General features: G+C 39.3%; 7 protein-coding genes across 7 annotated transcripts; 5 read left to right on the top strand and 2 right to left on the bottom strand.

Annotated features, from left to right (window-relative positions):
• Positions 1 to 23,457: 23,457 nt before the first annotated feature.
• On the bottom strand, positions 23,458 to 24,330 carry LOC311070681 (histone H2B; the record flags this gene model as incomplete). The annotated part of the gene is made up of 1 exon (XM_084094688.1): positions 23,458 to 24,330. One exon carries the CDS (start codon positions 24,328 to 24,330, stop codon positions 23,956 to 23,958), a length of 375 nt encoding a protein of 124 aa, XP_083950814.1. The 3' UTR covers positions 23,458 to 23,955.
• Positions 24,331 to 25,139: 809 nt separating this feature from the next.
• On the bottom strand, positions 25,140 to 25,456 carry LOC311070691 (histone H4; the record flags this gene model as incomplete). Its single annotated transcript, XM_084094698.1, has 1 exon — positions 25,140 to 25,456. One exon carries the CDS (start codon positions 25,454 to 25,456, stop codon positions 25,145 to 25,147), a length of 312 nt encoding a protein of 103 aa, XP_083950824.1. The 3' UTR covers positions 25,140 to 25,144.
• Positions 25,457 to 37,278: 11,822 nt separating this feature from the next.
• LOC311070657 (histone H1-like) lies at positions 37,279 to 37,893 on the top strand (the record flags this gene model as incomplete). The annotated part of the gene is made up of 1 exon (XM_084094661.1): positions 37,279 to 37,893. One exon carries the CDS (start codon positions 37,279 to 37,281, stop codon positions 37,891 to 37,893), a length of 615 nt encoding a protein of 204 aa, XP_083950787.1.
• A 724-nt stretch (positions 37,894 to 38,617) lies between these two features.
• On the top strand, positions 38,618 to 39,241 carry LOC311070669 (histone H2A-like). The gene has a single exon (XM_084094674.1). The coding sequence runs from the start codon at positions 38,644 to 38,646 to the stop codon at positions 39,028 to 39,030; it is 387 nt and encodes a 128-aa protein (XP_083950800.1). The 5' UTR covers positions 38,618 to 38,643; the 3' UTR covers positions 39,031 to 39,241.
• A 558-nt stretch (positions 39,242 to 39,799) lies between these two features.
• LOC311070662 (histone H3.2-like) lies at positions 39,800 to 40,616 on the top strand. The gene has a single exon (XM_084094667.1). The coding sequence runs from the start codon at positions 39,822 to 39,824 to the stop codon at positions 40,230 to 40,232; it is 411 nt and encodes a 136-aa protein (XP_083950793.1). The 5' UTR covers positions 39,800 to 39,821; the 3' UTR covers positions 40,233 to 40,616.
• An 8,492-nt stretch (positions 40,617 to 49,108) lies between these two features.
• LOC311070684 (histone H4) lies at positions 49,109 to 49,486 on the top strand. Its single transcript, XM_084094691.1, has one exon. The coding sequence runs from the start codon at positions 49,130 to 49,132 to the stop codon at positions 49,439 to 49,441; it is 312 nt and encodes a 103-aa protein (XP_083950817.1). The 5' UTR covers positions 49,109 to 49,129; the 3' UTR covers positions 49,442 to 49,486.
• Positions 49,487 to 50,488: 1,002 nt separating this feature from the next.
• LOC311070676 (histone H2B) lies at positions 50,489 to 51,181 on the top strand. The gene has a single exon (XM_084094683.1). The coding sequence runs from the start codon at positions 50,499 to 50,501 to the stop codon at positions 50,871 to 50,873; it is 375 nt and encodes a 124-aa protein (XP_083950809.1). The 5' UTR covers positions 50,489 to 50,498; the 3' UTR covers positions 50,874 to 51,181.
• Positions 51,182 to 55,085: the final 3,904 nt, after the last annotated feature.

Here is a 55,085-nt window from a genome sequence, read left to right as displayed (position 1 = left end):
TTATAGAATATGCTAAATAAAATCAATAAATGAAAACAAATCTTGCTCACACACACACACACACACAGAGAGAGAGAAAATGTACTGGTTAGACTGCAACAGAACAAATTTTGAGAATGTAAAATAAAATCAATAAATGAAACGCTCGCACACACAGTCAGAAATGAACAGGCAAGACTGCATTTGTTGAAATAAAATCAATAAATCATAAATAATTTTAAATCCAAAAGAGATTCTTATCCTCTCTCTTACAGACACAGACATACAGACACATACACACACACACACACTCTCTCTCACTCTCTCCAGGCCAATCACAGTATTTGTTTATAAAACAACATTTTCTCCCCTGCCTGCTACTGTGGCTACTGGTTAGATCAAAGAATCAAGATTGCCCCCCGGTAACCACCACACCAATCAGAGTATTTGTTTATAAAACAGTCACTTTCCCCTCAGCCTGCTACCACAGCACAATTCATTCTTCAGCAAAAATGTCAAGGAGATATACAGCTCAAGAGACCCTGCAATTCTTGCTTCAGGCAAGTGACAATGAAGCCTTTAGTGAAGCAGATGACACTTCAGGCACAGAGGATGCTTTAGAGGTTGACCCAGATTTTCAGGTGACAGAGGATCAGCCATCAGAGGATCAGCCATCAGAGGATCAGCCATCAGAGGATGAGCCATCAGAGGATGATTCAGAGGAGGAAGGCCTTCAGGGAGATCCATCATTCCAATCTAAAAATGGGGAAATAATTTGGAGTTCTTCTCCTCCACTACAAACTCCAGGAAGAGCACGAGCAGAGGAGATCATCAGAAAGAGACCTGGGCCCACAAGGTATGCGATCTCAAGAGCTGAGGATATCAAGTCAACTTTTGAATTGTTTTTCCCACGCTCTATTCAGACCATCTTAGTTACCATGACAAATATGGAGGGGAACAGAGTTTATGGCGATCAGTGGAAAAAGATTGACTGGACTGAATTAGAAGCTTTCATGGGTCTTTTAATTCTTGCTGGTGTTATGAAATCAAACGGAGAATCAACACGAAGCCTGTGGGATGGGGAGATGGGGAGAGCTATTTTTCGGGCCACCATGCCTCTCAAAGATTTTATCAAATTGTCTGGTGTTATTCGTTTTGACGACAAAACAACCAGAAGCCAAAGAAAAGAAACCGACAAGCTGGCACCCATCCGTGAACTGTGGGACAAATGGGTGGAAAGGCTTCCCCTGATGTATAATCCAGGCATGTATGTCACAGTGGATGAATGTTTGATTGGATTCAGAGGCCGATGCCAATTTAAACAATATATGCCGAGCAAACCGGCTAAATATGGCCTGAAAATATGGGCAGCCTGCGACGCAAAATCCAGCTACAGCCACAACATGCAGGTCTACACGGGTAAACCTGCAGGAGCACAAAGGGAACAACATCTGGGCAAACGTGTGGTGCTTGACCTTGTACAAGATCTGAAGGGGCACATTGTCACGTGTGACAATTTTTTCACGTCTTATGCACTTGGTACAGAGCTCCTGCAAAGGAAAATAAGGATGCTGGGCACTGTAAGGAAGAACAGAGCAGAGCTCCCGGGTGCATTGGTGACAATGCAAAACAGGTCACTTCATTCTTCACTTTTTTGGATTCACTGAGACACACACCATCGTGTCGTACTCCCCCCCAAAAAAGAAGAATGTGATTCTGATGAGCACCGTGCATAATAATGCAGGAGTGAGTGACCGCGAAGACAGAAAGCCCATGATGATTCTAGATTACAATGCCACCAAAGGAGGAGTCGATAATCTAGACAAGGTATGTGGTATTTGTTCAATGCTAAAAATAATTGTACAATAATAACTTGTATTCTAAGCTAAATGATAAATTGAACTTGAAATGTATTGAGAAAAAAGTAAATTGCATTATAAAATAGATTTACTAAAATGTTGTACATGTTTGTGTAATATTACAGATTGTTGCAACATACACCTGTGCCCGAAAAACAGCTCGTTGGCCCATGGCTATCTTTTTTAACATCCTGGATGTCTCGGCCTACAACTCCTTTGTTCTCTGGAGGGAGATTAATCCAAACTGGGGGCAGCTGAAAAGCTACAAGAGGCGGATTTTTCTCCAGGAGCTGGGGAAAGCACTGGTCTACCCATTCATGAAAAGGCGTCCGCACATTCCTCGAACACCGGCCTCTGTGAGCTTCCTAAAAAGCGTAAAGGACTCCAGAGATGAGGAAGCTGGTCCCTCGTCTTCCTTGTCTGCCTCATCTGCCGGTCCACCTACAGCTGCCTCATCTGCCGGTCCACCTACAGCTGCCTCATCTTCCTCATCTGCCGGTCCACCTACAGCTGCCTCATCTTCCTCATCTGCCGGTCCACCTACAGCTGCTTCATCTTCCTCATCTGCCGGTCCACCTACAGCTGCCTCATCTGCCGGTCCACCTACAGCTGCCTCATCTTCCTCATCGGCCGGTCCACCTACAGCTGCCTCATCTTCCTCATCGGCCGGTCCACCTACAGCTGCCTCATCTGCTGGTCCACCTACAGCTGCCTCATCTTCTTCATCTGCTGGTCCACCTACAGCTGCCTCATCTTCTTCATCGGCCGGTCCACCTACAGCTGCCTCATCTTCTTCATCGGCCGGTCCACCTACAGCTGCCTCATCTTCCTCATCTGCCGGTCCACCTACAGCTGCCTCATCTTCCTCATCGGCCGGTCCACCTACAGCTGCCTCGTCTGCCGGTTGGTGCAGACTGGTACATCGACAAGGGGACAAAAGAAAAAGGTGCCAAATGTGCTGGCCGGAAGATGTTAAAACCAGCAATATTTGCAAAAAATGCAAACTTCCAGTCTGCAAGAAGCACTTGGTCACTATCTGTGAATTCTGCAGTAATTAGTAAAACAATTAGGCTACAATTTGTATGTATATATTTCAAATAATATGTAGTATTATTATTATTACCATATTTATTGTTTTATTAAATTTACTGTTTGATAATTATTGTTTGTTTTTATTTTAGCATATGAGTTCCTGATATCTATTCCATATTCAACAATAAATAAAATAAATACAGTTTGTATGTATATAGTTAAAACAATGTTTATTAATATTATTATTATTATTATTATTAACATTTCATTTTTTAACCTAGAGTTTGATAATGATTGTTTGCTGTTATGTTATTTTATGTTTATTTCTGTTCGATCATAATTGCTGTTCCCTTCTGAAGTTATTACTTATTGAATTAAAATTAATAAAAAATACCAATTTATTGCTAAATGTCTGTATAAAGTGTTTTGAATTATCACTAACCATCCCTTATTTTGTTCAATTATTTGAATTATCAAATACTGAGTAACAAAAATGTTTGCATTGTGTTCCCTTTCTAACCAAATGCTATAGTTTGATTGTAATCATAATGCAAAACCTGATACTTATCTAAACATTTTTGTTAAAAAAATAAAGAAGTAGTCTTTTAGAATATCTAAATGTATATCTAAATTAAAAAAAAAAACGAATAAGATAGAGAAATCATGTCTAAAACAACAAAAGGAATCAAAAAGCCTTTCTATATAGGATATATAGGAAGCTATAGGCAGCCTACAGGCTGGTACAGGACATTACACAAAAGTGGCTATTTTTTAAAGCTACTAGATGGAGCTCTTCTCCTGGAACATTTTTTTTTTTTTAAGGCTGGCACTCTATTTTGATGTGAAATGCTGCATTTATTGAATTTTTTTTTAAATAAATATAAAATAAAAAATTATATATTATATATTAATTCTAATGGAAAAAATAGCTCATAAAAATTATATAATTAATGCAAAGTATCATAAAAAATTCTAAAAATTCTAAATAATAATCAGAAAACATTATAGAACAAAAATATATTTGATTGGTTATCCTGGGAAAAAGTAAAGTAACATTTTAAGGCTTCGCCCGTTTTCGGGCGGGAGGAAGCTAAGTGTGACTGTTTTACGAAGAAGCCCAGAGGGTTAAACAAGGATGTCTACATCTGTTCTAAGGTAAGTAAACAACGTATTTGAACGTTATCTTTAACATCTCTAACATAACGTTAGCCTAGCTTCTAGCTGCGTTGTAGCTGCGTAGCCAGACACAATGTTGTGTTTTACACAAATATAAGTAGGCTAAACACTTTGCAGTTGTAATGATGTCCTGTATGAACAAAATGGAGTATGTTTTTATGTTTCCACTGTTCGATCGCGAAGAAGAGTACGTTTGTCAGCGTTTCTTGCTAGCTGTAGTCATGTTAGAATATCTTAAGTTTTTTTTAAACGTGTCCCTAAAGATTTTAGTTCAGGTTATGGATTGACTACTTTGAAACAAAGTAAACCATCTAATGTAGGTACAGTCTTTTCAGACATAATTATTATTCAATCCAGCGGGGGATGAGAAATGCCATTTGTATTTGATCAAACCCGTGCTGCCATAATGAGTACACCTGGTGGATTTAGAGTTAACTTCCTTGCTCAAGGACAGAATGACCTGTTATTCACTTTGTCATGTCAGGGATTAGATTTATATAAGGTGCTGTAACTTTGTTGCTCCAGAGTTAGAGGGTTACCTATTAGATTAGAGCCACTTCTCCAGACACCACTACAATACTGGGCCTAGCCCAAACCATGAAAAAAGTCTTCAGAATTTTTAATAATTTAATAATTAAATTTTAGGGGACCCCCCAAGAGTCCTAAGTCATTTCGAACCCTGGTTTTGTTATTAATTTGATTAGCTGATCTCATTATGGCTGCTAAAGGAACTAGACTAAATCGGAAGGATCAAAATGCAGGATTGGCTGCTACGGATGAAGTTACCAGTGAGCTTAATGTGGCGACTCTTTCTAGCCTCCTTGTGCAGGAAATCAATCGCTGTGGATTTTAAAGCCTCTTTTTCTTCGCTTGAAACTAAGCTTGACTGTATGCAAGAGACTTTGTCTGATCATGCTCAGAAAATCTCAGCACTTGAGACCAATGCCAATGGCTTTTTGTCCCTGCCAATGGCTGGTTGTCTTAGTCTGAAGCCTGATCTGCTTTGTTCTTTTGTTCTGCTTATGAGTAGCTAGTAGCTAGTGTGATTTTTTTAGTTTGGGACTCATGCATAACTAGATGCAATTTGTCTAGTTATTAATTTAACATGCCTTTATTGTTTATACTAATCATTAATCATTTCATATTAGTTCATGTAAAAATATACATATATACACAAATATATATATATATATATATATATATATATATTTTTTTTTTTTTCTATTGCGGCTTTTTACACCCTCCCCTTCCACACTTTTCAGTATGGTACTTTGACATGTTCTTCTTCTCTTCTCATTTTCAATGGAATCCATTGAAGGTCTAAAGGTCATTCACATTAATATTAGGAGCCTTGCTTCAAAAAATGATTTTCTTAGAGCCTGGGTTGCTCAGTACAAACCCAACATTACTACTATCTCAGAAACCTGGCTAAATAATACAATTTCTGACAGTGATATTGAAATTAATGATTATGTACTGTACAGAGCAGATAGATTGTCCAGAGGAGGTGGGGTGGTCACACATGTTGATGTAAATCTTGTCTCTGAATGGATTACACCTGAAGTTGATCCAGTTAACTTTGAAAGTATTTTTATAAATATTATCTTTCATGTAAACAAACATTTAATTATTGGCAATATTTATAGGCCTTCGTCTGCCCCATCAGATTCTATAAAGTGTATTTTGTCTACAATTAACTCATTAGGCAGGCATAAAGAATTGATTATTCTTGGCGATTTCAATTGCAATTGGCTTAATCGTTCCTCCGCTGGTGTTAAAAACGTATTTAATAGTATTAATCTCACACAGCTTATTAAGGAACCCACTAGAGTGGATAGCCGGTCCTCATATTTGCTTGACTTGATATTGGTCTCTAATCCGGAAAGGATAGTTAAATCTGGTGTCTTATCTGATTGGTTTAGTGATCACTCTGTCATTTATTGTGTTTGGAAAATCAAAATGCCACATTTCACATAAATATATTAAAATATGTCAATGTAAAAATATTAATGTTGATTATTTTATACAGGATTTAAGCTCTATTAATTGGGACAGGTTCCAGCTAATTCCTTTTGTGGAAGATGCATGGACCTTTTTTCACTCTGAACTCATCAATTAAGTTTGATAAGTATTTTCCGTTTAGAACTATTAGAAGGGAAGCACTTACCCTGGATCAGCTCTCATTTAATAAATTTTTTTAAAGAAAAGAGATAAGGCATGGGCCAAATATCGCCTTACTAAATCTGCCGCTGACTGGGATCATTATAGATCTCTTAGGAATCAGTGTAAGACTCTAAATCCTGCTAAAATGCTAAATCCAGTTATTATAGAGACTGCTTTCTTAATGATTGTAATTACTGTAGACAGTTCTGGAATCATTTGAATCGGGTTCTCAACAGGAATAGTAAAACTTCTGTGAATCAACTAAAAATGAATAATGGTACAATTTCTGATCCTCCCCTTATTGCTCATGCTTTCAATCAGCATTTTACCGCTATTGGTGACTCCAAACTCCATTTATTCTTATGGTAATGATCATTTCTCAACCTTTCCTTTTACCTCTGGTTCATTCAAATGTAATACAATCATGCCCATTGATGTGTTAAATGCTATAGGTGATCTAAAGGATTACAGTAGTGCTGGTCCGGATGGGCCTGAGCCTACAGTAGGTATATTAAACTTGCTGCTCATGTATTGATATTTCCACTTGTGGACCTGTCTGTCTTTGACTGCTTTCACTGTTCCCGCTATATGGAAATGTGCGAAAGTTACCCCTCTCTTTAAAACTGGTGATGCTTCTATTATGAATAATTATCACCCTATCTCTATTATCTGTACCACTGCCAAAATATTTGAGAAAATTATTTTTAATCAATTATCAAAATTCATTATTCAGAATAACATCTTATCCCCATTTCAATCTGGCTTTAGGCCTAATTTTTCAACCACCACAGCTTTATTGAAGTTCACCAATGACATTTTCTCCACCTGTGATAAGGGACAGCTAACTGGTGCTATTTTTATTTACCTTTCTAAAGCCTTTGATATGGTGGGTCATTATATTCTTCTTGACAAGCTTTATGCAATAGGTTTGAATCAAAGTGCTCTATTATGGTTTAATTCTTATCTTCATAATAGACGGCAGTGTGTTGCTTTCAAAGGTTCAGTGTCTGATTATTTATTGGTTGATAAGGGGGTTCCTCAAGGTTTCACTCTAGGACCCCTTTTGTTCTCGATTTTCTTTAATGATTTATCGCACATTTGCTCCATCGGTAAGATTCATCTTTATGCAGATGATACCGTAATTTACACTGCTGACTCTGATATTCACTGTATCCAGAACAGGTTACAAGCTGACTTTATTATGACTCAAAAATGGCTAAACAATAACAACTTAGTGTTGAATATGGAAAAGTCCTGTTGTATATGGTTTGGGACGAGGCACAGACTACCTTGTGCTCTTAACTTGCAACTGTATTTTGAAGATGGGTCCTCCATGGTGAAATTGGAAAAATTGAAATACCTTGATTTGTGGATTGATTCTGAGCTTACCTTTAAACCTCACATTGATTATGTCACAAAAATAATACATGGCTGTCTCAGTACACTCTATAGATCTGTTAATTGTTTCACATTAGAAGTCAGGAAAAGATTAATTTCTCAGTTGATATTGCCCATTATTGACTACGCTGATATCATCTACATGAATACTAGTGACAATGTTCTTAAGCCACTTAATGTTGTTTTTAACTCTCTGTGTATATTTGTTCTGATGTGTCCTTTTAAAACTCATCATTGTGTAATGTATGCATCACTAAATTGGCTTCAAGCTTGATTCAAGAAGAGACTTCCATTGGTTCCTATTTATTTTCAAATGTGTCTACACTGTTAGACCTTACCAGGTTTTTTTTACAGTAAAATACTGGCAACGCTGTTGCCAGTAATTTACTGTTAATTGTACAGTTATTTACTGTAATCTACAGTATGAGTTAACTTGAGTTAACTAATTTCACTTGCAGAAACCTACTGCCTTAAATTGACCAACTGTCATTTAAATGTATTAACTCAAATTTATAATGCATATAATGTGAGCAAAGTATTACTGTGAACTTATTTAATTTGAGACTACTAAAAAACTATTGAACATAAAAAGATTTCCACTGGACCACAAATACACAGTCACTGCCTGTTAAATACAGCAACATGCAGAATATCATCAATGTTTGTAGATCTTCTCCTGGACTGAAGCACAGGCTCTACTCTTCAGCACAACAGTGTTGCCAGTATATACCTGTTTTATAACTTACAGTTTATTACTGTTAAAATACATTTTGTGGGTGTGACTTTTTATCTTACACTGTTAACCCTTTCAACCCCACAGGGAAATTCACACTACAAAGAGTAAAAAGTAACATTGATGCAGTTTTGCAGTGAGATAATTATGTGAATATGTTGAATAATAACACTGAAGGAAAGAGGAACACAAGAACAGAAAATAGAGAAACACAATAACTACAACTGACTTCCAGCCATTACACATTTTTACACTTATTATTACCCAGTATGACTTTATTTCTGTCATACACCTACAGAAGTTGTTATTAAGAGGTTTCATTGAAAATGTTTGGTTTGAAGGAGATCAGTGTTTGCTTTAGTTGGGATGCTGACCCTTGATTTTTTAACATTAGTTTATCAATTGGTGCTTGAACTGTGTATTTGTAAGTCACACGTGTGCACACACACGGTTTGGGAATGATTGTGGTTATATTGCTTATGATGACAAAATCACCATATAGCCTGTTCATTCACTAAGTCTCATTCAGTTTTTTAACACATCATGCACAACCTAAAAAAGAAACAGAGCTACAATGTCTTGTAGAAACACAGAGATATCAAAAATCTGCATATGTCTCTCATCAATGGTGGCAATAATTTATTTTTATTTATTTATTCATGCAGCAGTGCATGCTGGGAGTTATTACTGGAACCCAGGATGCATTGCGACATGAAACTTTTTATTGTCACCATTGTTGAGATTCATATGCTGATTGTTGATGTGTGTGTGTGTGTGTCTGAGTCAAGTAATTCAAAATGTTTTAAAGCACTATATTATTTCAATATTCTTCAGAATAACTGTTTACAGAAATATTGCTGTATTTCATGTTGTAGATTAACAGACATGTGAGAAATATGAAATGCCCATAAATCCAAAGCTTATACACTGGTTAAGATCAGATATGTCCAGGATGATTATGTAATCATCACAACAGTCAAAAACACCTGATCATCTTCCTCTTGACTCCATCATGGTCATAATAACTTTATTATTTTCAATAAAACATCAACAACTAAATATCTGTTAATTCTCAACAATAACTTTTGTACGAAATAAATAAATGTTAAACTGGTTTGTAAACCGTTTTCATACGTAGTGTTGCTGGAAGTCAGTTGTAGTTCTTGTGTTTCTCTTTTTTCTGTTCTTGTCCTTCAGTGATTCTGCTTATCAGGTGTTCATCAGTCTCTCAATTCACTCACTTCTTTTCATTCACTCTGTAAAGTGGACTATATTAGTGAACTAATGTACTAGGCAATAGTGAATGAGGGTATAGGGTGTAATACAGCCTCTGAGTGTCGACTTTGAGCACTGTTAATTCACAGTATATTCCTGTAGTCTATTTTTGTTTTCTACGGTGTATTACTGTTTTAATGGAAAATGGTATGATATTGTCAGAATTTGGCCTTTTTTTACAGCAAGGGTTAACAGTGTACTTCGACCGTCCTCTATATCTGAAAGAACTCTTGGTTCCTTGTAGTTCTATGTATTCACTTAGACATGCAATATCTCGTCTTTACTGTAGCAGGAATCTTTTCAGCAGCTGGACATAAAGCTTTTCGTTATACAGCTACTAGCGATTGGAATAATCTTCCTCTTTCCTTGAGATCCATCTCATCTTTTCGTAGATTTAGGTTATCTATATTTCAATATCTTAACAATGTGTGTGCATGTTACTGATGTTGGACTGAATAGTATTGCTTGTAATTGTCTTTTTTTTCCATGTAATTGTCTAATTGACCTACCTCCTGTGGATTCGACCTTTGTTTTTCTTATGTGATACCTTTTCACATTGAATTTCTTATGTATTATGGGTTCCAATTGTGTAATGAGGTAAATGTGATGTGCTTATTGAGATAGCTATAACATGTCTGAGCTATGATGTGTTTTTGGTCTGGGGTGAAGGTGTAAGCTGCCTAGTAACTCAATTGTTTTGAGCATTTGTTTTTGCCTGTTTGGTTGTTTGTTTGTTTGTTTTTGTTTTGTTTTTCTGTTGTATTATGTATATGTGTATTTGGACCCTCTTGAAAATGAGATGTTGCATCTCAGGGGGCTATCCATTAATAAATTGAAATTGAAATTGAAATTGAAATATCAGTCCTACCAGTCCTGAGCCCGCCAGGGAATCAGGGTCCGTAAACATCCGTGATTCACCATGATGCACAGGCTGCCTGACTGCCATGCATGGGCTGGCACACGGCGTTTGATCCAGTGCTGCAATGGGCGCATGCGCAGTAATCCCATTTGGAGTACTGATGATGCGGCTGCCATGAGACCAAGAAGTTTCTAAAACTTATTTAGGAGTGTGCGCTCGCCTGCCTTGAAGGAGGCTGCCAGCTTCTGTATAGAGAGCACACGCTCTTGTGTAAGCCACGCTCTCATTGTTGTAGAGTCGATAACTGTGCCCAGAAAGATCACACTCTGGCTGGGGTTCAGTTTGCTCTTGGATAAGTTGATTTTGAGACCTAGGCATTCCAAATGGCTGAGAATCAAAGCTCTGTGTGTCAGAAGTTCGGTTCTCGACTGAGCCAAGACCAGCCAGTCGTCGAGATAATTTAGCACGCACACTCCCCGATGCCTCAGAGGAGAAAGCGCCGCGTCCATGCACTTCGTAAACGTACGGGGTGCTAGGGACAGACCGAACGGCAGAACTATGTACTGATAAGCCTGCCCCTCGAAGGCGTATCTCAAGTAGCCTGTGACGAGCCGCTATCTGAATGTGAAAGTATGCATATTTCAGATCCACCGTAAAAAAACAACCCCCCCAGGCCAACTTGTGCGAGGATATGTTTGGTAGTTAACATTTTGAATGGCCGTCTCATGAGAGCCCTGTTCAAATGTCTCAAGTCTAGTATGGGTCTGATTTCGGAACTAGAAAATAGCGGCTGTAATTCTATCGCCCCTTTTGCTAACAGATTTTGTATTTCGGAGCGAAGCACGTGACACACGCGTCTTCTCACCGAAGTCTCGGCGACTGCCTGAAACTTTGGGGGTCTGCGAGCGAATTGGAGTGAGTAGCCTCGCTTTATTATGTTTATTACCCAACTCGACACACCGGGGATGGCTTTCCAGGCCAAGGCTTGTGCGGCTAGGGTTTGACACATGTTTGGGAATGGGCCACCTAACACAGGGGGACCTGATACCCTTATATTGTGATTTGTGCACATATTGAGTGTTGGGCTGACTGTAAAGGCTTTCGCCAGGGGCAGAGTCAGAGTGACTGGGAAGGGGCCGCCTAGTGAAGGGGGACCGTGAACCTGTGTGTTGTGTGCTTGAAACATACTCTTTATGTGCTTTGTCTGTTTGTAGAGGCACGCGCAGTGCAGCGGGCCTGTTTTCTACAGTAAACAATTCTACAGCCGTCTGAGCTAAACCGGGACTATCTGGCGCACGCTTCGTAGCGGGCGCGCTGACTGCAGTGATAGTGTGCGGTATGAGTGGCACGCGCTTTGTAACGGGCCTAATGATTGATTTGAGAACGTTCCCAGCCACCTGTGAGCAGAGGCTGTGGGGGAACATTTATTTCTCGCTCTGTTTGAATGGTTATTTAACATGACTAGCTGACCATGCTTCGCCCAATTGCACTCATGCTGGGTTTAGATGGGGGGCGGGGTGAAACGTTGAGCCCAAAAGAGAGTGAGTCACGCGGGGGCGGGGCCGGTGCCGGCGTCGGCGTGAGCTTGTTCACTTTGGTGAAAAGATTCAGCGCAGCCGAGATTCGATCTCTGGTCTCTGGCGCAAAAGTCTTAGAATTCGCCACTGAGCCACAGGGGGGGACTGACAGATAAGAGCTCTTATAGTACTTAGAATGGCGGCTTGTTCTCGCAGTGAGAACAGCCGTCATGAGAGAGAGCAGTTTCAGCGTGGTTTGATTCCAGGCATGAAAACCGCACTGTTGTGTCTGAATTACGGAGAAGGTTCTGTGTGATGAACAGAACGGAAGGGAGCGGTAGTTCTCGTGTCGTAAAGAGAGATAGCCGCGTGCACATCTGACCGCGCGCTTCTTCCGTCGGGGCTCAATGAGGGAAGGAAGCGGGGAAGCGCATAAGAGAGAACATTTTCAGAGAAAACGCGCTTCTGTGTGACGTGCAGAAGGGAGGGCGGGGTAGCTCTCTTGTGTCGTAAAGAGAGCTAGCCGCGCGAACATCTACCCGCGCGCTTCTTCCGTCGAGGCTCGACGAGGGAAGAAACGGGGGGAGTGCAAGAGGTGGTTCGCCGTCCGAAAGGAGAGCTGGCCACGAGTGCCGGATGTAAATAAGCCGATCCACCGAGGAAGACGAGACCCGCCGCTCTAAGGGAGGGGCGCAGGTCTGCTTGAGTGAATGGGACCGGCGAGTGAGACTGAGATGGGGAGAACGAAGCATGCGGGGACGTGGCCGGCGTGGGCTCGCTCACCTTAATTCTTTCGGGCTGTCGTTGGCTGCGGCGCTTCTTTTTCCTCTGGAAATAGGAAGATCAGGAGAAGTGGCGTCGCCATCTTTGCAGAGAGCTAGCCGAGTGTGCAGTCACAGAACAGGCATACTTTCGCAGAGAGAGCAGCCTCCAGCAGAGAGTGCTGCTTCAGCATGGGGCGTTCCCAGGCATGTGACGCACTTCGTGTGCCCGTCGGCCTCATGTAGATGGTACCGCACTATGAGGCGCCGGACTGGACAAAAGAGAAGCGAACTGCGCGAGCGAGCGACAGTGTGCGAGAGACCGAAAGTGCGCGAGAGAGACCGAGTGTGTCTGCGCGCGCGACCGAAAGTGCGCGAGAGAGACCGAGTGTGTCTGCGGTCACGACCGAAAGTGCGCGAGAGAGACCGAGTGTGTCTGCCATAGACTGTAAAAAAATATGGACGCAGTGTCCATGACGTCACCCGTAGGTTTCTGAAGAGCATTTTTGATTTTCGTCGCCATCTTGGCCTTGCGTCACTCCCGGATAACAGAAAATAGGCAAACAGGCGTGAGTGGAGCTGAGGAGCCGAAATCACCTAGCTCGACGTCATAGATATAAACACTGTTTATATCTATGGCTCGACGTGATCGAGTTAGCTGGTGATGTAAAGCCAATTAAAAGTTCCTGTTTTTGCCCTTCTAAATATTATAATATTTAAAAGACATGGCTACAAGTGAGACTGTGTATTGTGATTCTGTACTATTCTGCTAGTTGAAAATGTATTATGCAGTAACTTAATATTACTCTGAGAGTGTGTGTGTGACAGTGATTTATGTGCATACATGTCAGTCACTCTTTCTTATGGTCCGTCAGCGTGGCATCGCTCGTCAAGTTCGTAGAGAGCTTATTCAGTCCATTTTAAATGATGATTTTGGCCGCCTCTCAAATGGGTTATAGATATATTGCCTATGAAGTTCAAGTAAATGCGCTAGAAAATCCGCGCTCATTCATGGATGTGCATTTATAGCATGGACGGAGAAAGCGCAGACGCCTGCATGATTTCATCTGACGGTACATAAGCATATTATAATCTATATCTGTTCCGTGAGAGCAGAACGAATGAGCCTTTATTGGCGTTTTTAAATCTGAAAACTCCAAAAAGCAACGAAATTGTCAGACATCCATTAGTGCATGTTCACAGAGGAAAACTGAAATACAGCGCTGGTTGTTCTCTCGAACGATACTCGACAACAACAATCCTAAACCGTGGGCGAAGTTACTTAATGGGTGTATTAAATTGTATGAAATAATCCCAAAAAAAGCACAAAACACTGCAGAGATGGCAAGTGCAGCACATTTGCTGAGGTGAAGTGACGGCTAGTAACAACAGACAAGCGGCTAGCGTTGACATCAGCGACAACCCACCTGTCACTCAAGTGGCCACACCCTTAATTATGCAGAACTTTAAATATTAATCAACTAAACGGATGAGTTATAAAAAAATTCACCCCCCTCACAGTTGTCATGAAGGGCAAAATTAGCTGTAGACCAAAGCCACATACAGACACCAGGCTGTAAACGTTTTTTTCTGCTGTAAAATTTGGCATTTTAACATGGGGGAGATACAGATTTGACTCACTTTTGACATCAGCCTCAAGCGGCCAGTCAACGAATTGCAGTTTAACTCACTTCCGTGTTGGTTTCAAGAGAGAGACGGGGAGGTTGCCGCTTGGTGTCTGCGCGCGAGAGAGACCGAGTGTGTCCGAGCATTAGTTTAGTAGGCTAATTGGTACAAAGTAATATATAATTATTATATTAGAGGCATGGACGTTCGATTAATGGACAGCAATAATCAGTAGGCTACTACACAAGTCTTGCTTTGAACTATGTTTAATAAATATAAATTATTCGAGCACAAACTTTCATATAGGATTAAATAAGATTGAATTCAGGCAGTAATAGTAATAGTAAGATTTCATAACCTATATAGCTATGAACACTGTACCACAACCAGGTTTTACGTTTCTTAAGCGTCACTGGATGTTATTCACCGAGATCGAGATCAGTACCACGAGAGCTGTGGAGAGGATAATGGCATCTAGATGGTTATATCTGCAAAGACTCCCTTTGATAAGAATGCAGCAAAACATCTAATTGGTCTGATATGTAGCTACAGGAAATAAAGTGTTTTTTTTTTCTGAGATGTTATAATATTTAACAAAATGTTTGACATTATTTGACAAGCATACACACATGCACACAAAATACACCAGTGTACAGAAACACTATGATTATGATCAGTTAAGTTTGAATTGCATTTTTAATGAAATATTCGTTAAACTTTCTATTTAGCGTAATGAAATACATTTGCTTTATCACACTAAAGATATAAGTGTCAATTTACTGTTAAAAATACAATGATTTGAGCCGAAATTACCTGTGTTGTTCTATTTTTATATTGGCCCATTTTACCTGAATCTTAGTGCCTTTGCTCACGTATCACCTGTTGATATTCTAACTCATAATTTACTTTTTCAGTAAATCAGTCAAATTAATTTTTACTTTTGTTATATAGTTTTTCTTTTTTACCCAACAAACATAAGGATACTGATAATGCATTCTTGCGTACCCAATCTATGGCATTTTTTGTGAAGGAAGACAAGCATGTGTTTATCTGGTTTTAAACTGAAGCGAAACACTATCTGAAGGTTTCCTGAAGAACTGAAAAGTTCTTAAACCTATTGTTGCGCCGGCGCCAATAAAGTTATTAGATAGCAGATTTGAACAAAAAAAAAAAAATTGCAAATAGAAATACAAAAATAAGATGAGTAAAGAAAACAGGGATCTTAATAATCACCCTTTATTAAAGGCACAATATGTAACTTTTTTGCTTTAAAAATAGCAAAAATCACTATATCTATGTTATATATTTTTTTTAGTTGTGTACTTACATTATCCCGACTGTCTCCAACAACTTTCATTTGTAATTTAATTCGAGAAACGTCCCGTTTCTTTATTTCCGTTTTGTCGCCGCCAATGGCGTCATATCCGCGTTGTCCCTGGTTTCCGCTCGTGCTGCCATGGCAACCAGAGCTATGAACCAGAGCCATCTGATAGTAACCAAAGCGACTGACGTGGACAACTTTGTAGTTCGCAATGTCTATCTGCACGCTGTTGTTGTTTCGTTCAAACATTATGGACCATGGCAAGCAGACTTTGGATAAAAAAAAGGAGAACTAAAACGAGAATCAATATCAGCGCGGTGTTTTCGAGATGCCTAGAGCTCCCATGGACAGTATATAAACGAGAGCTCCACGTCCGAGACTTTGACCGCTCCTACATGTACTTTATTAAACAGGTGAGCACATTTACATAAAACTAATCAATGTTTTATAGTTCAACAATGATAAAATGCCAGAATAGGATCTGTATATTATTCTAATGTTGATCTAGTTTACTGCTAGTCTCATACAGACAGACTAACACATACATTTAAACACATTCAAATGCAGTTTAGTGTGCTAGTGTAATTTTAGACCAAGTGAAACAGCGCTGCGTTACCTCACAAGTTTAATTTGTCTAATAAACTGACCTGTGAGTAGTGATTCTGCGTGTAGTTCGGTAGAATGAAATGTCCATATTCCTTTTATATCCGAGGGACTCGCGTCGCGTGTGGAGCTGATAGCTGTCTCTTAGCAATCCCGAACTGCTTTATATCACAGTCATGATAAAAACATCGATGTATTCAGTCATCCATAAACATTATTAGATCGGTCGGCTTGACGTTGACGACAAGATCCATAATTCTTAGCAAATGTTGCGTCATCAATCTACGCCTTTGTTATTGTAAATAGATTAGCGACCCCTAGTGGTGAAAAATGCTATACTGTACCTTTAAATATATGAACACAGAAACCCCCTGTTAACAGGTTAATGTCACGTTTCCCATTCCATGACTAGTAAAATAATAGCAATCTCTGTAAAATGGCGTAATCCACAGGGTGATGGACACGGAGATGGGGAAAAAAGGTTGATGACTACACATTCTGCAGCGCTGCGTCATGTGTAGGACAGCTCGAGGTATCGCACACCTTTCTCACAACTTCCGTATTTGTGACCCGAAATACGCAATCGTCGTGGTAATCTACATTTACATTTAGTCATTTAGCAGACGCTTTTATCCAAAGCGACTTACAAATTAGGACTAAATTAAGCGAGTCATCATGAAGAGGCAAAAACAACGCAAGAAGTGCTCAAAATACAAAGTTCAGGCATTATTCAGAGTAGCATAAGCCCGATAAGCAAGGTTTTAAAGGGAAAGGGAAGGTTTTTGTTTTTTATTATTATTATTATTATTTTTTTATGAGGTTAAGTGCTCACGGAAGAGATGGGTTTTCAGTTGTCTTTTGAATGTTGTCAGGGATTCTGCATTCCGGATGAGGGTGGGGAGAGCGTTCCACCAGCAGAGATTTTGTGGCTTTCTGTGATGGAACCACGAGACGTCGCTCTTTGACCGATCGTAGGCTTCTGGTAGGGATGTAGACTCGTAGGAGTGAGTGAAAGTAGGAGGGAGCTGAGCCTGTGATAGATCTGTAAGCAAGTGTCAATGCCTTGAACTTGATGCGAGCAGCGAGAGGTAGCCATTGCAGAGAGATGAACAGAGGAGTGACGTGGGCCCTTTTGGGCTCGTTGAAGACAAGACGAGCTGAAGCATTCTGAATCATTTGTAGAGGTTTAGTTGCACATGATGGAAGTCCGGCCAGAAGAGCATTGCAGTAGTCAAGCCTTGAAATGGCCAGGGCCTGGACGAGAAGTTGTGTTGCATGCTCAGTAAGGAAAGGCCTGATCTTCCTGATGTTGTGCAGTGCAAACCTGCATGATCGAGCTGTCTTTGAAATGTGATCTGTGAAGGTCAGCTGGTCATCAAACGTTACTCCAAGATTTCTGACCAACCTTGATGGGGTGATTGATGATGATTCTAGCTGGATAGTGAAGCTGTGCTGTAGAGACGGATTGGCAGGGAGAACGAGAAGCTCAGTCTTTGCCAGGTTGAGCTGCAGGTGATGTTCCTTCATCCATGTCGAGATGTCCGCCAGACAGCTTGAGATCCGTGCAGCTACTGTGGGATCATCTGGTTGAAATGAGAGGAAGAGCTGTGTGTCATCAGCATAGCAGTGGTAGGAGAAACCGTGTGCCTGTATGATGTGTCCCAGTGATGTGGTGTAGATGGAGAAGAGGACTACTTCTACTAATCTACTTCCTCCGCAGTCAAGGCAACATAAACAAATGGCGCAAGCAACTAGCAAGAGCTATTGTAGCGTACCGGGCTGTTCTTGTTATTCTCAAAAACAGCCATATCTGTCTTTCCATTCATTCCCTGTCGATGGTGAAGTTAGACGGAAATGGATTCAGGCTATCCGGCGGGATGAAGGACCAAACTTCACCATAAAAAAGGGGAGCACTTACGTCTGCAGCAGACACTTCACTAAAGACGACTACATTTTAGGGATCACTGTTCGCCGCTTGCAACCAGATGCTGTCCCTAGCCTTTTTCCTTGGAACGAGTTCACCCCAAAAGGAAAAAGGGACTCCGTGTATGAGAGGTGCCAAAAATGGCAGCCGTCAAGGTCTGCAGGAGTGGAGATAAATGAAATGTCAAAGAAAGTTTTGAAACTGGACCATGATTATGCGACGCCGCTGCCCGCAGGTAAGACATTACAGTGGCTTATGGACTGTCCTAAATTTACAGAATTGTGCACACTGCGTGATGTTTAAACTATTTTGAACTGTAGACAAAGTCCGGACAAACAAGATATCATCTTGGTCAAGGAAGACGTGTCATGTAATGCTGATTCTTTATGGCTACGTAATCTGACACTTATGTAAATAGGGCTAATTGTTCATTATAAATAAGATTATACATTTTTTATAAATAAGAAAATTATAATTTATATTATTATTATTATTTATATATTATAAAATATAACAAATAACAATATTTTTATAATATATACTTATTATATAATTATAAATATATATATATATATATATATATATATATATATATATATATATATATAAAATAAATATATATTATAAATACTGTTATCCACAGGGCTTTATAATTCCACTAAATTGAATGAAGGACTGAATTAATTTATTAATTCTCAATCACCACAGAATATGCTAGATGAGACGGCGGATTACATCCAAGACTTGGAAGCCAAGCTGAAGAAAGCCTTACCACCCTCGGACCTCTTCAGCCGGTATTGTGCGTCAGATGACCAGATGAGATTTTACACCAAATTTCCATCTGAGCGCGTGTTTAAGATCTTCTGGAAGTCCATTGCACCATCTGCCTCTCAACTGGTCTACTGGAGTAAAGCACAGAGGATAAGTGAAGGCACCATTGAGAACATCAGTCCCAGTCCTCCTCGCAGCATGCCATTAATCGATGAGTTTCTTATCTACTGTATGCGAGTAGCTGTTGGCATGAAGGAGCAGGTAATTGCTGAGATGTTCCAGATAAGTGTAACCACTGTGAGCCGTGTGACCATCACCTGGGCCAATTACCTCTTCTTCATTCTGGGGACGCTTCCTCTTTGGGTGAGTAGGGAGAAGGTGAAGTCCGTCATGCCAGGAAAATTCAAGAAGTACTGTCCCAATGTCCGTGTAATACTGGACTGCACTGAGATTGCTGTGGCGCCACCCTCTTCACTGACCCTGCAATCAGAAACGTATTTATTGCAATTCATTTTACAGTACCAGTAAGGCAAGTGAGCATTAGCAGGGCAATGTGATAATTATTAATTAACTGATTAATAAATTAACTATACAGATTAATTCATGAACATGTAAAATAATGAATGAGTAAATGCAACTGATTAATAAAAAACATTCCCATTACAGCAAATATTTTAAAAGACATATAGTGTAAGTGTAGTTGTACAAAAGGTCTAACTTATTGATTGATGTCTCTAGACATTTACTGAGAGTCCAGGACAGTTCAGTGTGATTCCAAGTACACATCCATGTATGTGTTGTAGTAGAAAAGGTCTAATTTGTCCTTCATTTTGAGTATGAATGAAACATCTCGCCAAATTCTTTCAACATATAAATTTGCCTGAGTGTCCGTGACAAAGTCACACCACTCAAGGCCGGTTACTGCTAATTGTCCCTGAACCTGCCAGTAGTATCAGTGTGACTGCCTCAGCCTGACATAGCCATTTTCCCTCTTAAGGTGTGCAACCTGCGAAGCATCATGTTTTGTGGTGCTCTTCACTTCAACAAGTCCAAACGGCGGTGACTCTGAAGGGTCATAGACCCTACCATATGGACTAGCCCCAAGATGTGGTGCTTCTGGGGGAATGACAAAACCAACTGACAGCACATTAACTACCATTAATTTAGCATAATTGATCAGGACTTCTGATTCCATTTGCAGACCTCGTACCATTGCAGCAGTTTGCTTTCTGGAGCCTCTTATCATTTGGCCAGCAAGGGCCTTTGCTGCAGCCTCTGGATCTGCATTTCCCTCCCACGAAGAGCAGGCCTCTCGAAAGCGACTGGCAGTTAACCGTGGTTGACGTAACTGCGCCCACGCAGGACATTTGGACTGCTGCCTGGTTCCCTTCTCAATTTCACTGGCCATTTGTGGTGACACTTGTAATGACTTTAGGTGCAGTTGCTGGTGCAGTGTTGGAACAAAGTCCAGGTTATAGAAGGTATGCTGATCCAGAGGAAGAGCTGGGAATTCAGGAGCCAAGTGGTGCAGGATAAGGTCACTGGATGTTTCCAGTGGAGGTGGACAATGGTATGATGGGGGGATCCACGTGGAACAGGGCCAAATTTGGATGGAGTCAGCTCTATCTCAGACAAGCCATCTAACACAAGGGCAATGAGAGGCTGGGGTTGCACCTCGCACATCTTGGCTCCAGCAGCCATCAAATCAGGGTCAGGAAATGGTCCTAAAGAAAGAAAAGATACAGTAAGTCAACCAATTAAATCAATATTTTGATTTCATAGTAAAAGTAAAATGGACATAAGTTTGTCACATAACCTGAGTATGCCTGGTACAATGTGGACCTAATACCACTCTTGCCTACTGCTGTTGGCTTTCGCACCACCACATCACTCACAGGTTCTGGATGGATTCCCTAAAATTCAGAATAAAATATGATCGCTGTGTGTGTGTAGCCTGGCTCCACCTGCCTACGTACTTCCACTTAATTTTCATTTTCCTTCAGTACTTGCACAAAATTCAAATGAAGTGAAGGGGTCTAATTAGGACCAGGCAGGTGTGTGTGGAGCAGTATTTGAATCATCCAGAGTAGGCTAAATAAACAACCTTATCTTACACCCACCTGTGTTCTCGGTCTATGCCATCGCTGTAAATCACTTGTGCAGGCCAGAGGTGGAAGAACAGTCTTCTCACCAAGCTGCAAATAATGTGCTGTCTGATATAGGAGGGCCACAATGTGGTTGCAGAAACCTTTTCCGGCTACGCAGCTGCAGGAATAGGCCATCAGACGTCCATTGTCAGCGGCAAGTGATATCTATACACACATACACACACACAAAGAAAAAAAACACATAGGGAAATACAAATTAGAATGGCGTACATGGCATCACTGTTCATAACAGTACATCACTGTCAGCAGTAAACGGAAGTAACAGTTTATGGAAAGAGTTGAAATAGCAGTAGAGATTTATAAATTATGGAATGAGATGGAAGAGAAAGAGTTGAGTCAAAGCTCCTGCACATAATTAAGGTAGATTTACAGACTTATGCTGGAAATCACCTTCTGTCACTAATCAAAACAATATAAAAAACAGCACTCCTGTGGCCAATAAGGCTACAATAACAAACGAGAGTGTGTGTGAGAACGTTTCTATACTTGTAATTGTGCAGAAACTCACTAGAAAGAGCTGCAACCGCAGCGAGTGAACAGTACTGCAACAGCAGTAAGAAGCACAGGTTGCCGAACTTGCCACCATACGAACAGGGAACTTTTGCACTCATTAGTCAAACCTCTAGTTTGTGAGGTTCCTCGTTTTTCCTCTGAGATGGGTAGCATCTAGCCCTCACAAAAACCTGCCCGTATGCTACATTTGATACTGACATGCAAAAATACGCACATAAACACAGACATTACCAGACAAAAATGTTAACTGTTGATGATAGCATTCGGCTAACATTATTGTTGCTACACACAAGACGTTCACTTGGACAACCATAGGCAGTAATTGAAGGTAATTGGTACCATAATGTTTCATTAAAAGCAGACTATAATGTTTTAGTAAGGTAGTCTATACATAGTTCCCACATGACGTCACAACATACGGGCATTTGCCAACCCGGCACCATTTCTGTGGGCATGCTGTGGGCAGAACATTAGACGAAGAAGCTGAAACGAGTTAATTTCGTGATAAAAAGTGAAAATGGTCATCTCCTGCTGGGTCAATGGATGTTCAAATCGTGCCGGAGGTTCAGTTAAATTTGGATTTTACAGTATATTAGACTTCATGAATGTGACAAGACGAAGCTTTTGTCAGAACAACGATGGAGGTTATGGCTGGCGAGGATAAACAGGAAAGAAACTCCCTCAAAACACGCAAGAATTTGTTGTGTTTTATTGCGAGTGTACACAAATATAAGTTAACACTTTGCAGTTTGAATGATGTGCTGTATGTACAAAATGACGAGGTATTAAAAACATACAAAAACAACATTGTTTCCACTGTTCGATCGCGCCCGCGCCCGCGACTCTCTCTCTCACTCACACACACAGACACAGACTGACGCACACACACACATTCCAGCCTTGCAATCTCAGATTATGTCCCTAAAGAACCCGCGTATAAAGTAGTTCCGCATTAACTGTTACATTAATTTGCACGCGAGTTTTATTTATTTTCATACCGTGTATATTCATATTCATGCACATATTTCCAGGCTCGGAATTGCTTACATGTGTTAAAACTCCTAGCCAATACCAGATAATGGTACACATGGATAATACAGTATCTGAGCCAAAGCTGCAAAATCAGTGCTCAGTTTAGCACATACGGATCAATTGAAATTGTCACATTGTACCTCTCTCTGTCTTGTGTTAATAGAGTGTCTTTATAATCTCTGTCACTTTGTCTCTTCATGATTTCCGTAACATTATAAATAGGAAGAAATCTTCAAAATTTGCTTGTAAAACTTTGTAAACACAGCAGCTTATGCCCTCAAAGATGGCGTCTCCGGGGAGGTCACGTGACATTAATTGGCCTGTGGGAACTATGTATATCATCTGCACTATAAATACATTGTCTAAGTGGACACGCTAATGATGTGTCATTTTAGTTAACAGTTCAGTAACAGTTAGCCTCGCTCTCTACTTACCTTGATATTTATGGACAAATTCCTTGTGGAAAAATTTGTACCCTTTATTTAGTTTTTTCTTTTTGTGACGGAGTTTTCCTCCACAAGTCTTGTCACATCAGCAAATGTAATATTTGGCAAATCTGTTAATGAACTTGTGTAGACTCTTTGATCCATTTTAAACTTGCCCGGGTTTATGTTTTTCTGGTGTGTTGACGCTTGACAGGAACTCCGCTTCCACAACGATTACGTATTTCCGGTTATTGTGAGAAAGGTCTATATTCTTATGTTTTTTTTAAACAATTCACTTATAAAGGGAGTGGTGGCCCTCTTAACTATTTTAGTTCAAATAAACAGCTAGAGCTCATAACTTATTTTAGCATGTAAATTTAATAAGACACTGGCATTAGCACAGTCATTGCTCATCTAAATAATAACTCGTTCAATGTTGTATCTCAAGTTATTATTCAATAATAACTAAAGTATCTCTATATTCGTGATGTAATTTTTTTATTTTTTTTTGTAAGTGTTTATTTTCTGGAAACAAATGCTCTATAAATTTGTACAAAGAGCAAGGAAGACAAAGACAAATCCTTACTTTCAAATTTTTGGATTAGGGTTATGAAACGTGCTCAGCCTCAATGTCATCAAAAAGCTTAGACAGTGTTGTCAGTGTTTATATTAACAGATTCATCGAAATTCTCATAGAATTAAAGGTTGTAGATTTTAAAAGATAAATAAAATAAATGAATAAAAAACACAAAAAGCTCTTTATCTGAGAAGATGAGTGGCTCTTAAAAGAGCCTTTGGGGTAGTTGAAGTCAGGCACGCCTCACTTCGAGCTGGTGTATTTGGTGACGGCCTTTGTGCCCTCGGACACGGCGTGTTTGGCCAGCTCTCCGGGCAGCAGCAGACGCACGGCGGTCTGGATCTCTCTAGAGGTGATGGTGGAGCGCTTGTTGTAGTGCGCGAGGCGAGACGACTCACCGGCGATGCGCTCGAAGATGTCGTTGACGAAAGAGTTCATGATGCCCATCGCCTTGGAGGAAATGCCGGTGTCAGGGTGAACCTGCTTCAGGACTTTGTACACATAGATAGCATAGCTTTCCTTCCTGGACTTTCTGCGCTTCTTTCCTCCCTTACCCGCGGTCTTGGTGACGGCCTTCTTTGAGCCCTTCTTGGGCGCGGACTTTGCTGGTTCAGGCATAATGATACGAGATCAAAAGAATGACAAAGTAATGTTCACTTCAATGTGATACAGATGTATTTATTCACTGCCCTATGCTAATTTTCAAAGCGATACGAGAATTCTCCGATTGTCTGTTTTCATAGGCCAAAACCATAAACTCGTACTTCATTGGACAACTCAAAGCATCACGAGGGCCAATCACAGGTGGATAAATAATAGTCCCGCCCACAACTCCCCAAGATTCCCCGTTGTTTCATTTCCCGCTCTTTTATTCTTTATTTTTTTATTTTTAAATAAGTGGTTCCAATATTTTGCACCATCGAGTAATTTTAAAACCCCTTATAAATTAAATCCATTGAAGGAGTTTGGGAGAGAAAAAAAAGTGTGGAGAAAAACAAACAAACCGTGGGTGGTCGTGAAACTATTGTTGAAATGTTTAAATGACGGGGAAAAAAGCAAAAGCTCATTTGACAATTTGTGTAACATTTTCTACATCCTCACTTATGCTGACTGTAGTACTATTTTGATCTAATCGCTTTTTTGTTAACTTCATAAAATAAAATTCGTTCAAGTGATTAGCATGTGTTGCACTAATAACACTAATGTTGCAATTTTTAGGTGTTAGCCGTTAAAGAACACAAATATGTTGATACAGTCTCGATTTATTGCTGTGAAACGTTATTTGGTGAAGTTCATCCTGGATTCAGTTAACAAAACATTCTATACTTGATTCTATGATTGACATGGTTAAAACATTGACTCTTTATGTGGCGGAGTGTGTGGCTCTTAAAAGAGCCGTAGGGTTTGTGTGGTTTCTCCTGGTTTCAGGTGTTTATCCGCCGAAGCCGTACAGGGTGCGTCCCTGTCTCTTCAGCGCGTACACAACATCCATGGCGGTGACGGTCTTTCTCTTGGCGTGCTCGGTGTAGGTGACGGCATCGCGGATCACGTTCTCCAGGAACACCTTCAACACTCCGCGGGTCTCCTCATAGATCAGACCGGAGATGCGCTTGACGCCGCCGCGGCGAGCCAGACGACGAATGGCGGGTTTGGTGATTCCCTGGATGTTATCGCGCAAAACTTTACGGTGACGCTTAGCGCCTCCTTTCCCGAGTCCTTTACCACCTTTGCCTCTTCCAGACATGTTTCACTTTGATTACGATATTCTGTGTGTTACAAGGAAGCCTTATACATTCGCTTACAGGACCTGACAGAAACCAGCGCCGTGTCACATGACACACACCTCCCTCAAAATATAGCTAGAGCACATGTGATTTAATACCAACCCTGACCTTTGTTTCGTATAAAAAATTGTGAAATGTATCTCACAAAGATCATATATTTTACAGTAGTAACTGGTTTATAATTAAAAGTGATTTTCAACAAACTCACCAGAGTGAATGAAGACGTCGTATCACAATATTAAAGTAAAGACAGAGTGGCACATCTGTTATATCTTCTGTTTATGCCTGTTTGTGTTTGTACATGTATCATTTAAGTATTCTTTTCCTTAAACACAAACAATGGTGACACATACAAAATTACTGTATTAAAACTGCTATGCTAAAATGCAGGATCATGTTTGATACTCTTTCACAACTTTACTGACTGCATACATTTGAACTCTTAATCAGTAGTGGAAAATAATCAGCAAAACATCATTTCATGTTACTTTTTATATCATCTGGACTTGAGTAAAACATAGTCAAATGAGTTTTTCTTTATTTTGATTTTCTTATATTTGATATAGTTTGATAGATTTCATGAGCTGTATCTCCCATGATGCTCTATTAAGGTAAAAAGTATGAAATGTCTAAGGTCCTTTTTTCTCCTGGAGTTAATATATGTTTCGGTCGTTCGGATCACATGGCCGACGCTAAATACAGGTGCAAACGGGGTATAAAATGATTTGAGCTTGTCCACTTTCCACCACTTCCAGAGGTACAAAACGCATTTGACCGAATTGCTTTCCCAGTGTAAACGCTCATGTGGTCGAATGTGTTCGAACAGCCACAGAAAAGACCATCTACTCTCCGCCTACTGACCTAATGCATAGACATTATGAGAAGTGCTCTAGCCAAATGGGATTTAAACTTCATCGGCTGGAGACCCAAGTTTGGTTTGAAGATGGAAAATCACCATTCCTGATTTCTAACACACGTTCTTGCGGCTGTCAGAGCAGAAACTAAAGCTTTCCGTATGTTTTCCCTCCGTACAAAGCTCATACCCTCCCATAACGTTGTTAATGTTCAATTAATGACGATTGTTATTAGCAGCTTATTGCTTATTTTACTGAATAATATACTACTTTCCGCAAAGTCTGAATGTCCAGCACCATGAAACACAGAACATTTGAACCAAGTCATATGAACATTGTAGCTTTATAACCTGCATTGACCTCGGACACTTGGTTTGATACCGTTTCAACTTTATGATATATCATAATCATATTTTGCCAGTTATTTATATCTTTTGCTACGTGTGTCAGTGGGAAATATCAGTTTACACTTCCAAACATTCCTTTTGCCATTAATTGTTATAATCCAGTGAGATGTTTGTAAAACAGCCGGTATGATCTGATCTCACCATCATCAAGTCTGTGATTACATGAAGAAACTGACTAAATCCAGAAGAACTGAATTCAGCTCAAGTAATTGCATGGATTTCATGCTATTTTTGCAGTTGATATTTAATGTTTTCTTTATATATTTCCGTCTTAAAGCATGACTTTTCAAATATTAGGAAATGATGGCCACTAATTCTCGAACTTTGGAGTTTTCTCTGAAAGCCTATCTCCTTATTTCCCTCCAGCTCACACTACATCTCAACCAATAGCCTAAATCAACCACACCATGTGTTACAGGACAGAAAACATCCAAAACACATGGCCAGCAAACTACAGCCAAGGTTTTTTATATTATTTATTTTCCATTTTCTAATGAAGGAACTCCCAATAATCAGACACATGAAATTGGCTGTGAAAAGGATACTTCCGTGTTACATTTCCTATTCAGTTAGAGAAGACATAGAGTCTTTTTTTATAAGAATGCAAACTGAAAAGTAAACTGTTCTTTTCAAGAGTGTTAAGTTGATAAATGTCCTATTTATTATTATTATTATTATATAGCCTATTACAATTGTACTTATTTACTTAGGCCCATCGCTCCTCCTGGAGCATAGGCCATCGACAACAATTCTCCAGCGGGCATGGCCTTGGGCTGTCTTTTCTATTTGAGTCCAGGTGATACCACTCCTCTTCAGCTCTGTCTCAGTGTCTCACCTCCAGCTGTTCTTGGGCTGTCCTCTCTTTCTTCTTCCTTGAGGGTTCCAAGAGAGGGACTGGCATGTCACATTACTCATTGATTTGCGTAATGTGTGTCCAATCCAGCCCCACTTTCTCCTCCCTATCTGCTGGGTGATGGCTTTCTTGATTGAACAGACTTCACGTTGGAGTTGAAAATCCTCATTTTGGTTGATTCTCCTATTACAATTGAACTTGTGTATAATTCTGTCAGGACAGCCTAGCATGGATAAGAGCAGGGAGCATGAATGAATGCAGATATCATTAATTCAAGAATTTAAAGTACAACATGATTCGAGAATTTATTCTGATGATACAAAATACTATTTTGTATTTTGTATTTTAAAGCTTTTCTAAAAAATCTAATGTAATTTATATTTAAATACATTTAAGTTGAGTATTTTTGTATTTTCAAAATACATAAAATACTTTTTGCCAGTCAACCTCTTTATCAGGGTATAGATTTTGTGCATCAACTAGTTCAGACATTCACTAGCTCAGTATTGGATCAGCGATTTTTTTTTTTTTTGGAATAAGGTGAGAATGTCCACTGTCCACCTGAGCAGAATCTAGTACCGGCTGGTTGAAGCGAGTACATGAGAAGAAACTGGCTCCACTCGGAGATTGTAGAATCTCGCGAATGTGTTAGGTGTCACCCAGCCTGCAGCTCTGCAGATGTCTGTTAGCAAGGCGCCATGCGCTAGAGCCCAAGAGGAGCTGGTCTGAGGTCCTGAAACACTGCGTTCTGTCTACATAAGCACGGAGGGCGCGTACTGGACAGAGCAGTGCCAAGGCTGGGTCTGCCTCCTCCAAGGGCAGTGCTTGCAGGTTCACCACCTGGTCTCAAAAGGGTGTGGGGGGAACCTTGGGCACGTATCCAGGCCGGGGTCTCAGGATCACGTGAGAGTAGGCCGGCCCGAATTCCAGGCACGCTTCGTCAACCGAAAATGCCTGCAGGTCCCCTACCCTCTTGATAGAGGCCAATGCAACCAGGAGTGCTGTCTTAATTGACAGGAACTTAAGCTCCACTGATTGCAGAGGCTCAAAGGGAGCACTCTGCAGGACAGTTAAAACCACTGAGAGGTCCCAAGAGGGAACGAGAGGAGGGCGAGGAGGATTCAGTCTCCTCGCTCCTCTCAGGAACCTGATGATCAGGTCGTGCTTTCCCAGAGACTTACCATCAACTGCATCGTGATGTGCGGCAATAGCGGCAACATACACTTTCAGGGTGGAGGGAGACAGCCTTCGCTCCAACCCTTGCTGCAGGAAGGAAAGAACAACACTGGTCGGGCATTTTGTGGGGTCTTCACATTGGGAAGAACACCAGTTGACGAAGAGGTTCCACTTCACCGCATAGGCATGTCTCATGGACGATGCTCTAGTGGAAGTGATGGTAGCCACCACTGCTGGTGGTAGGGTACTCAAATCTGCCTCGTCCCATCCAGGAGCCACACATGGAGGTTCCAAGATCGGGACGAGGGTGCCATAGGGTGCCCCGTCTCTGAGAAAGGAGGTCCTTCCTCAGAGGAATTGGCCAGGGAGGTGCTGTTTTTATCAACTAGCTTGTCAAATGTGTTTAAAGCATTACTGCATATTAGGGCTGGGTGATATGACACTACATATCATAGCAATGATATAAAGTGTGAATTGATGGAACTTTTTATATAAAATTTAATAACAAAAAAGGGGTAAATAGTGTCAAATGAATCTAAATTAATTCTAATTTTAAATTTTTGATACACTTTCTAATTTTAATAAACTTATAGAAACAAATAAACTTTACATAAACATAAAATTACTTTAAAAGCATTGGACTACCTGCAAAAAAAAAAAAAAAAAAAAAAAAAAAAAAAAAAGAGTTTGAAATTCAGTTTATTCTGTGGAAGTGAGAATTGTGAAACCATGATATTGTTACTGTGAAGTAAAATTGAGATTTTGGTCATATCGCCCATCCATATGCTTTGCTAGATAGCAATGAAGGTTCCCACAGTTTTACATACAGTATGAATTTTTTAATAGTGTTCACTACAAGTAATAGACTACATTGTAACTAGAAATAAGTATATAAATGGCTGCTATTTTGCATTTGTTGATTTGTAATTGCCAGAAAGAAAGAACGAACGAACGAACGAACGAACGAACGAACGAAAGAAAGAAAGAAAGAAAGAAAGAAAGAAAGAAAGAAAGAAAGAAAGAAAGAAAGAGATGTTGTTAGGAATGAAAAGTCAGTAGGCCTATGTAGTTTCTTCATTCACTGTGACCTATACCTGCACTGGATGGCCAATGTCACATGTATTTTGTGTATTTTCAAAATACAAAATACTGTATTTGTATTTAAATACATTTTTCCACACAGTATTTTGTATTTGTATTTTAAATACATTTCCATGTATTTATGCCCATCTCTGTGTATACAGTGATAGGTGTCGTATTCCTATAGGACAGGTAGACGTGGATCAGCTGAGAGTCACTGGTGAGAGCTTGACTAACGTGACCTACCAGAACTGACTTAATTTTTTGTTCTATTATTGTTTGTTGAAATGTCTTGGAAACATTACAATAAGGTTTAATTTGTTTACATTAGTTAATGCATTAAAACTAAATGAATTAACAATGAACAATATATTTTATTAGCCTTTGTCAATGAAAATGTTTATATTCATGTTAGTTCAGTGTATTACAGTTTTTTCCAACTGCTTTACGTTTTCAAAACTATGAGGGAAAAAACAATGTCTCCTTTTTTCAAAACTCTACACACAATTCCCCAAACTGCACACACAAAATGCAAAATGCCTCACATCTCCTTCAAAATGTAACACTGCATTCAAAATGTCCCATGTAGTCGTGGCCGAGTGGTTAAGGCGATGGACTAGAAATCCATTGGGGTCTCCCCGCGCAGGTTTGAATCCTGCCGACTACGTTTGACAGCAACCTGCTTTAGGTTGTGACCTTCTGGAGGCCTTGCTAAAACCTGGTTAGGGTTGTCTTTGCTTCACTTATCGAGACAGCCAGCAAGTCTCTCTGTGCCAATGGCACTTTTAGCCAGAGGCGGAGCTTCAGCAACCTGATGGGTTGAGGTTCTGTGCCCGACCGGTGTGCCTTCGATAGCTCAGCTGGTAGAGCGGAGGACTGTAGGTGGCAAGTTGGCAATCCTTAGGTCGCTGGTTCGACTCCGGCTCGAAGGAGGTCTTTTTCACACGCAAACCTTTCCTTGGCCGTGCTTCTCGACGAGGCCGTCACGCTTGAGTTTGTAGTGCGGCATTTTGCGATCACGACCGCCGCTGGAGGGCAAAAGCTAATTCCCTGACCGGGAATCGAACCCGGGCCGCGGCGGTGAGAGCGCCGAATCCTAACCACTAGACCACCAGGGAAGGTCTGTTGACTCCTTCCCCTCAAGCCCGGCTGTGGGCCTCTACCAGATTTTCCAGCAAGACCACTAAGGCTTGTATTTTCCTCCAGGAGAGGAGACGTCTCTCACCCTGGATCCCAGTTCTTCCGCTGAGAAACTGTCACAGGCTCTGTAGGAATATCCTAACAACACCACAACTTGCCATGAAAACAAAACAACCGAGATCCCCAACATGTGAGGCCTCCATCTCCAAGGTTTTTACAGCAGGCCCCTCATCGGACCCCTTCCTGACGTTGGCTCCAGGCCTGTTAATGGCATGAGAAAAAGTAGATGTCATGACAGGCCTCTGCCCAGTCGAACACCAACAGGTCCCGTGTACGCTCAAGGGTGCCCGATCGGTGGGCCAGTGGCGCAATGGATAACGCGTCTGACTACGGATCAGAAGATTCTAGGTTCGACTCCTGGCTGGCTCGCTCCGCCTCTTTTGCTTCGCTGTCAGCCCATAGCCGTTTTTTATTATTTCGTTTTATTAGCCCATAGTTTTTGTTATTATTATTATTGGATTGGTTGATTAATATAAAAATTTGCACAGTGTGTGTGTGACCTGGGCTGCGTTCAGCCCAGACAAAACGTTGCACAACGTTTTTTAAACAGAAACGGTGATGCGTTGAACACACTGTTCTGATGACGCAAGAGTTGCCACTATGGCAGCTGAGAAGGCCATTCTTTGTGTTCTTTGTGAAGAATTTTCGGAGCCTGATGAAGTCGGTATAAATATGTGTTTAATACTACAAAATATGCCCGATGTTACAGTTACTGCACTTGCCGCCCAGAACAAAAGAGAACATCCCAATCGAGTGAAGGGATTGCTGAAACTGAAATGGAAGCACACATCTTACCTAATTCAGACTAAAGCGCATCTATTTAGCCTCACATACTGACTTTATTTGTAGTTCATACTGTTTTAATAGGCCTACCCTGTGTTTTCTTTCTCCTTTTTAGGAAAAGCACTTAATTACCATTGTTTATTTCTATACCAAATGTCATACACTTGCAATGAAGCTAAAAATATGAGCAACTACATCATTATGTTGATAACCTATATTTTTTACAATAAAACAAACATGTCTTCTAATATCCTCAGTTGTTGTGTATTCCGAGCTGCATCGAAAGACATTAATGACTTTCCTTGAACCCATTGTGCGAGTTCACTTTAATACCGTGTGCTTTATATACATGTTGCTGCTGATTGGACTGCAGTTCTGACACACCCACCAAACAAGAGAAAACGCATCTCAAACCCCGTTGCACACCGGTGCACGCCGTTTCCAGGAAACATGACGTTCAACCCGGAAACCGCAGCAAAACGTTGCGCACCGTTTTGAACTTGAACGTGCCCCTGGTGAATAAGTGTAGCATTTTGATTGGTTGTGTTTGGAAAAGGAAAGCAAGTCACTTCCTGTTAGATTTTTGTGTTTTAGGTAGAGAATTGTGTGTAGTGTTTTGAAAAAAGGCTGAGGAAATAGCTTATGGTTTTGGAGATTTGGTATGTAGTTTTGCACTTTGAGTGAGAGGTTTCAAAAATCGTGTGACATGAAAAGATTTTGTGTGTAAGCAGTTGGAAAAAACTGTAATGTTACCACATAAACATTTTGATCTTAAAATGTATTAGTAAATGTTGAGATTAACTAAGATTAATAAATGTTGTAGAAGTATAGGGCTTGGGCGTCATGACGTCATACTTGGCGTGGCGGCCATGTTGATGGCCTCGCGAATGTAAACATACAGCAAGTCGAACGAGGAGAAGCAGAGTTGGGAGAAAGAAAATAAAGAAAAAAGATATTAAAGTCCCGAAAAGGATGTGGAATTTACGGGGATATGTTAAATAGGGAAGCCAGGGACCAGTAACGTTATGTGGACAAAATCGGCAAAAAAGTGTAGTTAGTAGCTGTCAACCCTCCCGTTTTTTCCGGGTTTCTCACGCATTTGAGCTCTTTTCCCGCCGTCTTCCCGTTTTAGTATTTTCCTATAAAATATCCCGAAAAATGAAAATTTCAACATTCATCTTTCTGTTGCTATCCCTCTGCTGACAGCAAAAATTCGTACTACAAAACTGCAGCATTAACTAAGCGAGTTGTTAAGCTAGATCTAACGTGACTTTGCTTACAAATTGGCGTGAAATCGTGCTCTCACAACAACCACGCTGTTATCTTAAAAAGGCCAATATCACGCTAAGGTTGCCTTCAAGTAAGCAAAACGATGCTTTGAAAACATCTGTTTCGCTGGAAGGGCAAGGGGGTAGCAACAGGACAATAGTAACGTTACAGAGACTGACAGGTCCGATGGAAGGGCTAACATTAATGTTATGAGAGAGTAAGGTATTAAAATACGGGATATTTTACAAGAAAATTTGTCCACCTACTGGTCCCTGGTTTCCCTAACGTATCCCGGTAAATTCCACATCCTTTTCGGGATTTTAACATCTTTTTTATTTCTCCCAACTCTGCTTCTCCTCGTTCGACTTGCTGTATGTTTGCATTCGCGAGGCCATCAACATGGCTGCCACGCCAAGTATGACGTCACGACGCCCAAGCCCTATTGCTCATTGTTAGTTCATGTTTCTTCATATTCACCCAACATTTTAATTTTGTCATCATTTACTCACCCTCAAGTTGTTCTGACTAAACATGTATGAATTTCTTTCTTCTGTTGAACACAAAACAAGCTATTTATAATAATGTTGGTAACCAAACAGTTGCTGGTCCCATTGACTTCCATAGTATGAAAAAAGTCAATGGGACTGTCACAGGTCCCGGCAGTCGGGAGGACTGTAAGCAGTTTAAAAACTTAACAATAAATGAGAGAGAGAGAGAGAGAGAGAGAGAGAGAGAGAGAGAGAGAGACACTAGTTAGTGGTTGCTTAAAGGTCCTCTTTGTTGTCTTTTAATCAACATTGTACTTCAGAGTCATTAATACACTTTGAATCACAGGATTCATAAATACATTGAAATACATATAACATATAGATACTTAAATCAAATCACAATAAATAAGTAAATAAATAAATCAAGAAACCTTAACCATATGTACAGACATGCTCTAGCCTAATTCACACAACTGGCTGAACTCGTAAGTATACACGAATGAACTTCTTTATGACAAAAGCATATATGTATATGATATATATATATATATATATATATATATATATATATATATATATATATATATATGACATTAAAACATGTAAATAAACATTTGATATGAAAATTAATGAATTTAATAACTAACCATAACAATAAATGAGAGAGAGAGAGAGACAATAGTTAGTGGTTGCTTAAAGGTCCTCTTTGTTGTCTGAGGATGCACCACAATCGTCACGGCAACTCCACTCTCTCAACTGTCAACCAGAATTCGGAAGATGCAGCTGAGCTGCCCAATGTAAACTCACTACAATAATAAAACTTATATATACATACAAGTAAACTGAAATAGACATGTGTAGGTAATAAAAGAAAGAAAGAAATAAATATATACAAACAATCCAATATCCCTGTGACCCGACTAAATTCAGGGTGGTCACAGGACCATAAACGGTTTGGTAACATTTTTATTTCAAATATGTGTGTGTGTGTGTGTGTGTGTGTGTGTGTGTGTGTGTGTGTGTGTGTGTGTGTGTGTGTGTGTGTGTGTGTGTGTGGAGAAAATCATACAGATTTAGTCAAAACTACTTGAGGGTGAGTAAATGTAAAAAATAATGAATATTGGAAATTTAATATTTATTTAGAATTTAAAATTAAAAAGTTTTGGCATCAAAAACGTTTTTAAACAAATTTGGCATCAAATATCCATACTGTCTTTAAGTATTTGTTGCAAAATTAACATGAAGTGAATGTTATCTCATAATAGCCTACAATAACAAATTATAAAAAAAAAGAAAAAAAAGCTATGTTTCATTAGTTAACTACATTGTTTAAATTGAATGTCAATAAATAATCAGATCATGTATTTTTAGTCTAATAAGACCCTCTCTAAACCATATAGAGCTATGGTTCGCCTTCACTTCCTTCCTGAGCCGTGTGTGTGTGTGTGTGTGTGTGTGTGTGCGCTGCAGCTCGATAAATCTCCTGTTTTATATTCGTTATTTTCAGCGTTACATTAGAAATCCCCTCGCTCAGTGTTAAAATAGCTCTTAAAAGAGCCGTTGTGGGTTGAAGCAGACGCAGTTTAAGCACGCTCAAAATTATATCCATTTAAGCACATTAATGTAGCCTACAAAGTGTTATTTTAGGCAGAGAAGTTTTCCCAGTTTCGGTTCAGGGTTAAATAAAATATGCTGTATCTTTGGTTTTACACGTGAGGCACAAAATGTCCTTGCTAATATAGTGAAACATTAGGGAAATTATGTTTCTCATATAATTACAGTGCGTCATGAGAGCCCCATTTCTTTTTCACAAGATAATTATAATAGTTTCTTCTTTCTTAGGCTTCACATTTGACTATTCTTGTGTAAGACTTGTGCACCTTCTTTCAGTTTTGTTATGTGCACATCATGGGCACACCTAGACAAAACAAGGACTATGCCGATAGAGTCAAGACACACACACATATGAATATCTGACCTCTCTTACTCTCTCTTATTACTTGTTATTATTTCTTAATATGCCATATGGGGTTGATCTTTCATTATTATGATTGGATGGCCTGGGCATTCTGGATGATTCTGCTTTATCTTGTATAAATATGACCCTTCCTCCTTAATAAAGTTGAGAATGTGATGGTACTACACTGTCTGTGGCTTGATCATTGATCTCGCACTGATGCCACACATCACAGGGGTCGAGGCCTGTTTCCATCTGATGACTGACAGATGCTTCGAGGCTGCAGAGAGACTACCTGAAAACGAATCTAACAGAAAAATATTGTCTTGGATTAGAATACCCTCATATTCCCTGATGTTTTCAATTCCAATAAACACATTTTAGGAATAAGCGAAAACTTCTAAACAACTGAGACCCAACAAAACTACGTTTTAAATTGATTTTGAGTGTTTAAATTCAAAATGTTTTAACTTCATTAAAACATTCATTAAAACTTCACTCTTCAGCTCCAGTGTACTCATAACTTAGTAATAATCCCAGTGTAACCTACCCGTGTAATTTTGAACACCTTCATTATCTTGACCCGGAGTTGGGCTAGAGCTGAACTAGTATAGCCTGACCAAAACCTCAACATCTGTACAAATACATCAAACATATAGTGCAAATGGTATGACTATTTTATGAATTGGTATTCAACGGTGGTTAAATCAGAATATAACAAACATGCAATAAGTGGCCTGCTCTTTATCATTTATTAATTTAGCAGATGATTTTATCCTAAGCGATTTATGGAGAAATACAACAAGCTATTCATCTTAAGGAGGCAATGATATAAGAAATGCTTGCAACACAAAGTTTCAAACATTGTCCAGAAAAGTACAAGCTAGAACAAGGCAAATATGAAACAGTGGGGAAAAATAAGTTGTTTTTTTAGTCACTTGCTCTGCCTTGCTTAAATGGGCAGCTCATTCAGATGAGCTTTTACATGATCCTCATTCACATGATGAAAACTGAGATGAAGGACGAATAAGGAAAGACAAATATGATGATTTACATTTTTATTTATGTGATATTTTATTTATGTACATCAGATTATGAAAATGCTATATATTTTTAATTAATAATAATACCAATTATTACTTTACTGCCAGATCATCTGCTGGCCAGACATGAGTCACAGAGAGACTCGGAGCCTCCGGATGATGTTCGTGTGCTTCAAGCTGCCCAAATCAACATCTGTATGAAAGCCTCCTCACGGTCCTCACTGATGCTGATTTCATTAAAGTCTATTTCAGACTGTTTGCTGAACACACAGATGAGGCGTTCAGGCTTTTATTAACCTTTACACTTAAACTATCCATCAAATGTACACGCGGCTTTCCCCGGTGGCTGATGCTCGCCTTGGATTTGATCTGACGAAGGCAATATAAACATTTCCTCTCGCGTATTTTAGTCTCCGATGAAAGCTCAGAACCTCTGCTTGGTGTTCACTTTGTTTTGACTGCGCCAAACTATTTTACCACTCCAGTTTTGAACCAAATGTAAGAGAAGAAAACACACGCGTGAGGGGCTCGTGGACGCGCACAGAGGCCGAGCGGGCAGGTGGAGTCTATAAGGTTCTCATGTGTTATTTAAGAGCGCAGCGCCGCGCGAGCGTCATTTATTGCTGAAAACAGAGACAGCGTTTGAAACACTGTAGATCCGATCAGAGAGAAATGGCAGAAACCGCCCCAGCACCCGCTGCTGCCGCTCCGGCTAAAGCGCCCAAGAAGAAGTCCGCTACGAAAGCCAAGAAAGCAGGTCCAGGCGTCGGCGAGCTCATCGTCAAAGCTGTGTCCGCATCCAAGGAGAGGAGCGGCGTGTCCCTCGCCGCGCTCAAGAAAGCGCTCGCTGCCGGCGGCTACGACGTGGAGAAGAACAACTCCCGCGTCAAGATCGCCATCAAGAGCCTGGTGACTAAAGGCACTCTGGTGCAGGTCAAAGGGACCGGCGCCTCGGGCTCATTCAAGCTCAACAAGCAGCAAGCCGAGACCAAGAAGAAAGCGGCTCCTAAAGCGAAGAAGCCCGCGGCCAAGAAACCCGCTGCTGCCAAGAAGCCCAAGAGCGCAGCGGCAAAGAAGCCCGCCGCCAAGAAATCGCCCAAGAAGGCCAAGAAACCCGTAGCCAAAGCCGCTAAGAAGGCGACGAAGAGCCCCAAGAAGGCGACGAAGAGCCCCAAGAAGGCAAAGAAGCCGGCAGTCGCTAAGAAAGCAGCCAAGAGCCCAAAAAAGGCAAAGATTGCCAAACCTAAAGCTGCAAAGCCTAAAAAGGCAGCGCCCAAAAAGAAATAAAGTCCAATGTTTGTTTCTCAACGGCTCTTTTAAGAGCCACCCACTAACTCTGAATTAGAGCAAAACACATATATATCTCGATGATTTGTGTTACTTTTGAAAGCAAATAGATGAGATGTGACTTTTGTTCTCTTTGACTCATGCAATCTAAACAAACAATTCAAAACACCTCAGTTTTGAAAAAAAAAAAATCACAGTGAGTGAAATTGTGTATTTTAATCATTGTTCAGATGTACATGTATTGTAAAAGCTTCAGACAGTGATCAGTCTACATATGTTGTACAAAAGTACAGGCAGAACATACAAACAACCCACACCCAACCAATTAGTTATAAAACTTAAGTTATAAAACTCCAATATTACAATAGGAACATAATACTGTACAGTATCAGACAGTCATTGTACCCAGAATATACAGTGTGTAAAAAGGTATAGTACCTTTAGTAGTAACAGCATACAATATCCTTTTTTGTACTTATTTAAATTTTATATAACAAACATTTATATGGTTTCATCTCTTCTGTCTTATTAAGACAGTCTTAAAGGTCATTAATTCGTGTGCATAGTAATCCCCGCCAGAAAGGGTGTTGGGCTTTGGAGAGAAGTTCAGTGATTGGTTTGAATATTTACACACTCTAAACCAATGGGCGATTGTCACTCTCGTTCATATGCAGTGTGTGGAAACAGGCGAGATTCATTCTGTCACATCTGAGTGAGGTGTTTGAAGTAATCTATTTAAAAATAATAATAATGAGCGGAAGAGGCAAAACCGGTGGCAAAGCCCGAGCCAAGGCTAAGACTCGCTCCTCCAGGGCGGGATTGCAGTTCCCCGTCGGCCGTGTTCACAGGCTTCTGCGCAAGGGGAACTACGCCGAGCGCGTCGGTGCCGGTGCTCCTGTTTATCTGGCGGCGGTGCTCGAGTACCTCACCGCTGAGATCCTGGAGCTGGCTGGAAACGCCGCTCGGGACAACAAGAAGACCCGCATCATCCCCCGTCACTTGCAGCTGGCGGTGCGCAACGACGAGGAGCTCAACAAACTTCTGGGCCGAGTGACCATCGCTCAGGGCGGCGTGCTGCCCAACATCCAGGCCGTGCTCCTGCCCAAGAAGACCGAGAAACCCGCCAAATCCAAATAAACAGATTGAAGACTGGGTTACTGAAACAACGGCTCTTTTAAGAGCCACCCATTTTATCTGACAATGAGCGCTTTTCTCTGTTAATGTTTATAAATAGTAGAAACTCTTGGTTGGGGGGGAAATTACCCACCAAACGACTACTATTGTCTACCTCGACGATTAACCTTACAGTTGATGTTGTGCATGTTGTAAGCACATCATGACCCCCTAAATGTGTTTACCACCCAATCCATCTCCCCTAATCTTAAAATAAATTTGTTTTCCAAGCTCTGATAATGAATATTTTAATAAGTTATCAATAAAAAAAAAAAGTAACGTACATATTGGCTTCATGGAAACAGAAATTGGTCGATGTTACTCTGGGTCTTTTCCCTTTAGTAGCAGATCTACTGATCCCCCATTTCAGGAGGAGGATGGAAACCCTAGTCTGTCTCGCTGCAGTGCTTTTACACAGACTGTAACTTGACTTTGTTCCAATCCGAGATCTGCACAAGCACTGGGAATTAAGGCGAGTATTTCAGAACAAATAAATACAATATTGTGAGTATAAAGGCGGGCAAAGTAGTCAATGGAACAAAACAGCTCGAGCGGGAAACCCTCCGCTTGTTTGAAAAGAGGAAACGCGCAGTCATTGGCTGGCACTCATGCGCAGACATCACGTATTAGCCAACCAGAAGGCCTGCATCATCGCGTCACTATGAGCTCGTGGCGGTTCAAAGCTTTAAAAGCGGGCGAGAAACACAGAGCGGCATTTCCAGCGCAAGCAGGACAGAGAGAAGAAGACTGCAGCAATGGCAAGAACCAAGCAGACCGCTCGTAAATCCACCGGTGGTAAAGCCCCGAGGAAGCAGCTCGCTACTAAAGCCGCCCGTAAGAGCGCTCCGGCGACCGGCGGCGTCAAGAAGCCTCACCGCTACCGGCCCGGGACCGTGGCTCTGCGGGAGATCCGCCGCTATCAGAAGTCCACCGAGCTGCTGATCCGCAAACTGCCCTTCCAGCGGCTGGTGAGAGAAATCGCTCAGGACTTCAAGACGGACCTGCGCTTCCAGAGCTCCGCTGTCATGGCCCTGCAGGAGTCCAGCGAGGCTTATTTGGTCGGTCTGTTCGAGGACACCAACCTGTGCGCCATCCACGCCAAGAGGGTCACCATCATGCCCAAAGATATTCAGCTGGCCCGCCGCATCCGCGGAGAGCGCGCTTAAACCCGCGTCTGCGTCAACCCACAACGGCTCTTTTAAGAGCCACTTCAGTTTTAACTGAATGAGGGAATTTTCTACTGTAACACTGAAAATACAAATATTAAACATCCGGGTCCTACACGGCATGATATTTGTTTAAATTAATTTCCAGATCTGAATAACCAGGAGAGACCGTATATCGAGCTGCAACACACACACACACACACACACACAGCTCAGGCAGGAAGTAAAGGCGAACCATATATGGCTTAGAGCGGGTCATTATTAAACTGAAAATACATGATTGATTATTGATATTCATTTTAAACATTGTAGGTAACTAATGTAACAATTATATAGTTTTGTTTTTTTTTACTGTAGTTTACTATGAGATAACATCATGTTCATTTGTAACAAATACTCAGTTTGGATGTTTGATGCCACATACATTTTAAAATTCAAAATAAACAAAATAAAAAAGTGCAATGTGTACTCATTCTAAAGTGCTCATTCCAAAAGACACTGGTAACACTTTACAATAAGGTTTAATTTTTTTAACACTATTCTTTAAAGGGACAGTTCACCCAAAATTAAAAATTCTGTAATAATTTACTAAAGTTGTTCGGACTAAGCATGTATGGATTTCTTCCTTCTGTTGAACACAAACAAAAAGGTATTTTATAGAATGATGGTTACCAAACCGTTTCTGGTCCCATTGCCTTTTTTCATACTATGGGAGTATGTAATGTAATATGTATAAAAATGGTCTTAAGCCAGTTATTTATATCTTCTGCTATAGTGTGTCAGTAGGAAATATCGGTTTTCTTTGTTTTTTTAATTTCCAAACATATATGAACTTATAGGGTTATATAGATAAGTATGTTTGTGTGTGTGTAAATATATATATATATATATATATATATATATACACACACTCACCTAAAGGATTATTAGAAACCATACTAATACTGTGTTTGACCCCCTTTCGCCTTCAGAACTGCCTTAATTCTACGTGGCATTGATTCAACAAGGTGCTGAAAGCATTCTTTAGAAATGTTGGCCCATATTGATAGGATAGCATCTTGCAGTTGATGGAGATTTGTGGGATGCACATCCAGGGCACGAAGCTCCCGTTCCACCACATCCCAAAGATGCTCTATTGGGTTGAGATCTGGTGACTGTGGGGGCCATTTTAGTACAGTCAACTCATTGTCATGTTCAAGAAACCAATTTGAAATGATTCGAGCTTTGTGACATGGTGCATTATCCTGCTGGAAGTAGCCATCAGAGGATGGGTACATGGTGGTCATAAAGGGATGGACATGGTCAGAAACAATGCTCAGGTAGGCCGTGGCATTTAAACGATGCCCAATTGGCACTAAGGGGCCTAAAGTGTGCCAAGAAAACATCCCCCACACCATCACACCACCACCACCAGACTGCACAGTGGTAACAAGGCATGATGGATCCATGTTCTCATTCTGTTTACACCAAATTCTGACTCTACCATCTGAATGTCTCAACAGAAATCGAGACTCATCAGACCAGGCAACATTTTTCCAGTCTTCAACTGTCCAATTTTGGTGAGCTCGTGCAAATTGTAGCCTCTTTTTCCTATTTGTAGTGGAGATGAGTGGTACCCGGTGGGGTCTTCTGCTGTTGTAGCCCATCCGCCTCAAGGTTGTGCGTGTTGTGGCTTCACAAATGCTTTGCTGCATACCTCGGTTGTAACGAGTGGTTATTTCAGTCAAAGTTGCTCTTCTATCAGCTTGAATCAGTCGGCCCATTCTCCTCTGACCTCTAGCATCAACAAGGCATTTTCGCCCACAGGACTGCCGCATACTGGATGTTTTTCCCTTTTCACGCCATTCTTTGTAAACCCTAGAAATGGTTGTGTGTGAAAATCCCAGTAACTGAGCAGATTGTGAAATACTCAGACCGGCCCGTCTGGCACCAACAACCATGCCACGCTCAAAATTGCTTAAATCACCTTTTTTTACCATTCTGACATTCAGTTTGGAGTTCAGGAGATTGTCTTGACCAGGACCACACCCCTAAATGCATTGAAGCAACTGCCATGTGATTGGTTGATTAGATAATTGCATTGATGAGAAATTGAACAGGTGTTCCTAATAATCCTTTAGGTGTGTGTGTGTGTGTGTGTGTGTGTGTGTACATATACGTATATATATATTACACAAAATAAAAATCATAAAGTTAAAACTGTATCAAACCAAAGTATCCGAGGTCAATATATGCAGGTTCTAAAGCGACAATGTTCATATGACTTGGTTCAAATGTTCTCTGTTTCATGATGCTGGACATTTAGATTTTGTGGAAAGTATATTAGTTAGCTTTCTTCAGTAAAAGTAGCCATAAGCTGCTAATAACAATTGTCTTAATATAACAATATACATTGTCTTAATTTTATTTTTCAGCATCTTCAGTTATATGTGGTTCATGCTGTTTTTACTTTTCAATAAGAAAAAAAGTTAATACACAAAATTGACTACGATGTATGAAGGGCCGAACAGGTTTCGTCAACCATCCTGCAGAGTTCAGCTCCGACCCCTATCAGACATACCAAAACCTGCTAAAAGTCTTCAGATTTACTGGGAAATTACAGGCGCGTGTTTGAATAGGACTGGAGCTGAACTCTTCAGGACAGTGAGACACTTCAGCAGTGTAAAAACACAAGACATTTACATGCCTCAATTTTAGGACACTTAGACATGTCATACATGCAGCATATTTTGAATATTATTATTATTTTTTTTGCATCACATGAAATACAAATTTTAATGACTTTTTTTTATATACCTTAATATAAAAACTTATCCTGGGACATACAACTCATGAAACCTATCAAAATATATCAAAAACTCCTTTCAATTTGTTTTACTCAAGTCTAGATTACATAAAAAGTAACATGATCATTTTAACATGATTTAAAATAACATGATTTTGCTGATCATTTTCCACTCTTGTCTGTTTAAGGGTTAAAATGTATGCGGTCAGTAAAGTTGTTGGGTGATATGGGTGATTCTTTAACTATGGTATTTTTCTTGTCCCTGGATGAAATAATACAATCTAAAAAACATTTCTTCTTTTTTGTTTTTGCCACACTTCACCCCAAGGGGAACTTATAAAAAATGTGTCATGGCTCAATCATTCTTTTTATTATATAATATGAGGCCTTTTATGCATGGTTTTTACTGTTTTCCCTCTGTCCCTAAGCCAGACTTTGTACCTTCAACCTCGCTTAATTCTAAATTAAATATTTAAATAATGTAGATTTCAAGTACAAATGATAAAATAATGTCTAATTCAATTATACATATTATATTTTGCAATATTTATTCACATTTTCCTATATTTTTCATAAGTAGAACCCTTGTCCCTTGGGTTCACTGTCATTTCCACCACACTGTACAAAATAGAATCCTGGGATCATTGTTTTAGGTTTGTATACTTAGTACCCATAGCAACAGAAACTCCACAGTGGAACACAAGGCTGGGTGAAAGGGTGACCTCTTTTATGGGGCGCCGTTTGTAAAGCGGCTCACGCTGAAAATAACAGCAACATTTTGTCACATTTAGCTTCAAACAATGTTTAAAAAACTGGTATGAATTTTTGACGGTCACTTTTTACCACATTTACAACAATATTTGTCAACTTAGAAATATTTTAAATAGTTAAATATAAATATTAAATGTTACACCTAAATGTCAAATGTTAAATCTAAATGCTAAATCTAAATCTAAATGTTAAATCTAAATGTTAAATCTAAATCTAAATGTTAAATCTAAATATTAAATATAAATCTAAATGTTAAATATAAATATTAAATATAAATCTAAATGTTAAATCTAAATGTTAAATATAAATATAAATCTAAATGTTAAATCTAAATCTAAATGTTGAATCTAAATGTTTCGGGTGAAACTAAATATTTAACTAATATGCAAATTTCAAATGCCGGTAACCGGAAGTGCCAAAATAAAAGCTCATAATAATAACTATAATATAAGATAATAACTACCTAAAATAATAAACACGTTTGGAGAAACTGTAGAGTTTCGTGATGAGAGTGATGACAGAGTGATGACATGACATTCAGTCAAAGTGAGCCCCCTCGTGGCTGGCTATTATGGCTACAGGTCATAAGTCCCACACTTTTCATAAAAGTGACACTAGCCTACTTTTCAAATACAGTTTCTCCAAACATTTATTTATCATTTATTATTTTAGGTAGTTATTATCACGATAATCCATGTCCAAAAGTCCATTTCCTCAGATGAGATGTTTTTTATTCGTTATTTGACACTATAAACCATGCTATAAACCACTATAAACACACACTGACCTCCTCGAGCTTTTATTTTGGCACTTCCGGTTACCGGCATTTTGAATTTGCATATTAGTTAAATATTTAGTTTCACTCGAAACATTTAGATTCAACATTTAGATTTAGATTTAACATTTAGATTTAGATTTAACATTTAGATTTAACATTTAGATTTATATTTAATATTTATATTTAACATTTATATTTAATATTTAGATTTAACATTTAGATTTAGATTTAATATTTAGATTTATATTTAGCATTTAGATTTAACATTTAGGTGTAACATTTAATATTTAGATTTAACTATTTAAAATATCTCTAAGTTGACAAATATTGTTGTAAATGTGGTAAAAAGTGACCGTCAAAAATTCATACCAGTTTTTTAAACATAGTTTGAAGCTAAATGTGACAAAATGTTGCTGTTATTTTCAGCGTGAGCCGCTTTACAAACGGCGCCCCATACTCTTTAGGGGGTAATGAAAAGAAGAAAAATCAAGGTAAATATGACTAAAACTGAGAGTATGTTTATTAGTCGTCATTTCCAAAGAGCTCATATTTCACATGGACGTACAAATAACTGGATAAATTTAATTTAATAATGTGTAATTTGTGTATATTTAATGCTAACTCTAAAACTAATATTAGCAGGCTAACATAGCATGATATTTTAGAGAGAAAGGGGGGAAATGTCATTTCCACCCCAGTCATTTCCACCACGGTGTTCATTGGGGTGGTAAAGACAGGTTGTGGTGGAAATGACATTGTTCGTGCTAAACAGCAAATTATTTGGGCTATAATACTAAAACTTTAATGTAAAAAAAAAAACATATAATTAATTAACCCTTTCATGCATAGTGGTCACTACAGTGGACAGCTATTAAAAAAGCATTTTCTTAAATTTGCACGGGTTTTGATGGCTTAGTTGCACATCATCCTCTTCAGTGGACCCTGATGCATCATCCTATACATTGTAACCAAGTGGCAAGCCGTTGTGTTTTGATTTTTTTTTTTCTCCAAACCAAGATGGCCAATGGTCAGTCAGAAATGCCAAGTTGCTCTGGAATATCCACCCATTCCTTCTATCCTAGGAGACTCTGGTAAAAAAAAAAATATATATATATATATTGCAGCATCAAGCAATATCTAATGAGTCCTATCACAGTTACATTTTCCAAGTTTTGATTTTAGATTGGGAGAAAAATTCCAACACTGCTCATTTCAGATGAGATTGAAAAAAACGTATCACTAGGTTTTCTCAGAGGAGGGCTATGGTAGAAATGTGTCCATCTTTAACATAATCAGAACGATCAGCTAATAAGGGTAAATGGACATACTCTGGTACACTGGAGGGAGCATCTGAGTGGTTTCCACAGTTGTACTTTGACAGGCTGTAGAAAATTCTGATGGAATCACGTCCTCATGTTCTGATATCAAAGACACACGAAGTGCAACTTGTATGAAGTTCAATTGCCTTTGCAATATTTCACATTTATATTTTTTGTATATATTTTATAGTTTTCACATGATTTGATATAATTGTATTGATTAGTTTGTTAAATACACATACTTTATCTGTTTGATTATTGTATTACGGTATGTTTAATACAGTATCTCTTCAGTTTAAACTATAAACGCATGCTGTGTCCACTCAAGTGGACATCTGAAAATCTCTTTGACAAATGTATAAAAAAAAAACAGACAATTCAAATCATGTTTTTCATGCCCTAAGAGCAATAAAAACACATAGGAAAAAAATGACTGAGGTTATCATAATTCATGCATGAAAAGGTTAAAGTGTAAGTTGCAGGTTAACCACCACAGCCAATTAATGTGTAAATTAAAGTGCTCTATATGTATATATTTAATTATTTCTGTCTTAAAATGCGTTAAAATAACATTTATTGGGGTTTCTTCAAAGGTAGCGTGTTTTTTCAGTAACTGGTGATGACGTCATAAGAGGAACTCGCAACCCATACTCTGCTAGATTCTTACTGTATTATGGCTATTTGGAGAACGACTGAGGATGTGTGAAACCATCAAATTCTTTATGGACCACAGCCCTACAATTTTTAACCGGTCAGATGTGAGAGAGGGGAGGAAATTGCCAGGACCCATGGCACTCAAAGAGTTATTAATGCTTGGTGTGAGGAGAATGAGTGGAGGGTTGGCCAGGTGTCCTGGTGAGTAGCTACGTTAGAGCTAGTCTAGGCTAGCCTGGTGCAAACTTAACCCGGATAATATAAGGGAACAAGCCAGTCTTTTCAAAAGTTTGCCGTCATGTAGAATAGCAAGGAGGGACAACGACTGAAGACATTATTTACTTACATGGAGTCAGTCCAAATCAGAGCTGTAGAGATGCACACACTGCACAGGCACAATCGCTAGTCTCATCGACGCCTCAAACGTCATGTAATACCCTTCCTCAATCCACGCTATTTCTCACGATTTAATTAACGATGTTTATTGTCAGAAAAGAAAAAGAGAGATCGATGTCCCCATCACTGTGTTTGTGTGGGCTATGCCACCCAATTGAATCAGCAGTGGAGAGTATGTGCTGCCGTGAGGTGAACGCGTTTTGGAGTTTAGTGGAACAGCTCGACCTGCGCCCGGCTGATCTGACGTGCCTGAACCCGGTGCCTGAACCCGTTTGTTTTGCGAATAGCTTATTCTCATTTCAGGCAGGATCACGGTCCCCTTGAAGTCAGCACACACGAGTATGTTTACAGTTGAGTTATTTTATCCATTTTTTTTTTTTATCAAATAAAACATACAACCAACTTTTCTGTAGTTATGTAAGGCTATGACTATGCCGGTAACTCTACTAGTGAGTTCCTCTTATGACGTCACGCCCCATCTAGTGGAAGGGAGCGGGAGCGGTTAAAATCACTGTTAAAAGTGCCAACTTTTCATATTATATTCAGCATTTTGGTATAAAAAACAATGGTGGGCGGTTCTTATCTTTATGTTTAATAAACACATTGCATTATCTTCGTGAAAAATTTAACCTGCAATTTACACTTAAGGTAGTAAGGAAATTGTATTATTTATTATTGTTACAATATTGTTGGTAAATAAGAGAACAATAGATAAGTAAGTTTGACATGATGTCTTGGCTCTTTTTGGGATGGCAAGCAATACCACAGCACAGAGGTCAAGATCATATAGAGAAAGAATAAAATCAGATCCACTTAAATATGCAGAGTCCCTCAAGAAGGACAGAGAAAGATACCTGAAGAAAAAGCAAGGTGTTAATTTCAAAATATTGCCTATTTAATCTGTTATTCAACATTATATTCAACTGGTTATATTAAGGTTATATTAAGGCAATGATGACATAAAGGGTTTGCTGTAATTTGTCCTAGTTCAGCATGTAGAAAGCAGTGAAGAAATGATTTGCTGATTTTTAACACATATTCGTGTTTTTTTCATTTTTTGGATTGTTTTTCATTTAAAAATATTGATTATATGTTTTTGTTCACTAATGCTGTTGCTTATTGATTTGCTCTGGTTCACCACATAGAGCAGTAGAAAAATAGTTTTTAATTGGAAGTTGCCTATCTATGTCATTTCCGCCACACACTGTCTCTTCCGCCACGCCATGTCATTTCCACCACAACACATATTTTAAAGTAAAACATATAAAAAACATACAATCAAAACAACTATATTCAGTGGTGTTGATAATTGTGCAGTTAGGTGTAAGATATGTATATACACTTTGAGAAATACATGATTCTGAGCTATGATAAGTAAATGAAATGTTCCAGTGATCTAGTTTTAGGTGTTTTTTAGTGTAAACATTGTAAAATCTTTACAGTTACATTTCTGAAAAATAAATAAATTACAAATTTGATCAGAGATATGTGTGCTATTTAATCAAATATTTTTATAACAGAAGATATTTAATTATTTTCTCTTCAAAACACATGTTTTGCTATGTGATGGAAATTACCGTTTTCTTGGACTGTCAGATAAAAATGGCAAAATATATATATTATTCAATACAAATCATCACAGCCAACTTAAGGGAAGGTTTCTAGACAGATTGAGAAACCAACTGATACTAAAAAACTGTTTGTAGAAATGTTTTTATTTTCTGAAACTGTCTAGCTCAAAGAGTACCATAGTTGAAGAATTACCCATATATATATATATATATATATATATATATATATATATATATATATATATATATATATATATATATATATATGATATTTTATAAAAAAAAAAACCCGACTGATTTATTTATTTATTTTATTTAACCCAATGGGTAAAGAATTTAACTTTGATAATGTGATATGTCGTCTTGCCTTTAGACTTGTAGGAAGTCATTTATCAACCAGTACTACTGTAAAATATATAATATTTGTTAAATACAATTTATGAAACCTGAATTTTAATATGAAACAAAGCTTTAGCTATGTTTTGGGGGAGGGGTGTGAGTCATGTGACGCAGCGCTGGTTTCTGTCAGGTCCTGTAAGCAAATGTAAAATTCTCCCTTGTAACACACAGCAACTATTCGTTCATTGTCTTTCATTGATCTACTGAAGTAGTCAGAGTGAAACATGTCTGGAAGAGGCAAAGGCGGTAAAGGACTCGGGAAAGGAGGCGCTAAGCGTCATCGTAAAGTGTTGCGCGATAACATCCAGGGAATCACCAAACCCGCCATTCGTCGTCTGGCTCGCCGCGGCGGCGTCAAGCGCATCTCCGGTCTGATCTACGAGGAGACCCGCGGAGTGTTGAAGGTGTTCCTGGAGAACGTGATCCGCGATGCCGTCACCTACACCGAGCACGCCAAGAGAAAGACCGTCACCGCCATGGATGTTGTGTACGCGCTGAAGAGACAGGGACGCACCCTGTACGGCTTCGGCGGATAAACGCCTGAAACCAGGAGAAACCACACAAACCCAACGGCTCTTTTAAGAGCCACACACTCTGCCATATAAAGAGTCAATGTTTTGACCACGGCAACCATAGAATTAAGTATAACATGTTTTGTTAACTGAATCCAGGATGAACTCCACTAAATACAGTGTTAATGTTTACAAATTATATCATTCGAAAGCTTACAAACTGAAGATTCAGCATTTGAAACCCGTTTTGAAATCGGACCTTGCGTTACCATAAAAATGGTACTTTAAATTATTTTAGGAGTTCCTTACCTAGTGGGTGGTGTCAGGTTTTGAACTACAAATTTGATTTTAATTACTTTATAATAATAATAATAATAATAATACAAAACTCATGGAAGTTTTGAAAACATTTCCGTGGGTTTTTATCACTTGTCTCAGAATCTGAAGTTTTCTGGTATCTGCTCTATAACGAGAACTTTTTTCACAAAGTTTTTAACAAAAAGAAATAAACATGAAATTATTTATTGACCATGAGACATTATTTAGTTCAATCATATGATTTTTAATGTTATATATTATATGATATATATATATTTCTATTTAACTGTGCACCATATTGAATTGAAATATATGAGTTGCCTTTGAAGGCAGCTATAATGTAACTTGTGGTTCACGTTGCATTAAACATCTCACCAATAGTTTCATAAGTAGGCCTACACCTTTTTTTTTTTCTTTTTTTTTCAAACTCCCTCAATGGATTTATAAGGGGTTTTAAAATTACTCGATGATGCACAATATTAGAACCGCTTGTTTTTTAAAAAAATATTGAATAAAAGAGCGGGAAACGAAACAAAGGAAACTTGGGTAGTGGTGGGCGGGACTATTATTCTTCCGCCTGTGATTGGCCCTCGTGATGCTTTGAGTTGTCCAATGAAGTACGAGTTTGTGGGTTTGGCCTATGAAAACAGACAATCAGAGGATTCCCCTATCTCTTTGGAAATTAGCATATGGCAGTGAATAAGTACCTCTGTATCACGCTGAAGGGAACATTACTTTGTCAGTTTTCTGATCTCGTATCATCATGCCTGAACCAGCAAAGTCCGCGCCCAAGAAGGGCTCAAAGAAGGCCGTCACTAAGACCGCCGGTAAGGGAGGAAAGAAGCGCAGAAAGTCCAGGAAGGAGAGCTATGCTATCTATGTCTACAAAGTCCTGAAGCAGGTTCACCCTGACACCGGCATCTCCTCCAAGGCGATGGGCATCATGAACTCTTTCGTCAACGACATCTTCGAGCGCATCGCCGGTGAGTCGTCTCGCCTCGCGCACTACAACAAGCGCTCCACCATCACCTCTAGAGAGATCCAGACCGCCGTGCGTCTGCTGCTGCCCGGAGAGCTGGCCAAACACGCCGTGTCCGAGGGCACAAAGGCCGTCACCAAATACACCAGCTCGAAGTGAGGCGTGCCTGACTTCAACTACCCCAAAGGCTCTTTTAAGAGCCACCTATCTTCTCAGATAAAGAGCTTTTGTGTTTTCTTATCTGTAGCTCTTAATTCTACGAGAATTGATGAATCCGCTAATATAAACACTGACAACACTGTTTCAGGTTTTTGAGGAGATTTAGGCTGAGCACGTTTCATATCCTTAGTCCATCTCTTTCAGTCTGTTAATAGTTTAAAAATTTGAAAGTAAGGCTGTCTTTTTCTTCTTTGCTCCTTGTGTAAATTTAAATATCAGGGCGTGTCGCAAGTGTTTATGTGCGGCTCCTGACCAATCAGATTCGCCCATGGCACGGTTTTCATTCTAGTGGGTGTGGTTGCCGTGACGACGCGCGAAACAAGACGATTAAGAAGATTAAACCCTCTTTAAACTAGTTTGAATGTTGGGCACGTGGAACCGAAGGAGATAACATGTTAAGAATGGAATTGTAAGTAATTTAGTATGATTTAACTGAGCCGAAGTTTTGATCTCGCGCTGAGCTTGAGTTTGCGGCTCGTGTTTGGTAACTTTCGCCGGCAGCTGCCAAATGAAGTAGATTTATGTTGATATTTTGACTAATGATAATGTTTTTTTTTTTTTTTTTTTTTTTTTTTTTTTTTTTCGGAGTGTTCATTAAGTTAAATCAAATACTGCAGAGTTTGATCTACTATCCTATTTCGGACTATATTGTTTATATTCCAGCCAATCCCAATTAGTTTTGATCAATCATCATCATCATTTTTTTTTTTTTTTTTTTTGTGCAAAGTGAAAGAAAAAAAGCTTTACTTTTTTTGAGGTTACAAAATTCTTTAAAAGCTGCAGGTAGTAACGTTAAGTGTGATTGTCACGTGCTACCGTTCTGCCGGTCACGCGTCATAATGCACCGGTGTCGTCAAAGTGCACTTTGAGACTTTGTGCTATTATATACTGTACATATTCAGGAATTAGTCCTCTAGCCAAATTATGACAGTCATATTTACATAAGAAAATGAAATGCTGCCTGACCACATAGCAAACAGACTTGGCCCAAATGTGGCCTCATCATGGCACTGCTGGCGTGTTGCCGGCACTGGCATGCATCATGTCAGCCAACTGTGGGCCATGTGTGGCAATGATGGCACTGCATGCATGACGGCAGACAACATTTGGGCCGATTGTGGATGGGAGGTGTGTGGCCCAGATCATGTCAGCCAACTGTGGGCCAAGTGTGGCAATGATGGCACTGCATGACGGCAGACAACATTTGGGCCGATTGTGCATGGGAGGTGTGTGGCCCAGATCAGTGTAGCGATTATGGGCCATACTTTGTGTACTGGACAATTATAAGTATTTAGGCCGCTACTATATATTCAAGGATTGTCCCCCCCACCACCACAATTTTTCATGGGAGAAATAAAAGAGTTTAAAGTGTTGTCCATGGATGGTGCAGTTATCAAAACTATGAAAGAGATGTAATGATTTTAATAATTAATAACAATAATAATATGAATTGACTTATGAGTCAGTGAAAAAAGCTATTGATACTTTGCAGTCACGTGATATCTGGCGGGCAACAAACGCGGTTAGTGCATCCAATCGCACAACAACTATCTGCCATGTCGTGTACACCTCAAAACACCAACTTTTGTATATTAAAACTGGCAACGTCCTGGCAAGATGCTTGATTAGTTTACTGGTTTTGTTGCTAGAGAATGACGTTCTTGCCCGCCAGCCAGTACAACTGACGTCACGTGCAAAGTATCAATGTCCAGAAAAAAATGATAAATAATTGATAAATATAGCATTTAGTTTTCCGCAGTGTTCACAAAATTCAATAATCAATTAAAAATTCCAAAATCCATTTGACCTGAAGAAAATATACATTTTCCTAACATGACAATTGAGTTACATTTTTTTAATTTATTTTAATTTGTTTTTATGAATTTTCTAATAAAAAAAACTTAATTCACATACAAAATAGTCTAAGTTTTCCATACTCTTTAGTTTAAGCACCACAAAATCATGTTAAAACTTACTATATATATATATATATATATATTCTAAATAACAGTTTATTTAAAAATATGTACAGTTAACTTTGGGGAGAGTGCTTGAGGAGAAAAGAGGGGCTGCAGAGCTGTACTTCACTTCCTGAGGACAGTCCTAAATAGCATCACTTTCTCCCTCACACATACAAACATTCTTGTGTGCAAATTTGTTTAAGTAATTTTTTTAATTTGCTCTATGTTTGTTGAGAGTAAAATTACATTATAATATGTTTAAATTTCAGTGCTAGATTCATTGATAGATTAATTTAGTTAGAATTGAAAAATGTTGTACATAGTTGGCTGTTCAGGCAACTAAAATAGTGTTCACAAATTCTAGCTGTTTTTTTTTTTTTTTTTTTGGCTTGTGCATTACTACAATAAGTAAACTACTGTTTAAGACAGACCAGAACGTTTTGACATTAAATGCACTTTGAGGTGGTAATAAGATGTTAAGCTTTGAATGTACTAAAAAAAATAGAAAATAATAATAATTTATTATTATTGGGTTGTGCCTATTGTTAAACTATTTTTGAGAATTGAATTTTCTTGTGCCTTATTTGTTCACATGGTTTGGGTAAGATTAGGCTGGGTTATGGCTCAGTTTTGGGGTTTCTGGTTAAAGGGTGGTGTCATATGGTTAACTTATGGCTGAGAATTGGTACCAATAATAAAACCTGATTTGGTCCAGTTCAGGGCCAGTTAAAGGTGACTAACTGGCTGAGATTCGGGCCAGTTATAGCCCATGTGTGACCCTTGTCTTTAATCCAGTTCTGGGCCACTTCAGGGCCGTCATTCTTTGCGGTACTTGGGCCGAGGGAAAAGTGATTGTGTGGCCCGGAGCTGGGCCAGAAAAAAATTGGATAAACTGGAAAATATTACATTAGACGTCACTACGTTGATGTTATTATGATGTCATTACAGCCATATTGGTTTTTATAATACTCGATGTGGCTGAATATGGTGATTAAGAACTTTTAATTCGACACGTCATGGAAAACATGAGAATTATCAGGGGGAAGAATGTGGTAAGTAATCCTGGTTTTAAAAGATTACTATGCATTTCTTCATCAGTTTAACTGTTAATGTGTTTGTATTTTGTTGCGCTTGGATGTAATACAATTCTCTGGCGCTTTATGCAGACATCTACCTTTTTTGAATTTTTTTTTTTTTTTTTTACTTTTTTTATGCCACATATCACACCCATATAGGCCAATATCTTATTCCAATTTGAATAATGAGGTAAACTCATTATGAAACAATATTATCAGATCATGGCTGTTTAATGACTGCAAAGAGACATGGGGCAGGTCAGGTTACTGAATAAAGCAACTTGTTCTTATTAGCTAAAGTTCTGTTATTTATAAGATGTTATTAATGACATTGTCTTCAGAAGGTAAAACTGGGCTTGTGGGATACAGAGTTATCAAAAAACAAAACAAATGTGATGTGATAGATTTTAATTAATCAACTTGAATTAATCAACTAACATTTGTTTTTCTTGCAGGAACAACATTCACATGCTTTTAATGTTTCCAAACTCTTTGGGGAAAACTTGTGACTTTGAGTGTATGTGTCTGTGTGTATAAATACAGAAAGGGGAAGTGAAACTAGACAGTCTGTTAGAATCTTGAGATTAACAAATTAAGCCATCATTAGAACCTTGTGATAAGTAATCACAAGATCAAAGTTTGCTTCACCTAGTAACAGAGGGGTTTGCATATGAAGAACCAATCAAATAGTGAGGAAATTATGTAATGCAGCCTGACATTTATGTCATACCTCTATACTAAAAAAACTGTGGTATATGTGTTTTTCGGTGGGATTCTCAATGGAATTTGTCTGAGATCCTCCGGCCTTGATTCTTAGGAGAGATTCCCTGAGAACTGCTCGGGAAGATCTCCTGACCGTGATTAAAGCATTTAAAGGACATTTGCAGGTCTGTTTGTCGATTTATTCCTGTGCAGGAATCTAGTTTAGGGAAGCTAGTTTAGGGAAGCAAGTTAGTTAGAAACTCGGCCAGTTGTCGACTGAAGACGCAAGAGCTAGAGTATAAAGATATTGGATGTCGATTATTAGACGCCCTAGTTTAAGGTATTGGTGTCGAGTGCAGACGCCAGAGATATTAAGGTATTGGTGTCGAGTGAAGACGCCAGAGATATTAAGA

The sequence above is a fragment of the Abramis brama genome, assembly GCF_963993115.1.
Source record: "Abramis brama genome assembly, chromosome: 20".
In the NCBI taxonomy this organism is placed as follows: Eukaryota; Metazoa; Chordata; class Actinopteri; order Cypriniformes; family Leuciscidae; genus Abramis; species Abramis brama.
This window is presented reverse-complemented; position numbering and strand designations above follow the sequence as displayed.

Excerpts from the sequence above, each read along its gene's own strand:
- LOC311070676 (XM_084094683.1), top strand. The coding sequence starts at position 50,499 with ATGCCTGAACCAGCAAAGTCCGCGCCCAAGAAGGGCTCAAAGAAGGCC.
- LOC311070669 (XM_084094674.1), top strand. The coding sequence starts at position 38,644 with ATGAGCGGAAGAGGCAAAACCGGTGGCAAAGCCCGAGCCAAGGCTAAG.
- LOC311070684 (XM_084094691.1), top strand. The coding sequence starts at position 49,130 with ATGTCTGGAAGAGGCAAAGGCGGTAAAGGACTCGGGAAAGGAGGCGCT.
- LOC311070662 (XM_084094667.1), top strand. The coding sequence starts at position 39,822 with ATGGCAAGAACCAAGCAGACCGCTCGTAAATCCACCGGTGGTAAAGCC.